Raw genomic sequence first — 72089 nt, forward strand, 5'->3', positions numbered from 1 at the left:
GAAATAAGAAAAAAAGGTAAAATGGTGCAAATGAGGCGAGGGTGGAGGCATCCGTAAGCTGATTGAAATTTGAAACGTTGAATTGAATCGGCAGAAAAGAAAAAGGAAAATAGGAAACGAGATTTCACCCTTTCGGCATGGCTTCGATCTTCCGGCGAGAGGAGATGGAGCCCTAGAAAAGCTCCGATGCAGATAATTTTGAGATTGAAATCTGATGCAGACAAAAATATAGAGAAGCCACCGCCTGCTGTCTCGTGTCGCTCATAGAAAGCGATTGAAACGTGTAGCTGTGGAGGTGAGAAAAGTGAGCGTATTATAGGGCTTTTGCCTTTTGGCGCTTCAAACGCGTTAATACCACGTTTTGTTTGTTTCGGTTTCAATTTTTCCTACCATTTTCGCATTTTTCTTACCTTTAAAAAAATAAATAAATAAACGTATTCATAGGGATTTATTTTTTTAAGTAAAAAAAAAATACAAGGTTATTTGAAATTCATTTTTAAATTCATTTAATTTAAACCTTAAAATGCTAGTAATAAATTATGATAATATTAAGTGTTGCATACATGTGTGTGTATCGAGTTAGGTCGGTGATTTCAGAGTATTATTCTAAATAGGAAAAATGGTCACTCGAACATTAAAAAAAAAAAAGAAAAAAAAAGTGTAATTTGAACTTTAAAAAAGTACAATTAAACACTTGAACTTGTCAAAATGAGTCAAATAAGTCTAATTACTTGCGGTTACCGGTAAAATTATCGACGTTGACCATCATAGACCGTCAATAACCACTGTTCACCACCGTTTAAAAATAAATAAATAAATAAACAAAACAAAAACAAAAAAAAAAACAAACAAAACAAAACCAAAAAAAAAAACAAAAACAAAAAAAAACAAAAAAAAAAAAACAAAAAAAAAAAAAACAAAAAAAAAAAAAAAAAAACAACAACAACAATTTCCAGTGACTTTTCCACCGGAAAAGACTACTGGTCTGGCCGCATTCTCTAATGGAGAAGATGACCGAACTGGTCATATTCTCCATTAGAGAAGGCGACTAGATCTGGTCGCCTTCTCCACCGGAGAAAACAATTGGCATGTTATTTTTTCCGGTTGAGAAGGTCACCTAATTTTTTTATTAAATTTTGATGGTCGCCGAAATTTTTATTCGCCAGGATGTCGTTAGAATTTTAAATAACTGGTTATTCCAGGTGAATAACCAACTACTAGGTTTAGACACACTAAAATAATAAGTGTAAATGTCTAATACTTTAATTGCACTTTTTTAAAGTTTAAGGATTAATTGCACATTCAACTAAAGTTCAATGGTCTCTTTTGATCATTTTTCCAACTAAATATAAAAATTTGAATTTGGAGTGAAACCTCTTAAATGCAATATTTAAAATATTTTTGGGTGATGAAAATATTTGATTAATTATTCATTTAATACATTGATACAGCCACCTAGATATACCATGACCAGTGACTACAAATATTTGAACTAATAACCTAACACACACATGGGCATTATTTGAACAAATAACCAAACATATTCATTTTGATAAATAGGATTTTGAGTTTTTAAGTTATATAATATATTATCCTAAGTAGATGTAAATAGATTATATTGATATTAGTTTATAAGAAATATAGTAGAAAGATGATAGTGGATAAACTAAAAAATAATATGATACTGAATGTAGGTGACTAGGTGTAGTGGTGTATATATAAATAGATAATATAAGTAATGGTGGTGATAGGAAGATATTAGATAAAGACAACGATAGTATATGTGATGGTATGAGTATTGATGGATATATTAGATTTTATCTATGTTTTTATGCACAAGAGGCGTGTCGTGAACTAAAGACAAAGTATGTAGATTAAGGATTAACCTTGGCCAGGTCAACGTGTTAGAAGGTTGGATTGGCTTGACATAAACTCGAAAGATGTACTTGTGAGACTTGGGGTTAACCAAAGGTACCCAAGGAAGTGGTGGTCATGTTGGCTCACGGTCTAGGGGTCGCCAATGACTCAAGTTCCGCTATCAAGGTACTCGACAACATAGGAAGCAGAAGCCGCAAAGCCGAGATCAGCTTCCATGGTTGGCCTTCAAGGTCTACCAACATGTCGGTTGGGTGAAGACTAAGTCTTGCGGAGTGTTCTATTTGTGGAGAAATAGTTAGAGAAGTTAATTTAAATAGTGAAATTCTTGTCTTAGTAAAAGCATATTCTTTGTCTTGTTCTAACATCATTCTTGTATTACACAAACAATTATACAAACATAATTGTCTTTACGCTATTTTGTTATTGTTGATTATTTGGGATTGGTGAATATGGGCCGCATTTTATATATATATATATATATATATATATATATATATATATATATATATATATATATACTAGTTTTTTTACGCGCTTTGCGCGAATGAGATAATGCTCAATATTTATATTTAAATAAGTATTTCAAAGTATATAAATGCATTTAATATTATATAGTAGATGTTCATGCATAGGTAAATAAATGTTAATTTTGTTTATTTAAATCGGTAATTTAAAGTATATAAATGCAAGATAATATATGAGAGATTGATTATAATTGGCACTAAAATAAATGTTTGCAACTTTATAATAACGCTAGTCTAAATACTTAGTTTAAAAGCGATAGTCTAAATAAATACTACTTTTGATTTAAATTTCACTAACTCTTCTTAATTCTCTTTTGGGTATCATTATGATCATTATCTTCATCTTCAGTACATGTCATCTTTTTTTTCTTTTTTTTTTTTTTTGTGGGTAGTGTGTTATGTGCAATTGGGTGGGTTACTGGTAGAGCGGTCAATGCGGGCTTAAAAGAAGAAACGGTCACCGATTGCTACTAAGAACCTAACAGAACTTTTTTTTTCTAAATGCTTTTGGCGGGACGGGCTAAAAAGCCCGCCAAGAATACGGGCCTAGGTAGGGACAGCCCGCCCCGCCCCGCCTTAGGCCCGCGGGCCCCGCCAAAGCCCGCCTAATTTTTTTTTTTTTTTTAATCATGTGTGAAGTGTCCCTAAAATCAAAACTCTAATGTGACTATGTTAATAACTTAATTGCTATCTACTTAAAATACTTATTCATAAGAAAATAACATAAATTTGTTCATCACAACATGACAACAATGACGCCAATAGGGTAAGTATAATTATCGAAAAACCGATAACTGATAACCGAACCGACGGATAATTTCGGTTAACGGTTATAAGGCAAAAAAAAATCAGTTATTCGACTATTCGATTATGAAGGTGTAATAATCGCAGTCCCCGAATAACCGATACTATTATTTATATTATTATATTATACATATTATATATATTAATTAATTAATTAATTTTATATATCTACTCTCTACTATACTAATAAGAGCCCAAGAGAGTTAGGCCTATAATTGGTAGAAAAAATGACGGTCACAGATTTTAATCAAATGAATGGCTCAGATTGATTAAAAGATTGATCAGATTTAAATTTTACACTAAATTTCCTAAAATACCCACACACCGTTACTAATTCCGTTAAAATTTTAAGAATTGTCGTTAGTTCACCGTTAACTTACTCATTGATTTCAATAAAAAATAAAAAAATAAATAAATAAAAAAAAAGGTCTTAGGTTCGAACCTCATCCCAATCAAAGTTGGCATAATTAGTACTCTATTTTACTCTTATTAAATTATATAGATAATAATTTAGTAGCTACAACAAAAAATTATAGATATGCATTTCTTTAATTTAGAATTATGTGTCCACAATGCCTTTATTCAAAAAAACTTATTCATTATCAATAAATTAAATAAGAGAAATAATTTTATTAGTTATATTGTCTTTATTTTTCTTCAATATAAAAATTCTTTATATTCAAATTTATTAATTGATTATATTCGCTACATTGTCCTTACAATGTCTTAATTCAGTAAAAAAAAATTATTAATTATCAATAAATTAATTAAAAGAAATATTTTCATTAGTTAAATTGTCTTTATTTTTCCCAAATGTAAAAATTTTTACATTCAAATTCATCAATTGATTATATTCACTACATTATCTATTATGTTTTTGTGCACTATTTTTCTAATTAAATATCAAGGTTATAATACAAAATAATGCTATATATTTATTTACCAAGTATTTTATTAATACCATGAAAAAATTAAAAAAAAAATATAATTAATAAAGCCAACCATATTAACTACTTTGAGAGATTTTGTGACAAAGAGAGTATTCAAATCACACAACAAATTGAAGTGAGAACTACCTCGCAATGTCCTTGTTTGACAATTCGCAGTTAGCGGATTATACTAGCGGATTTGACCAGCGAATTTATTTAATTATTAACATTGGGTAGAAAAAAATGACCCCCAAATTATTAAATCAAATGAATGGTTCATATTGTTCAGGTTATAATTTTTTTCTTTTAAGATTTTCTAATTTATCCTTAATTATATGATTATCCATTTAACTTTTCTGTTAATTCACCGTTAGTCTAATTCTAATATTAAAGTCTAATATAGAATTATAACTACACCATTAATCTAATTCTAATATTAAAGTATTAATAGAACTTAACCACAAATCCTAATGTCGGAATCTCCTCAAACAATATTAGTATATATTTAATATTTTATGCCCTAATTTTTATGTGTTCTCCCTTATGTCCCGTATTTGGTTTCAAATATACCTATACAATTATTTTATTGACAATTATAATCAATCTTGATTATATTATCTTGCATTTGTAAACTGAGAATTACCTATTTAACCCGCACGGGCTTAGCTCAATGGTTTAGTGGGTAGTATTTGGGAGAAGAGACCAATGTTTGAACCTCGGCGGCGGCAGTGCGAGAATTATGTCCAAAGTGGGCAGATTCCTTGTGCGTATCAGCATTTGGCCCTGTCTACTGAACCATTGAGTCACCGTGATTTACAACTTCCCACAATGCTCTGTCGGGCCGGAGTGTGGGGCGCCCTTGGGGTTGAGGACTCAACCTTTGGGAGAAGAATTACCTATTTAAATACGCAAATTCAACCTTCAATTATCTATGCATGAACAATTTCAATATAATCCTGCCTTAATATACTTTAAAGTACTTATTTAAAAAAAAAAAAAAACATTGGGCATTATCCCAATCGCGCAATGCGCGTAAAAAACTAGTATATATATATATATATATATATATATATATATATATATATATATATATATATATAACTAAAAAAAAAAAAAAAAAAAAAAAAAGCGGGCTGGCGGGCTACCCCGCCCCGCGGGCTTGGCGGGACGGGCAAAAAAGCCCGTTTTTAAAACGGGCTTCAAAAACATAAGCCCACCCACCCTTTTGGCGGGCGGGGCAGGAAAGCCCGGCGGGCTAAGCCCATTTTGACGGCTCTAGTTACTGGTGGTAGCATAGACAATTATTATGTTGTGGAACCGTGTCCACCTGGCAAGAGGGACACGGTTCTATGTTCATAATTACTGAAATATATGTTCATAATTATAAAGTTATATATTCATAATTTTTTAACTTCATATTCATAATTATTCAACTCTGTATTCACAATTACAGAACTTTATGTTCATAATTACTGAATTATATGTTCATAATTATAAAGCTATATATTCATAATTTTTTAACTTCATATTTACAATTATTGAATCTCTATTTTCATAATTATAGAACTATAAGTTCATAATTATGTTCACAACTCTATGTTCATAATTATAAAACTATATGTTCATAATTTTTGAACTATATATTCATAATTATGAACAGTTTTGGAACCGTGTCCACCTTGCAAGGTGAACACGGTTCCACAACATAATTTGCCTAGCATAGAGGGATACATTCATACATCATATCGTGCAATGAGATTATAGTGCAGAAAGCTTTAGATTTGTCTTGCTGTGTATATGACTGTGATCTTAGTTGTACTATAAACTCTTTATCTTACCAGCACCTATTGATATTTGCTAGTAGTAGTTTTTCCCTACATGTTTCATGTGTTGTGAGATATGCATCGTTGGTTATAATGTGAAAGTATTGAACAAAATATTAATATTGATTATATTTGTATAAAATACTTGGTAAATAATTAATATATATAACATATTTTGTATTATAACTTTGATATTTTTTTTTTTTGAAAGTTACTAGCTCTATTACATTGTAGTATCTGTTCATATACTTTCTCAACCTACTGAAACACAAAGAACCAATAACGCCTCCACTGAGGCTTGAACTCATAATCTTCCAATTGGAAGTCCAACCCGGATACCATTAGACCACGTAGTCCTGGTATAACTTTGATATTTAATTACAAGATAATGTAAAAAAAGACAATGGACAATGTAGTGAATATAATGAATTAATAAATTTGAAGGTAATGAATCTTTGAACTGTAGAAAATAAAGATAATATAACTAATGAAATTATATCTCTTTTTAAATTTTTTATAATGAATATTTTTTTTAAATAAAGGCATTATAGACACCTAATTCTAAATTAATTAAATGCATATGTATTATTTTTTGTTGTATCTGCTAATTTATTTAATTTAATAAGAGTAATAAAGTGGTGTACATACATTTCATCAACAATAGTGAAATCATTGATTTTTTTAATTTCTATTCGTTGTTGTGACAAATTGTTTTGAGAGTTTGTTATGACAATTGCTACAATTGCTAATAAATAATTCAAAATATATGGTCACAATAGATATTGTTATAATGATATAGTAAACGTTTAATTAACTTATAAATTTCTTTAGAATTTTTCATGCATTGATAATATTCTGATGTGTAAACTTATTCAATTGGGGTCAATGAGATGTCAACATTGTCAATTCTTTGAAAAATGGTCGTACCGTTTTAGAGTCCAAGGGTAATTGTATTTATGATCAAACAACTTTGTAGTTAGATCGCACAGGTCTGACGATTATGTGAGAACAATTTTGTTTGATAAAAAAAATAGTAGTATAATATTTATAAAGTAATGTACAATTGTACCATTATAAAAATATATACAAAAAATATTAATACTATAATGACCTAAATCATTCCAATAATGCAAAAACATAATTGAAATATTAAGTTTTGTTCTAAATAATCAAAAGAAGATTAATTAAACGAAAAAAAATTTTGACCTAAATTTGTTTTTTTTTTTTTTTTAAATGCAAGAAAATCAAATGACTTTTAAAGTTTCTGATTTATAATCTTTGATGCTCAACTTTGAATGCTATGTATTTAGTCGGGCTTATTATTTGACCAAAGTTTATGTTAAATTTTATATATATATATATATATATATATATATATATATATATATATATATATATATATATATATATATATATATATATATATATAGGGGAGTTCACATGCGGCCGTGTTGTTAGGTGCGGCCGTGCGGCTAACTACAACCCATTAGATTAGATAGATCCAATGAATCATATTGATCAAAAATCTTCTAATATTTTCGCGCACGTTCTCCTACCAAGCGAACTACAAGGGTAAACTCGTCATAGGGCACCAGAATAGGGAAAATCACATTGTTGTGTGTTTTATTTGTGTAATTGGTGCATTATTAGCCTTACTCTGGTGTATTTGTAGATTCCCGTTGGTGCCAAGTTCAGGTGCGGCAGCCCTTTCCCGTGCAGTCAGTGCGGCCGCACCAATAGTTATACAAATATACACCATCCATGTTATGAAAGCCCCACACAGTGTTCAGAAATACACCATTTGGGGTGGAGAGTTATATGATGTATTTTTTGGGGTGTGTTGTGTGTTTTTGTGTATTTGTACATTTCATCGTTGTGCTTTTTCCTAACACTATTGGTGCCTTTTGTTAACATTTTTGGTATATTTTGTCAATTTACCGCTATAAATGGCCACTATAATTACCATAACACCCCCAACTTACCAAAACGCGCTTAAATCTTCAAATCTTCAGTAATTAGCCACTGCCGTGATATTTGTACAACATTTGGAAGATGTTATGTTGCTCTCCGTAATCCATAGGCTACAAACAACCAACAGATACATATGTGTTTGGCGGAAGCGGTAAAGGCTAAGTCTAAGCACTTAGTGAGGGATTGCCGGACGGAGGCTGGTAAAGGCTTAAACGGTCAAGTCCAGCACCCAACGTCTCGAAAATATGTGGCGAACTATAAAGAAATAAAGTTACGCCTTCGCTACAAGTTATAGTTTGTGGCGTAGTGGTAAGCGCTTGATTCTAACAAGTGGTATCAGAGTAAGTCCCAACAATACTAGTTGGTGTTGGGAGGGGGGATCAGCACCTAGTATATATCTACTATACTAATAATAGCCCAAGAGAGTTAGGCCTATAATTGGTAGAAAAAATGGCGGTCACAGATTTTAATCAAATGAATGGCTCAGATTGATTAAAAGATTTATAAGATTTAAATTTTACACTAAAATTTCCTAAAATACCCACACACCATTACTAATTCCGTTAAAATTTTAAGAATTGCCGTTAGTTCACCGTTAACTTACTCATTGATTTCAATAAAAATAAAAAAAAATAAAAAAGTCTTAGGTTCAAACCTCATCCCAATCAAAGTTGGCATAATTAGTACTCTATTTTACTCTTATTAAATTATATAGATAATAATTTAGTAGCTACAACAAAAAATTATAGATATGCATTTCTTTAATTTAGAATTATGTGTCCACAATGCCTTTATTTAAAAAAAATTATTCATTATCAATAAATTAAATAAGAGAAATAATTGTATTAGTTATATTGTCTTTATTTTTCTACAATATAAAAATTCTTTATATTCAAATTTATTAATTGATTATATTCGCTACATTGTCCTTAAATGTCTTAATTCAGTAAAAAAAAAAAAATTATTCATTATCAATAAATTAATTAAGAGAAATATTTTCATTAGTTATATTGTCTTTATTTTTCTCAAATGTAAAAATTTTTACATTCAAATTCATCAATTGATTATATTCACTACATTGTCTATTATCTTTTTTGTGCACTATTTTTCTAATTAAATATCAAAGTTATAATACAAAATAATGCTATATATTTATTTACCAAGTATTTTATTAATACCATGAAAAAATTAAAAAAAATATAATTAATAAAGCCAACCATATTAACTACTTGAGAGATTTTGTGACAAAGATAGTATTCAAATCACACAACAAATTGAAGTGAGAACTACCTTGCAATGTCCTTGTTTGACAATCAGCAGTTAGCGGATTATATTAACGGATTTGACCAACGAATTTATTTAATTATTAACATTGGGTAGAAAAAATGACCGCCAAATTATTAAATCAAATGAATGATTCAAATTGTTCAGGTTTTAATTTTTTTTAAAGCTTTTCTAATTTATCCTTAATTATATGATTATCCATTTAACTTTTCCGTTAAATACCGTTAATTCATCGTTAGTCTAATTCTAATATTAACGTCTAATATAGAATTATAATTATACCATTAATCTAATTCTAATATTAAAGTCTTAATAGAACTTAACCACAAATCCTAATGTCAAAATCATCTCAAATAATATTAGTATATATTTAATATTTTATGCCCTAATTTTTATTTGTTCTCCCTTATGTCCCGTATTTGGTTTCAACCATACCTATACAATTATTTTATTGACAATTATAATCAATCTTGACTATATTATCTTGCATTTGTAAACTTAGAATTACCTATTTAACCCGCACGGGCTTAGCTCAATGGTTTAGTGGGCAGTATTTGGGAGAAGAGACCAAGGTTTGAACCTCGGCGGCGGCAGTGCGGGAATTATGTCCAAAGTGGGCAGCTTCCTTGTTCGCACCGGCATTTGGTCCTGTCTGCTGAACCATTGAGTCACCGTGATTTACAACTTCCCACAATGGTCAGAGTGTGGGGGGCCCTTGGGGTTGGGGACTCAACCTTTGGGAGAAAATTACCTATTTAAATACGCAAATTCACTTTCCACAATGTTCTGTCGGGTCAGAGTGTGGGGGGCCCTTGGGGTTGGGGACTCAACCTTTGGGAGAAAAATTACCTATTTAAATACGCAAATTCAACCTTCAATTATTTATGCATGAACAATTTCAATATAATCTTGCCTTAATATATTTTAAAGTATTTATTTAAAAAAAAAAAACATTGGGCATTATCCCAATCGCGAAATGCGCGTAAAAAAACTAGTATATATATATATATATATATATATATATATATATATATTTATGGTTGTCCTCAATGGCTACCTAGTACAAGGTGAAGCCATCATCATAGGAAACATGCCATCCGCGCCTACAAGGTGGGGCGTTTTCGTCGTACTCAGCACAACAGCTCCATCGCTTTTTCCAATTGTCTCTCCCGGTGTTTGGTCTGTTATCCTTCTCGTTCCATTTGTACACGATTACTCCAGATCGGTCAGTCCATTCCCCATCAATGCCTTGGTGTGGTGGGGCAAATGAAAATAACCCCTTTTCTCCTGCAAGCCGGAGAAACTTGTTAACTTCATGGAGTATCAAAGCTTTCAGCAAAAACAAAAAATTCACTGCAGAACGAACACAAGTTTAATAAATTGAAAAATAAACAAATACGAAATATTGACTTGAATAGATATTTATTCAACTATATTCACAATCGTTCTTGCCAAAACCCATCACCAAAAGGAAGTTTTTTTGTCAATCAAATCAACTTCTACTTAGCAACACCAAATTTCTCAAAATCAATTGTCCAAGCGCCCTCCACACTCCGACTAGATAGAGCGCATTTAGGAGAATGAGTCAAATGCTGCGGGACCTGTCCACCGGACATAATCTCCACATTGTGGCCCGCGGAGGTTCAAACCTTAGTTTCCTTATGGACCTACCCACCGGACATAATCTCCATATTGTGGCCCACCGAGATTCAAATCTTAGTCTCCTTTCTTAAATATTGCCTATTTAGCAGACCTAATCCAATGCTGGTGGGTACAAGGGAACATAATCTCCACATTGTGGCCCGCCGAAATTCAAATCTTAGTCTCCTTTCCTAAATTCTGCCTGTAAAGTTTAAATACAACTTCAAAACAGCAATCGTTATATCCTACACCACGGCGCACATAGCACTGTGCGCCGCGCGCCTCCCAAAACGACGTCGTTTTGGGGTCGTGTTGGGAGGCGCGGTAGGAAGTTGCTGAGATTATATGTATTCGTTCACAACGTTATGTGTATTCGTTCACAACGTTATGTGTATTGGTTCATACAGTTATGTGTATTTTTTATACAATTATGTACATTATTTTTATACAATTATGTACATCCGAATCAGAAAATTTGTGTGTATTATGTTAAGAGTTGATGTGTATTATGTTAAAAGTTTATGTTTATTATGTATTATGTTAAATTATGTGTATTATCTTTTAAAAAGAGTATGTATATTTTGTTATAACATTATGTGTATTCATGTATAACATTATGTGTATTCAAGTATAACATTATGTACATTCTTGAACAGCGGGTTTTTTTTTTAAAGAAAAGCCTACTGCCATTCACTGGGGCGGGAAATTTCAAAAAAAAAAATAATTAAAACGACGTCGTTTTGCATCTGGGCGTATAGTGCAATGTACGCCGTGGTGTAGGATATAAATTGCCTCAAAACAGTGAGGTCTAATAAAATTAATGGGATGAGAGAGTCTCAAACTCTCAACCTCAGGATCACTCTAAGCTATGAGACCTACGCACTAGCCAACTACGCCACCACCCCCCTTTGAGACCTCACTATCTTGAAGCTACCAAAAGGATTACCCACATTAAAGCCATTCCTTATTGCTTTATGCGTAGATTAATATCCTACACCAATTACCTAATGGAGCAATAACTCTTAAAATGAGGATGAAATCTTGAATAGCAGAAAATAAGGATTTCATTAGTCTCAGACAATTGAAGCTGAAATAATGATGCCTCCCATCAACTTCATTTGAAATCAGTAACAAGATTAAGGGAAAACCTAGTTCTAGATTTTGTTTCCAAGCATATACTAACATATAGTTAAGGAGAAACAAATTCATAAAATAGGCAACCAGAGAGTATGAACATTATGAACATTTCCACCACAACAGTATGAACATTCTATCTTCCAATTCCAAAATTATGCATTATCATCACCAAGCAGAATCAAGAACCAAGAAAGCATACCAGTGGTGTGGCCATGGAAAGAGCAAGCAACTGGGGAGTTATTCTTGTCATCAAAAACAGTGTTGCACCTCAAGCATCTCTTCTGGGCATTCCAAATTTGCAATCTTTGAGGCACTCTTTTACTAGTATTGATGTGTGGGGCTAGTCTTCTCATTTCAAGATTATGTGTCTTTCTCAAGAAAATTTGGGGTAGAGTGTAATTCATAGCCATAGCATTCAATCCTCTCAATTCTGATGTTTGAAGGATGCAGAAACTAGCGTTTCTGGTGCGCTTTGGTGCTTGTGGAAGGAAGTATTGAACCCCAAACGATGACGGATTGACGGGTATAGTAAATGTTTTTAATATTTGATAACGAGGCCAAATACTTTGAATAATTGCGGATAGACCTACCAACGTATATTCATTTACTTTTCATTCGCGAGCAAATGTCTAAATTAGAGTATCCCCCTTCACTTTTAGAATAAATGCCAAAGTTCCCTTTATTTTTAGAAATGGCCAAGCATCATGGACTAATAATAATCCTGCTATGAGGTATGTGAGTTAAACAAATTTATTTATATATATTTTTTGCAATTTTCTTTTAAAACCCAATTGGTAATAAGTAGGTGGACATTACCATTTAACTACATCTTTCTAAGGTAAGCCACAGTTTCATGACTCGAATCGAATAGGAACTGAACTCAGCCTATCCGGTCGACACCCAACAATGGTAGCTGCGCTATCTATTTCATATAAAATGGTAGTAGGATGAATGAGATAATAAATATTAGAGTTAATACCATCTAAGGTCTTTCGAGTATATTGGTTTTGCCACGTTTAGTCCTAAGCTTTCAAATTGACCATTTGTAGTCCTTCGACTTTCAAATTTAACTATTCGTGGTCCAAGTTCACCAGTCATTGTCCTTCAAGTTTCGAAATATAACCAGTCGCGGTCCTCTTGAAAGGACCATGGTTGGTTAAAATTTAATAATTGAAGGACCATGAGTGGTTAACTTGGATCATAAATGGTTAAATTTGAAAGTCGAAGGACCACAGATGGTCAATTTGAAAGTTTAAGACTAAACGTGGCAAAACCACTATACTCAGAGGACCTCAGATGGTATTAACTCTAAATATTATCTATGCATACATGTAGCCATCCAAAACATGCAACTCATAAAAAGCACTACAATGGATATTAAAATAACAACTCCAAAAAAAACTAACATAAAAAGAGTACTATCCATTCATTATTATTCATAGTTTTCAGCACAGTACAACACAAGTGCATAACTTAATATCCAATGTTTTTGTCCAAAAAGATGCTCATTCATAGTTTTTATGGTACCCGGGACGGAGCTAGGAATTCTGTTTGGGGGGCGAAATAGGGACGGATTCAGAAATTTTTCCAGTAAAGGTGAGACATTAAAATAAAAGAGTTTAAAAAATAAATAAATAAATTACCTAAGAAATATATGTGTAAATATTATTGGATATGAACAAAAAATAACACATCGAAACTTTATAAAAATATTCATAACAAAATATTCCAGTAAAGACGAAACATTAATAGAGATATTTAAAAAATAAATAAATAAATTACCTAAGAAATATATGTGTAAATATTATTGGATATGAGCGAAAAATAACATATCAAAACTTTATAAAAATATTCATAACAAAATATGAAACATAATTAATTTGATAAAATAACTGTAATAAACTATATTAACAACCATAGGATTCAAACCCCTAACCTTTATTATATATAACCAAACAAATGCTCTACCAACTAATCTAACTCATTCCATATTAACAATCAACAGTTTTTATATACTGGGAATAAGGGTCAAATAGGCCATCGGACTACACACCAAACTGCAATTAGGCCATCCAACTCAAAAAAACAACAATCAGGTCTCTGAATAGCACAAAATCAAGCAATTAACTCTAAAGTGACCTATTCACTAGGTAATTAGATGACATGACAGTTACCAAATTAATTTATATTTTAAAAAATTATTTAAAAAAAAAAAAACAAACCCGGCCACCCTTTTCCCCTCCTCTCCAGCAAGAATATTATTAGAGGCGACAGAATTTTTTACAGTATTCTTAAAGGCCTGCATTTTTCAGTGGTTGTGTGAGTTGAGATTCTAGTCTCCTCCGCCACTTCGCCCGAGCCGGTCACGAGTACGAGGAAAGAGAGGCAGACTAGGGCGAGAATAGGGCCGTAGAGCCCGAGCCAGGATAGGGAGGTGTTGCAGGCGGCCTTGGTGTGGTGAAGCCTTGATTATAGCATATGTATTTGTTGGCGGAAAAGGCGAAAGAAAGGCCTTGAGAAAGCTGGACGCCGCAGACGACGGGGAGGGAGATGAAGTGGTAGAAGAAGGACATGAGGCCGGTAGCGGCGAGGATGAAGAGTGTGGTGGCGATTTAGGCAAGAGTGAGGTGCGGCATTTCGGAGACGGTAACAATGGCGATGGACTTCATGGGCTGGACGGCATGGGGATGTCGAAGATTAGGCCGGTGGCGATGTTGTAGAGGGCGGTGAAGATGAGGGTGGTGCTGACTGCTGAGATCAAGATTGCAGACAAAAGTGGACGCCAACACTATTCAGTCTCTGAGTTTTAAAAGTGTCAATTTAGTACCTTAGTTATGCAATTTTTGTCAATTTTGGTCACTCCGGCCAAATTACCGGCGGAAAATTTTAATTGTTAAAATAATGAGAGTATTTTGATTATTTCACGTCTTTTTTCTTCTTCCCAGACGAGTCCATTCCTTCTTCTCCCGTTTCCGGCGAATGCAATGAACTAGAATGATGGGGAAAGGAGGCTTGATGATATTAAAGATAGGGTTTACAGGGAGAAAGAACGGCGAGAACGGGAGAGAAAGAGATGGACTCACCGGAGAAGAATAAAAGAGGCGTGAAACGCCGAAAGTATCCTCATTATTTTAATTATTAAAATTTTTCGGCGAAATTTGACCGGAGTGATCAAAATTGACAAAAATTGCATAGTTAAGATACTAAATTGACACTTTTAAAAGTCAAGGACTAAAATTAACAAGGCCTCTATATGAGATCTTAATACCAATAGCATGTGTAAAGGTATAGTAGTCAATGTACATTAAGCGTAGTTAGTTTGAACTATAAATTCTTTTTAAATGCTGAATAATATTACTTGAGTTACACTTAGAGATTTGATTCTGTTCTCTGAGATGTTGTGCTGCTGGTTCTGGAGTTGAAAGAATCTGATTATGAGATCTTAATTTCTTTTGAGCATTCCCCTATAATATGTGGCTATGTGCAATATAAACAAAAAACATTATGATACCTGCTGGGCTAGGGGTGGGCACTTCGGTTCGTTTTATCTGAACCGAACTAGTAATAGAAAACCGAATGGTTCGGAATTTTGTAACCCGAAAGGTTTAGTACCGAACCGAACCGAAACCGAACGGTTTGGTAAAAACCGAACTGAACCGAATGCTATATAATTTTTTAATTAATAATAATAATAAATTAATAATAATAATAATAATAATAATAATAATAATAAAGAAATAAATCCAAGTTCCTTGATGCTTGCTCCGCCGTTCAATTCTCATTCTTACTGGTACCGAAACTTAAATTTGTTATTTGATTTCTTTATAGCTTGTTTTCTACATTGCACTTTTGTTGTTTGTCGCAATTGTTCTTTACCTCACAATTATATCTAACTTGAGTTATATTTACAATATTCAGTATTTTCCTTAGTTTCATGTTTTTCTATAAATTTAATGTGCTTTACAGTCATTCTAATTTTGATTTCCAGTGCATTATAATTATTTTCTAGTACTGAAATATATTTCGAGTGCACTAGCAACGACAGATTGTGTCTAAAAATTAACTATACAGTAATTGACACTTGTTCTTTTAATATCAACTATACAGATAGATGATTATTCATCTTATCAATAAAAACATTCCAACTGAATATTTTTATTTGATGTTTCATGTTTGTACTCTTTAAACATTGGATTTGAAGTTTGAACTACGTGATTCATGTTTGTAATGTTTGAACTTTGAACTTTGGATTCTAATTTCTAAGTATGTGATGTTTTGGTAATTAGATTGCTATTAGTATGTGATGTTAGTATTTACTATTTAGTAGTATGTTTAAACTTTGAATTATTATTTTGTTATATGACGTTTATATTTTAGATGTAGATTATGTGAATAGGTATTGTTTAGTAGTATGTTTGAAAAATTATAAAATGTTGAAATTTGATGATTGTAATTCTCGTAAAGTCTTAAATCGAACCGAAGCCCGAACCGAATTAAATCCGAACCGAAACCAAACCGATTGAAACCGAACCGAAGCCGAACCGAACTATAATGTTAAACCGAATGGTTCAACTTTTCTAAAACCGAAAAACCAAAACCAAAACCGAAACTGAAAAAAATCAAACCGAAGACCGAAGTGCCCAGCCCTATGCTGGGCCATGACTTTTAGGAATTTTTATTTTATCATATTACTTACTTTAGATATTAAAAAATTATTACATATTTATTTACAAACTAATAAATAGTTATTTAAAAATTACTAAATAATTTAAATTATTATTCTCAATCTTTGAATTAATTTAAGTAGTTTAATTATTTGGAAGTAAATTGGAAGATTCAGCAAATTACTAAGCTTAATAAATTATTCTATAAATTGTATTTTGCCTTATAAAAAGAGAACCAATTTCAATGAAAGGGAAGCAAAAATTCAATCTCCAAAATGAGTTTGAAAGAGGTTGACTCGTGTATGTTGACTTGGCCTTTACAAGCATAAGTTATGCCAAATTTATAGAGCCACTCGGCTCGGGCTCGGGCTGCTACCATTTGGTCAACTCGGGTTTGGTCGAATCATTGCCCACTCGTACTATTTGGTCAACTCGTGTTCGATCGAATGGCTAACTACTCGCAACACCTCAGGTACCTCGTCTCGTTCTAAGTTTTAATTCATCAGTTTCGAAATTAATTTTGAATTAATTCTAATTTTGAATTATAGAATTAATTCTCAGGTAATGGTCAGCTGTTACAGGGATTACATATTATCAGTTTTAATGTCATTGTTTAATGTTATTAATTTATCTTCCCCTATATAAGTTGTGGTTGAGCAGGTAATTTTTTACAAATAAAAATTTCATATTTTTTCTCTCAAAACCTTGTTCTTCCTTATATATAAGTTGTGGTTGAGTAGGTGATTTTTTATAAGTTATGCCAAAATTATAGAACCACTCGGCTCGGGCTCGGGCTGCTACCATTTGGTCAACTCGGGTTTGGTCGAATCATTGCCCACTCGTACTATTTGGTCAACTCGTGTTCGATCGAATGGCTAACTACTCGCAACACCTCAGGTACCTCGTCACGTTCTGAGTTTTAATTCATCAGTCCCGGAATTAATTTTGAATTAATTCTAATTTTGAATTACAGAATTAATTCTCAGGTAATGGTCAGCTAAGGGTTACATATTATCAATTTTAATGTCATTGCTTAATGTTATTGATTCATTTTCCCCTATATAAGTTGTGGTTGAGCAGGTGATTTTTTACAACCAAAAATCTCACATTTTTTCTCTCAAAACCTTGCTCTTCCTTCTATATAAGTTGTGGTTGAGCAGGTGATTTTTTACAAGCAAAAATCTCACATTTTTTCTCTCAAAACCTTGCTTTTCCTTCTTCTTCAACCTTCTGTGTTCTTCATACGCTCTAGTTCGCCGGGTTCTAAGTTTGATTGCTCAAAACTTAGAATCGCAGTACGTTTTATCTCGGGAAACCTAGGCTGCAACGCTCCTAGGACCTTTGGGAGACAATAAATAAGGTTTTAAGGAGAGAGTGCAACTAGACTAGTACTTACAACCTAGCCAAAAATTCCTTTTCATCCATGTGCTTATATTTCTCAGTTTTTTCCAGAAAATAATAATCCTTTTCGTAGGATTATTATTATATTATTAGTGTATTTCCATCAACAAACATAACATTGGTTCCGTAGACGGCGTGGACATAACTCATTTGGAGTTTGAATCTCTTAGAGAAATAGCGACTAAGCTGAAACACTTAGCCAAAGAGCTACGCAAACATGCCGATGATCTGAAGGACTAGCGTTCCCCGATTCCCCCAAGAAATCAGCAAAAAGATGATGATGCTACTTCACTGGAATCATCCACAATCATTGTTGACCACCCACATGTGGAGATAGCCCCAATACAAGCCACTGTTTCAGTTGATTAGCCTCATGTGGTTTCAACACAAAAGGCTGCTAAAATTGAGATTGTGCCTTTTCCAAAAATTGTCCTATGCGTGTGTGGGTTATTTCACCACTCTCCAACCCATCTCATTTAAGGGTTGTGTCGTATGGTATTGGTTAGTTTTCATCTTTGGCGTCTCCCTCATCATTCAATATTGCTATTCCAACTAATTCCTTCAAAGGATGTCTAAGTTTGGAGTTTTTCTCACCACTGTTCGCTCATCCATTGATCTGTAGTGCCACTAGTGGCTTTTCCATTTGCCCTTCTTTTGGAGAGGCCATTTGATTGTGGGAGGTGCTGGCTACATGCTTGAGGTCCATGAGAGTAGTAATGATATATTCTAGGGCCATGATTTTTAAGAAGTCTTATTATTTTATTATATTACATAGTTTAGATATTAATAAATTGCTAAATAGTTATTTAGAAACTATTAAATAGTTAATTAGAAATTACTAAATAGTTATTTAATTTATTATTCTTATTAGTTTTGGAATTAATTTAGGTAGTTTAATTATTTAGAAGTAAATTGGAAGATTTCAGTATATTATTTAGCTTATTTAACCATTTTATGAGTTGTGTTTTACCCTATAAAAAGGGAATCAATTCCAATTAAAGGGAAGCAGCAATTCAATCCCAAAAAGGATGTGAGGGAGTTTTGGGCCTCAAGCAAACCCATTGTTTTTTTTTCTTTTCCTTTTTCAATTATTATTTTTTGTTTTTTTTTTTTTTCTGATGTTTTCTTGCCCGTGACGGGATAACATAACACATTAAAACCTATGCTAGAAATAGTATTTTTACACTTCTAGCAATACTAGACATTATATAGATATGATCTTTGTGCATTCCGCAATCAAATGCTAATTAATACTGATACAATCATACAATGAGGGAATTGTTGGATTTCAAGATTGCATTGAATCGAAACTTAGGTTCTCTTTAGAAATTTAGAAAACAATTTTTGAGAGTTTTTTTTTTTTTTTTTTTTTTTTCAGATTTTTCTGTGTTGGGATATAATATTCAAAGAAAATAAAGTTAATAAAAAATATTCATTCTGATTAATGGAACAAACGCTTATAAAGCTAGTTTATCTTTTCTCTTGCTCATATCTTTTCAAGTTAGTTTTTTGATTATTATTATCACCATCACCACTCATTATCATCATCATCATCATCATCGTTGTTGTTTTTATATTTATTATTTGATAACAAATAATATATTCATTTTTCGAAAAATGAACCAAACAATTTCTTAATTTTTTGTCATTTTTAACATTCAGCCAAACATTAAAAATTCAATTATTTTTCAGAAAATGAAAATGAGTCCTTTTTTAAAATCATTTTAGGGAGAGACCCTTATTCTCCTACCAATCTACCGTGCATCATTTGATTCATTTCATGACCAGGGGGGAGATTTCTTTTCAATCTATTTCATGTTAAAGTGAAAAGAAAAAAAAAAAAAAAACCCTAATTTGCTAATACATACTTCAAATATCACCAAACATATATACACCTCAGAAACATAAAATGCGAGCTGATCAACCATACTTAATTAGCTTGCAACCCAAATCTTAATAATTTACATCACTTAATTACCTGGAAAACAAACAATCATGTACATCAACATAGTACAGTAAATTATGCTTCTAGTAATCCACACATAAAATGGGAAGAGACACAAAACTTTAACAATGTGAAATTCTCAACATTATGTATACATACATATATGCCCTAATTAATGAGGCCAGGTGAAACAGCTGGAGAAGAAGAAGAGGCCCTGATGCCTTGCTCCACTACGTCTCCGTCTGATAAGGCGAAGTCATCCTCCTCCTCTTCCACCTGATCATGTACATCTAGGAAGCCATGGCCGGCTCCGAACCCCTTAACATGATCCTTGAGGGATCTCTTGTGCTTAAAATCGGAGCCACAGATCGATACAATACCAGATCTTGCCGCAGTTCTTCTCGTGCGTCCGCCAATCGCCCTTCACGGCGAAGGGCTTCCCACATTTCCTGCACATGAACAGCTTGGCCCCATGCTTCCTCTTGTAGTGTGTTTGGAGGGTTCTGAAGTCTTTGAGTGGGCGAGCTCTTGGGTGATCAATGTTGTGCTTGCAGCCTTCTGCACAGCAATAGCATGGCAGCTTTAGCATTGCTGTTGGCTGTGTTCCCCTCAGTGATTCTGGCCCTTTTCTGTATTGTGATCCATGCCCCCACATATGCATCTAATAACACCACACCAACCCAATTTTTAGACCAATTCAACAATATTAAAATAATCAATGTTTGGTTTATGGGTATTTTATACATAATACAGGTAAGATAAACTGCACAGGGAAGACTCTGTGTGACTAACTCGACCAAGAAGCTAGGTATTGACCCAAGTCGAATTTAGGCATGAGAATAATACTTCAATCATTAGGTCATTCCTTCTCAGAGCGGTAATATAGCATTACTGTCATATAGCCAAAAGCCTTGTGGTCAAGCGCCATAACTGTGGCTCTCCAAAGTGGAAGGTCACAGGTTCAGACACCAACAAGGGCATTGACTCTTTGTGCTTCAATAGATTTGAGAAAGTATGTATAAACAAATACTACATTGTAACAGAGTCAATGATACTCAAAAAAAGACATTATTGTCACACCAAAAAAATGAGTAAAGTGAAGGTAGCTGATATGATTACTTACCATTATTAGCTCCCTGATGTGAATGGTGAATTGATATTTAAATTTTAAAAAAAAAAAAAAAGAAAAAAAAAAGAAAAATGAAACAACTAGCCACATAAAAATAGCAATATCAAGGAGTGATAATTATAACTTGTGTGGAAAAATGAAAAATGAAACAACTAACCACATAAAAATAGCAATATCAAGGAGTGATTATAACTTGTGTGGTTTTTGTAGGGGTGATATTGTGATAAGCATTTCCTTATTAGGTATTATCACCTGACTTTTAAAATAATATTTCAATTTTGCCATTTCGAATTCAAAGACTTGATCATATATGCTCATTCTTGGTCTTTTACATCCCCACAATCCTAACCAAATATACAAGTTAACCTCACATTCCTATAATTTCACATTACTTCTCAGTCAGGTATCTTACTTTTTAAGATAAATTTTACATTTCATGAACCGAACATGAATATATATATAATTTACTTATAACATTAAATTATGAATATACTTATTTTAAACTAGTGGTGATGTAGAAACCAATGACATTAATGCATGGCAAAAGACAAAACAGATTAGAAAAAATATAATATAATAGATCAGAGGCTGAACAGCCATGTATGAACAGTAGATTCACAGACATATCTATTGAATGCATGATGTTTTAGTCTGACTCCATTGAAAAATCACCTGTCCGGATTCTCCTGGAACCAGAACTGCACTGGAAATATTGCCAGTCTCACACTGTGAAACTTTATAAATTCACTGATAGTATATATGAGTTGAAAATTTATAAGCAGCCAGGCCAGCACAAACTTCAGAATCATATAAACATAAACTAATTAAAAAAAAAAAAAAAAAAAAAAACTTCTTTGTTAAGATAATCAAAAAGAGCAAAGGAGACCCAAGCTAAGGATAATAACCACAAGGCAAAAAGGAAAGGAAACTATAGGAATAGGAACCTAATGAATGCAAGCTAAGAATGTTTTTTTTTTAAGTGTATTGAAGAAAATGGAGATCAAACTATTTTTTTTTTTTAATTTTACATGTGACTTTTTATTTAAAGTTAATAACCTCTTTTTTTGGGTGTAGCCCAGGGTTTGTGACTAATCTCCTCCCTGAATTGACACATCTATTGGATGGGACAACTGAATTGGAGATTTAAGGTTGCTCCAAAAATCGAATTCTTAACCTTTGATTAAGGATGTATGAATCACTTCCACTCGACCACACTCTCATGTTTAAAGTTAATAACTTCAATTCTTCTCTTATTGGACAAAATCTTTTGATAATTTATCTCCACTTAAATTCAATTAAACCTTTATTTTGACCTAAATAAAATTTCTTTTTCTCGGGTAGATCTAAGTGGATGGGGATGGGAGAGATAGATGTGAATTGAATCTATTACTTAAAAAGAGTATAATTTACAACAAGTTACACCTGAACCAAACACAATTAGGGTTAATGCTTGAAATTTTCAACCAATTGAACCTTAGGCTAGTACTCAGTCTATAGTATATATTATATATATCCTGAGAAAAAGAAAAAATATTAGCAATTGAAATTGTTGGCCTTGTGCCTTTTAGTCTTGCTTTTGATGATGACAAATTAATTAATCTAATCAAGTGTTTTCGTAGTTGCAAGTATTAAATTGAAGAACTCCACTCTCCAAGATCAATAAAATAGCAAGTTTTTAAGACTTTTGCTACAAGAAAATTTATTTCCTGATCTCTATTTCTAAATTCTAGTTCACTTTGTGCTAAAATTAAAATTTTGATAAAAGTTTTTTCAACCCCCTTTTAGACTTTTTAGCTTGCTCGGAACCAACAGAAATTGTTATTTCACCCCTCAAATTGTGAGGAGCTAAAAGAGAATTGAAGCAAATTAAACATGGGGGCTTGGGGCTAAATATATATATACACATATATATACCTGAAGATTGTTGTATCTGTTAAAAGTTTTGAAGCAAAGATGGCAAGAGAACTGAGTTGGGCCAATGAGAATCTGGGAAGGGGTAGGGATCCAATACTGTCCTTTGATTAGTCCACTCATCAATGGCAGCCCTGAAAGAACATCACCACTACTACTTGTACAGTTATCCATTTCTTCATTATCACCCCTAGGGCTGAAGGGCAGCCCTATACGTAGGGCTACCGTCACATTATCAGTCCCCTCATCCTCCCTTACTGTTGCACCGCCGCTACTGCATGCTGGCGATGCCTCTTCTTCCTCCTCTCTTCTCAGGCTTAGGTTGTTGAGGAGAGGGAGCGCCTCCCTTAGCGGCGGCGGTGAATTGGCGGCGGCGGCGGTGGTGGCCGGGAACGAAATAAGAGAAGAAATTGTGGGAAAACTGTGGGTCTGAGGCTCGGAAGGGTAGAATGATTGTGGGAAGGGGATGAAGTTGTAGCGTCCAGTGAAGAAATTGTAATAGGGTTCTGTCATAGTCTGAAACTTTCTTGACTATATGTATCAATTCTTGCTGTATATATATATATATATTCTACATTGAATCAAGATTTTGTTTGAGTTATATATAGTGAGAGAGAGAGAGAGATAGAGAGAGAGAGAGAAGCACATATAATAAGGAGAATGAATTGAATGAATCACATAATGATGGCCTGATGGGAGCTGAGAAAGAAGTGAAGAAAGAAGCAAAAGCTTCTTTTTTTTTTTTTTTTTTTTTTTTTTTTTTTTTTTTTTTTTTTGGTATATAATTTGATCATTAATTTGCTATTGTTATACCATAGACCACCGATATCCATCTTATATTTTACATCGTGGACCCTGATAAAAAAAAAAGTTATATCTTAGTTGTTAATATATTATGTGTTAGATTTTCTGTTGATAAATTATGTGCTTGAAAATAATTTGAAAGCACATAATTTATTAATTACATACACACGTTAACAACATATTGTGTTCTTACCGTTAACATATTATGTGCATTTGTTAATATATCATATGTTTTCAATTTATATATGACATATAGGCCCTGTTTGGTAAACCAGTTATCCTATCAGTCAATTTTAGTTTATTTATCACTATTAGTTGTTTAACTTGGTTAAACAATCAATATAAGTGTTTGATTAATTAGTTTTTTGTAATAATTTATTGCTCCAAAAAGCTAAAATTCAAAAAGCTACTCAAAGTAGCTTTTTCGATCAGTTTTTTTAGAAAATCATTTTGTATGTAATCAGTTAACCGCTAACAACTAATTTACTAAACACTTTTCTACAATCAGCTAATATTATCAACTAGTTAGTCAAACTCACTAACTCAATTAGCTAACAGCCATTTACCAAACACCCTCATAATCTGTTAATTATAGGCACATAATATGTTATACATAATTTAAGTGTCATTTTAGATCAAGATTCACGGTGCAAGGTGAACCCTTGTCCATGGTATAGTTTGGCATTAATTTTAGTATGGGTCAATAGACAAATATATAATAACCAATTATTTTTCTGGCCTTGATTCTCCATCATTCAGTTTTGTTGTGCAACCTAGGATGTTAATAGTAAATTGGGATAATTGAGAGCTATTTCAGTTTTGTTGTGCAACCTAGGATCTTAACAGTAGATTGGGATAATTGAGAGCCACCTAAAAATTATGATCCAAAACAATTTAAAAGTAATTTTTTATAGATTTTTAAAGATTTTTATAAACTTTAAAAATTGAGAGGTACTAAATTCAAATTTTTAGGGAGTCTTTAAAAATTATGCGATATTCAATCAAGATTTTTAAAAAACATTTAAAAATCAGGTGGTATTTGAATAAGACTTGTAAAAAAATTTTAAAAAGTTATGCGATATTCAAAAAGTAATCTAATGAAAAATAATTAGTTAACTTGATGTTTTATTGGTGACTGAAAGTTGATATGATTGATGTTCTATTGATGACTGAATGTTGACAGGTGGTTTAAATTAAACTTAATATAAATGCACCTCCAATAACAACTTTGATTTACGGAAAAATCACAGCAACTGTTATTTCAATGTGTGTTCTAGATAAAGCATGTCTTGTTATGTCAAACCTGTAAAGGACCACAAAGTGGTAATGGATAACTCGTAAAAGGGATTAGTTTTGAATTTGAAACTTTGCGTTTACTAAGCCAATTATTAAGTGACTCGGCTAGGACCCATCTTCAATAAGAACTTGACATGGGGATAGGGTGGTTTATTTATTTATTTAATTTTAACTCTTTTGGGTCTTTCTTTTAAGCATTTAAATGAGAAAAATGTTTAAGTGGCTTGTGGTCCACTGATATTTAATTGCTCTCCTATGTGGTAGGTTTAGGTTTTGAGCCTTAGTGTAGGTGTAGGTTGTATAGGTATCCCCCTTCCTTTGTAATGAGAAAAATGCTATTTTTCTCTCATAAATTTATTTTTATCTCTAATGTTTACTTCCTAATGTGTTAATATGAATTTTCATATTCATAAATATAAAACTGAATTTAAAAAAAAAAAAAAAATCTACCTCATAATCACATATTTGGAAAAAAAAAAAAAAAAAAAAAGCAGTAGAAGAAAACAATCAAGTAATATTACATTTGAAGGTGGATTTGAATTAAGATGTACTCTTTAAAAAGTTACCTTAGAAATGTAGTAATACTCTTTAAACGATTTAGTGCAACACTAGATACGAAAAACATTTAAATTTATATATAATTTATTTATACATGATAATGATGTCTCATTTGATTAATTTGTTATGGAATTTACTAAGACCATCTCCCATGGGTACTGCAAATCGACAAAATAGCAAAAATATGGTAGTGGAACGCCTCCAATCAACACGAAAAAATGTCATTTTTTTTTTGTTGGAGTGAACAGTATTGTGCCAAATATGACGTAGTACGGTTGATCAAACAATAAAAATTGATGATTTTTTTTATTGTTTTGTTCTTATTCTTTTTTATTAATTTCTTTTATATCCTTTTTATTTAAGGTTATATTTACCTATTTTGTTAAATACATAAATATAAATTGTATATTATTAAAAATAAATTATACATTTGAAATATCTCATCAAGACGATTAAAACAAGATTAATATTGAATATAAATTAATTAAAAATTAAACTATATAAAACATAATTTTAACAAAATCAAATTATACTAAATATTATTATTTATATCACAAACTATATTTTATATTAAACTAATTAAATTCAAACTAATAAAATTTTAAATTTTGAGAAACTAAATTATTTTAGAATAGAATAACATTTGGTGTAATGGGTTCAAAATGAATAAAATTTATGGTGTGACATTTATAGGGCGTTTGGTTGAAGGGAATTTAAATTCCCTTCCCACTTAATTCCCACCTAATTCCAATGGCCACAAAATTCTCTTGTTTGGTTGAAAGGAATTGCAATTTTCCCATTTTCATGGAATTAAAATCTCATGTCCCCCCTGGAATTTTAATTCCTGGGATTTTAGGAAGAAAAAAAGATAGTGATAAGTCAAAATTACCCCTTCCGTTTTTAACCTAAAATTAATGGCTAACAACAACAATGGATATTTTTTACTTTATACTACTTATTCCCTTTCAATTCTCATGTATACCCAACATTAGAATTGAAATTCCCAGTAATTCTATTCCTGTAAACCAAACACTGAAATTTAAATTCCACTTTATTCTCAATAATTCATCTCCCATGAAATTGTAATTCTTTTCCCACGTAATTCCCCTCTCCAACCAAACGCTGTGTTAGTGTAAATTTTGGTGTTTTGGGTTGGAGATGCTCTAATAACTTAAAGATAACCAATAAATATCAATAGCAGTGAAATCGTTATTTTGTGATCCAAACGATTTTTGTAATTAAAGGCATTATATTGTGCAGTAATATTTAATAGTAATGTTGGATTTTGATTAATTTGAAGTCACGATAACAAAGTTATATATATATATATATATATATATATATATATATATATATATATATATATATATATATATAGTGAAAGGTTAACGTGCTGTGAATGCTTCCCGTGCGGATGTACGGTGGATTAATGTGCGTGAGATTTGTACTCAATGTGCGTGAGTGTTGTACTTAATGTGCCTGAGATTTGTACTTAATGTGCGTGAATGTGTAAAATGCAGCAGAAAATATTGATGTCAGCTTTTTCCCTATCCCCAGTAGCCATTTGCCCCCTCCCTAATGATGATGATGCGGAGGCGAGCTATGGTGGTTAAAAATTATGGGAATAATACGACAGAAATTCATACTTAGCTGCTGTGCAAATTTTACTGTGCGTGCGTCATTTATATAAACATTCAACTGCACTGAAGGTAGCTGATAATCCAGAATCCATGGCCAAATTGAAGGAAGAAGTAACAAGAAGTTTGGGCATTAATGTGCATGAGTTTCTTTTCTGCTTCCTTCTGAGCTCGTAATTCTGAAATACGCACGCACATTAAGCACAAATCTCACGCACATTAAACACAATACTCAGGCACATTAAGTACAAAACTCAGGCATATTAACATGACGCACATTAAGTACAAATCTCAGGCACATTGAATACAAATCTCACGCCCATTAAGTATAAACCTCACACACATTAATCCACCGCACATCCGCACGGGAAGCAACAAATGCACCTGATCCCTTCCTTATATATATATATATATATATATATATATATATATATATATATATATATATATATATATATATATATATATATATATATATATATATATATATATATATATATATATATATATATATATATATATATATTAATCGTTATGCTGTGCATCCGTATGCACCATGCATGGTGCATACGGATGCCAAAACGACGTCGTTTTATTAAAAAACGCGCGTCTCCCCTTTAAAAAAAATCCAGGTTCAATTCATAGCAACAACATTATATTGTTCATTCATTCTGGAATTTTAGTTCATAGATTATGGAATTATAGTTCATTGATTATGGAATTATAGTTCATCGATTATGGAATTGTAGTTCATCGATTCTGAAATTTTAGTTTATAGATTATGGAATTTTAGTTCATTCATTCTAGAATTTTTAGTTCATAGATTAGATTATGGAATTATAGTTCATCGATTATGGAATTATAGTTCATCGATTATGTAATTTTAGTTCATATGTTGTTGCTGGGAATCGAACCTGATTTTTTTTTTTAAGGGGAGACGCGTGTTTTATTAAAATGACGTCGTTTTTGCATCCGTATGCACCATATGCACATCATAATTTGCCTATATATATTGAATCTGGTGAGGTCACCTCATTTAGGTGAGATTGTGAGATCAGATCCTAACTATTAATATATTAATTCATTGGTTTAGATTTCTTTTGTTTTTTTTTTTCCAATCTGTGTGCCTAGAATTTTAATTAGGGGGTATTTAAGTAATTTAATAAATGTATGCATCTTTGTATTTTTGGTTTAACTGTGATTCTCTCTTATCATTAATACATAGCCTCCATTATTTTTTTCTGACTTGTAATCTTCCCTCACTTCACGCGTACACACTCTCTTGTTGGTTTCTCTATTCAAAATCCTGGAGTGACCATGGATGCTTCTACACTGCGTCAATCCAAACGACTTAAGAAGTCCACGCTGGTGTTCAAGGTATTCTTTAATTTTACTCTGTTTTCTTCCTTAGCCGCCGTTGTTGTTTGTGTTTTTCATTATTTTTTTGGGGGTTATGGGTTGCGGTTGGTTGGTGGGTTTTTAGGCCCCGGTTTGCAACCGTGGGAGGGGGTGAGGTCCGTATGGGTGTTAGTTAGGGTTTAGATAGGGTTGGAGTCGCCGCAGATGGTGAATTTCTGGTTCGTTTTCCCAGTCGATGGGGAGGTCTAGGTTTTTTTTTTTTTTTTTGATTTTTTTTAATTGAGCTTGTGGTTGTTGGTCAGGTGGTGAGTTTTCGGTGCGGGATGGGGGTGTGATGCGTAGGGTTGTTAGTTAGTGTTTAGTTGGGGTTGGTTTCGCTTGGGGAGGGTGTGGTTGGAGGCGGTTGGGTTGTGGGGGATTTGGGTTTTGAGTTACAGTCGACTGGGGGTGAGCGGTCGGCGACGAGTGATAGCGATACACTGGGTTGAGGGAAATGGGTGGGGTGGTGGAATGGAGGATGGACTATGCATGTGCATTTAATGTATAGTCTTTTTTACATAAATATTTATCTTTATTATGAAGGTGTGTAGGTCCTAAATGGTTGTTATAACTTTACTGTATAGTTTGTGTGTTGTGTTAAATTGGTGTTTAAAGGTTGAGTGGTCTGTGCATTTATGTATATGCGTTTGTGTTTTTTCGTGTTATTTAAATTGGTGTTTTTTTGCAGTGAAATCGTTATTTTGTGGTCCATACGATTTTTGTAATTAAAGGCATTATATTGTACAGTAATATTAACCCAATAGGGTAGCTCAAGTGACAAATGAGCTCTTTTTGTGGGGGAGAATTCTAGGATAATCCCGGTTTGATTCCCACAAGTGACGATTCCCTTTGGGCCAGCTCCTGTGCCTCTCGGAGCGAATTAGGTGAACCAGGACTGTTAAACAGACAGAGAAAGAACCGGTGGTTTACACCAAAAAAATTGTACACTAATATTTAATAGTAATTTTAGATTTTGATTAATTTGAAGTCAAGGTAACAAAGTTATATATATATATATATATATATATATATATATATATATATATAGGATAATGGCTCTTTTAAAAAAATTTTATTCAAAATGTGCACTTGAAGGAATAAAAATGTGCATTTGAATGCCTAAATTATGCATTTAAAGGCACATTGTTGTGCACTTGAAGACCGACATTATGCACTAATCCAGAAGTGTGCACTCAAAGGCATAAAAATCTACACATGAAAGCACACAAATGTGTATTTGAAGGCCAAAAATTTGCAATGGAATGCACAAAGTTGTGCAATCGAAATAATTTATGGTACCAAAAAGAAAAGTTATTCAACTTAAATGTTAGTTTATATATTGAAACAATTACTCTTACAAATCGTTTGTAAATTTCATAAATTTAATTAGAAATTTAGTTATACGTTATTGAAAAGAATGCAAAAGATATAATAAACATTGGCCCATAAATGTGCACTCAAAGGCACAAAAATGTGCACTTGAAGACCAAAATTCTACACTTGAAGGCACAAAGATATGCAATTGAAGTAATTTATGGTACCAAAGGAGAAGTTATTCAACTTAAGTGTTATTGAAGCAATTATCCTTACAAATTGTTTTTAAATGTCACAAATTTCATTAAAAATTTAGTTATGCATTATTGAAAATAAAGCAAAAGATATAATAAACATTGATGATTCATAATTGTGCATTTGAAGACACAAAAATGTTCACTTAGACGCATAGAAATGTGCACTTGAAGGCCAAATTTTTACATTCAAAGGGAAAACTATGTACTGAGACAAAACATATAAACTCAAAAAATAAAAAATATGCACTCGAAGAATAGAATATATATATCCAAAGAAGAAAAATGTGCACTCAAAAACAAAAAACATCCGAACTAACTTACATAAATTTATAATAATACCATTGTATTTTTTTAATTACCTTTATTTTTGACCCTTGATCTGCACTGAATCAATAAATGAGATTAAACCATATTTTTCACCTAAGCTAATCTTCTCACTTAATTGTCTTCATTATTGACTCACGATTGTATTAAGTATTAACTCTTGAAAAGTTGAAAACGACAAATGTAAAAACAGAAGAAATTTACTGCCTTTGGGATTTAAAGCTGCAAATGAATATGCAAAAGCAAGTAAAAGCCGAAAGACAAGGCCAGAGACGACTGCACATAGCAGGTTGTCTCCACTACAGTGAGAATTTCAAAATATTATATTATTGAATTCACAACCTTTGGGATTATGATTCTGACATTCCTAATTTATAAGTAATTTAACATTAAAAATTTAAAAATTATAACTATTAACTTATTCTGAAATGTTATTTAACTAATTATTTTAAACTTTTTTAAAATAAATTATTATTTTAAACTCTTTATATTTTACCAAAAAGAGCTTATAATCTATTTGTAAATTAAAATAAATTATAAAGTCTAAATTAAGCCTATCAAATATATGAAATGAAATTAGGATGGTCGTTTTTGTCAAAATTAATTTTAAACCAATAAGTATTATATTGTAATATTTTGTACATAAATCATTTAATTTTTTTTTTTTTTTTGAAAGCTACTGGTTCTATTACATTGTAGTATCTGTTCATATACTTTCTCAACCTACTGAAACACAAAGAACCAATAACGCCTCCACTGAGGCTCGAACTCATAATCTTCCAAATGGAAGTCCAACCCGGATACCATTTAATTAATTGAAAGGAAATTTGTAATTTTAGGTTATAAGTTATTTTATTTAGTCATTTTAGTCTATAATAATTGTTAAAAGCAAAATCAATTATCAATGTAGCCAAATATGGTGGGTGACGACAAAAGTTAAAGTTAGATTATACTATTTGCACTTCCGAAATACTCTTTCATTTTAAAAACTAAATCATATTGAAATATCATTATATTTGCAATTTATAACTATTTTCCTTTCATCCTTATAATTTCAACTCACTCTCAAAATATAATATAATAAAAATCACTTTATTAAAAAAAAAAAAAATTTCACCCCACATGATTGACGATGTTAGATTTGCAAGAATTACAAATGTTGTCATCCTTATAATACACTTAAGATTTAAAATAAAAAATAATATGAAAATAAACATGTCATTTTACGATTCACATCGATTTATACTAGCGCAAGATAACTTACATAAACCAAAGTTCTATATATTTGATTACATTGAAGACTAATTTTGTAAGTATGCATTAAAATTGTATCTTTTTCCCTCAATTATAATACATTATATACCAATATGGAACGAAATATTTGTTCTTCTATATGGTACAGAGTTTGTACACCGGAATACGTACAAATTTGGATTTATTTATTTCATGCAAAAGTCCAAGTCTATAAAGCAACAAGATTTCACTATAATCCCAGCATTGGCTTTGAAGAATGTGTGTAATTTACTGTACCTTTCTTCCGGGGCGGAGGTACGTGGGTCGATAGGGGCCTTGGCCTCATCCCTACCCTACCCCACCCTTACCCCATCCTAAAAATTTTAATAAATATTTATGTATATATTACTATTATATTAAGAATATTTTTTTTTGACCCTGCTCAATTTTTATTTTAAAATTATATTATGTATATATTAAATAGACAAAAAGTTGTGTGAGATTGTCTAATGGATCTTTGTTTCGAAGACGGGTTGGGTTGTAGATAACTAGATGATGAATTGCTCAATGAAGGTACATTTTTGTAAGTATTAGAATTTCAGTTATGAGTATTACAATATTTATCATTACTAACAATCAATTTTACCTTAAATAATATCACAATTTCAAATATAAGAATTACATTAAGGTACAGATAGACCGTTGAACTATTTGGGAATAGCAATTAGTCGGAAGGCATTATCAAAATTTTTTATTTTCCTGTATTTATATTCTTTCTCATCTCTTTTCAAACTAGTTTCCAAATTATTATTACCACCACTACCATCAAATCACCACAACAACCAGAACCACCACCACCACTTCTATTATTATTATTATTATTATTATTATTATTATTATTATTATTATTATTATTATTATTATTATTATTATTATTATTATTATTATTATTATTGTTATTGTTATTGTTATTGTTATTGTTATTATTATTGTTATTGTTACTGTTACTGTTACTGTTACTGTTACTGTTATTGTTACTATTGTTATTGTTATTATTGTTACCCGTGCAATGCACGGAATAGAATTGTTGTAATATATTAAGAATATTTAAATCGATATATAATTATTTAATAGTTAATTTTACCGGAGCTCGCTTATCTTTCCTGACAATTCCAAATTTAATCATAGACTATAGTTATTAATTATTACGATTTATTCTATGTTATAATTCTTACGTTAATATTCTTACTATTATTATTAACACTTAATTACTTTTAGATATTATTTTTACCACTTATATTATTATTATTATTATTATTATTATTATTATTATTATTATTATTATTATTATTATTATTATATTATTATTATTATTATTATTATTATTATTATTATTATTATTATTATTATTATTAGTTTCTTTTCAAGTTTTGTTAGTATATAATGGCCGTGAGGCACACAATAATAATATAATCATAATTAAATATTCTTGTATTGTATTCCATGAGTCACAATAATAATATAACAATAATTAAATATTCTTCAATTCTATATTCTTCTAGGATTTTAATTACCATCATTAATTATTCTCTAATTTATCATAATTGAATAATTTGACCAATTATAAAGAGAGATTATTAAATAATGCACGTGAAAATTTTTTAATTAAAAATTTTAAAAATTTATTAATAAAACATAAGGTTCTCATAGTTTTTCCGTAGAAACTATTTAATAAAGCATTTTTTTTAGAAATTGGTGGGCCAAACCGCCTACGGCTGTTTGTGGTGGATAGATCTCGAAAAAATACGCAATTTCAAAAAAATATTTGTCCAAAACAGACAACCGAGTCAAAAGTTATGTCTTGCCGAACTTTTGACACTTCACAACTTTAACCCAGAATTATTGTACGAATGGGAAAGTAGAAATCAATATATTTTATTGGGAAGAGAGATTTTTTATGAATTGGGCGGGAAGTTAAAATTTCAGGATTTTATTTTTATATATAGTATAGATGTGCAAAGGTAATTGTATTACACTATTTTATAATTTTAGAATAGAATTTTTACCCAGAATTATTGTAAGAATGAGAAAGTAGAAATCAATATATTTTATTGGGAAGAGAGGTTTTTTAAGAATTGGGCGGAAAGTTAAAATTTCAGGATTTTGTTTTTATATAAAGTATAGATTATTATTATTATTATTATTATTATTATTATTATTATTATTATTATTATTATTATTATTATTATTATTATTATTATTATTATTATTATTATTATTATTATTATTATTATTATCATCATCATTATTATTATCATCATTATCATCATTATCATTATCATTATCATTATCATTATCATTATTATTATCATTATTATTATTATTATTATTACTATTACTACTACTACTACTACTATTATTATTATTCTTCCAAAAAGCTGAACCCCAACCCTAAGGACCCCCCACACCCCGACCCGACAGAGCATTTGTACTATTATTATTATTACTACTATTACTATTCTTACTATTATTACTATTACTGTTATTACTATTACTGTTGTTGTTGTTGTTGTTGTTATTATTATTATTACTAGTATTTGCGCCCGTGCGTTGCACGGAATGAATTTGTTATAAAATTTTAAAAATATTTATATCGATATACAATTGTATAAATTATAAAATCGAATATTATATAATATAATTAAAGAATTGAGTTGCACCGATTATGTTTTCTGATGTTATCAATGCTTAAATTCGAATAAATAATTGTCCAATTAATAGCTAACGTGTAGATATACGCATTCGGTGTTGCAACTTTAGAGATTTTATATATCAGTGTTTATAATTTGTATTAATTGGGCTAATTAGCTCGTTGTCTAGCAACTCAGTTATATAAATTATTTATATTGAAGATATATTTTCTATGTAGATCAGCTATATAGCAATTTTGTCATTTTTGTATATAAAAAAACATAATATCAATGGCTTAAATTATACATTATTGAAAGTCTCTTTATAGCTAGACGACATTGGTAGTAGTAACGGAATTTTAGCCATCATCGTCTAAAGTTAAAACTATCAGACTATCAGAATGGGAAAGTAGAAATCAGTATATTTTATAAAGAAGAGAGATTTTTTAGGAATTGGACGGGAAGTTAAAATTTTAGGATTTTGTTATTATATATAGTATAGATTAGAATAAAAGATCTCTCTTCCTAATAAAATATATTGATTTTTACTTTCCCATTCGTACAATAATTCTTCGTTAAAATTCTATTCTAATATTATAAAATAGTGTAATACAATCTATTTTATATATAATTCTATTCTTACTATTATTACTATTACTGTTATTACTATTACTGTTGTTGTTGTTGTTGTTGTTGTTGTTGTTGTTGTTGTTGTTGTTGTTGTTGTTGTTGTTGTTGTTGTTGTTGTTGTTGTTGTTGTTGTTGTTGTTGTTATTATTATTATTATTATTATTATTATTATTATTATTATTATTATTCAAAAAAATGAAGTAAACAGAAAAAATATAATTTCTTAACTTTCAGTCCAACAAAAAAAATATAGTTTTCTGACCTTCAACCAAATATTAGAAAATTAAATTATTTTATAAAAATGAGTTATTTTTTGAAAATCATTTTCTGAAAAATATGTTCTAGGTTTTCAAACGGTTCCTTAAATCAAAATGTAAAAGTATCACGGAGTACTCTTTTTTTTTTTTCTAAGTATTACACTTTCCCTTATAATTAACAAACACTATATTGCTTATTAGTATTACATTTCTAGTATAAGTATTACATTTTTCAGTATAATAAGTATTATATTATAATCTTGACCCAACCAGTCTCGCGGACAAATATCCGTGAGACGATCTCACACAAGTTTTTATATAAGTTAATTAGTAAAATGAATATCAGTTAATTATGTAAAAAAAAAAAAAGAAATCGTTGCTAACAAAATAATTGACAACTTTTATATGATAAAAGAGTGACGAGCAAGATTATTATTGTATATATTTTGTGTTATGTTAAAAATTATAAAGTATCGATTCAATCGATCTCAATCATTACATAAAGTGTCATTAAAAATTATTATCAATAATACATTATATAATTATGTATAGTATATATAATGATATCATGTATAATCAATACTGATATTAATTGACATTGTAAATTTTTATTATAATTATAACCCTCTGAATATAAATTTTATGGCTCGTCCCTAGTTTCTTCTTTCTATCCACTCGTTCCATTTTTTTTTTATTATGTATAACTGCACGTTATGTTTAACCTACCAACTGTTCATTCATCCACTTGAATTGGATTGACAGAAGTTGCAATTCACTATGCAAAATTAACTCTCAAAAGTCAAAATACTAAAATATATACGAATGCATGCATGTAATAACTCCAAAAACGTATTTGAGTGGCTGAAGTATAATTATCATGCCTAAACGTTATAAGTTTGATTATTTTCAAATTAGGGTTTATTTAGTGCGTACTCTCAAGATAATGACAAGCTTGACAACAAGTGTTTCTAATCACGGAAAAATAAAATGCATGTAATAGGCTAAACTACTAACAATCGTAGATTTGTAGTGTCAGCATAGTTAGAAAAATACGGTTTTATAAACTACTATACACAGAATTGTTCTTGATAAAGCTTGAACAATTTGTATCCCAAACAAAGCCATGCATAGTCTATTGATATTCATGTAAAACCATGGCTTATATTAAAAATTTTAAAATTTATTTTTGGGTCATGTAATTAACAAAAATTAAGCTTGACCACATGAAAGCCATAAAAGGAGGAAAAGGACAAATAAATAAAGGTGGTGTACGACACTATGTGATCTTATTAGGTCAAAATCTGTCAAGTTCAATAGTTAATGAGAAGATATTGATAGTTAGATTTGACATATTTAAGTAACTTTATTAGAGATAGATTTTAAAGAGTTTTTATCATATTTACACAAGATGAGAGAAAATAAAAGAAAAAAAAAATTATTAAAAGAAATATTGTTTTTAAAAAAAGCTTTTAAGTGTCCAAGGGTATGTGCTCAGGGCGCGCATTTTCACTGAATGCGTCAACATGAGAGTGCCTAATTACTCCTCCTATAAGAACCTTTTATTTTCTTTTTTTCACATCACATTTGGCCCCACAAAAAAAATCCTAAAATCTATAAGAGCATCCCCAATAGAATGTTTTTAATGATTTTTAGAACAATAAAAAACTAAAAGTTTGATTTTTAACAAATGTGGTGAGTGCTTTTCTATTGATTTTTTCTCCTGCTATTTATGATTTTTTTTTGGGACTCGCCATGTGAGAGAGAAGGAAAAACAATAGTTGGAATCTGTGCATGGAGCGCAACTGTTTCTGTTTTTTTTTTTTAGTCTGGATTCTTTTTCCCTCCATCTTTTCTCTTCTATTTGGCACCTCAAAAAAAAAAAAAAAAAAAAAAAAAAAAACTAATTGGGATGCTCCTAGGTTAGAATACTATAGATTATTGCATCCAAAAGATATTTTAATACAATCATGTGCATTACAAATGTTAGAAATAAATCATATAATAGATTTTGATTATGTATGTAAAATATATATATATTTTTTAAATAGAATGGTGAATTGGTGATCATGAAAAAAAGATGTATATCACGGGAAGATGAAAGAACAACCTCAATAGTGAGGTTTTAGGTTGATTTTTATCATAATCACGTAGGAGAGAGAGTAAAGGGAAGAGAAAAAAGCAATAAAAAAAAAGCCTGACATGAAAAGAAAAATTTTAAAAATCACCCTTTCACGCACCTAGTTGGCGCGTGACTGCACGAGCCAGTTGGGCACAGTAGGTGCACCTGACGTGCACCTACGACTGTATTTTTTTTTTTTTTTTAATCTTTGCTGGTGGGTCTTAATAAAAAACCACTAAAATATCAATCTCCACATGTGTTAAAAATCAATCTTTTATTTTTTTTTTACTATTCCAAAATCTATGAAAAAAGAGTAGTTCTACTCCCAATTCATACTCTCATTTTGTACTCTCTATAATTTGGCATGCTTTGATTACTCAATTTTATAAGGAGCGATGATGTTTATCCATTTCTTTGTTTCATCCTCCAATCAAATTTAGACATAAATAAGAGTAAAAGTTGAGAGGACATCAAGCATTTTTCATAAAAAAAACCCTATTTGAGAAAAGTTCTACTACATGTACTCTCAAATCTTACTCCATTAATTTTACTCATTCATGTGGGGACTCTAATAAGCTGCTTTTTTTTTATGTGATTTTAATACAAGTGTCTACATTAAGATTTTGTGTATAATATAAAAATAAAAGTAGAAAGTATAAAATGAAAGTACGCATGGTATTTTTCATTCCGGGATGCCCTTAAAAAAAGCTGAGACAAACAAAAGGATGAAATGTTAAAAGCAGAAAGATGACTAGCAAAAAGTTCAAGGGCCAGAAATGTGACTTGACAGGAAGTTGGCCTCGACAGAAAGTCAGAAAGATTAATTTAGAAGCGATGATTTTTTTGTTTTTTTTTTTGGGAGTCTATTGTTTATAAAATACTACGTAACAGAAATCATTGAAAAGTATGTCAACAAAATGTTCCAAACGTACATTTTCCTGTTATATGTGTTACTGTGTTAGGAGTAATATTTAATAAATTTTGATAATCTTAATTAAATTGTATAAGTAATTTCGAATTGCCAAATTAAGATGTAATTTTCTATTTTAAAATAATTTTGTAAAGACCAAAAATAGGACTTAAGGAATTTAATCAAGACATAAGTCAACTAGCAGAGCGGTCAAATAGTAAAAGTGTCAAGAGTAGAATTAATTTTAAAAATGATCACTTAACTATTAATATTTATCAATTTTTATCATCGACTTTCTATTGGACTATAAATGATTTCTTGACTGTTGATATTTATCAATTTTCGTCATTGACTTTCAATTTGAATATAAATTGTCTTTTGAATATTCATTTTATTTCAAATTTGGTTCCTTAAATAAAATCAATTCTAAAGAGACCATTTATGGTTAAATTATAAATTAATAAAAAACTGATAAAAATAAATAATTAAAGAATCATTTTATGGTCCAACTGAAAATTAATGATAAAATTAATAAGTATAAATAATCAATAAATTATTCTGGAAAATACTCGTCAAGCACTCAAGCTACTACACCAATAATAGACCAAGGCCAGTAAAGTTCACAATCGATAAACTCGAAGTCAACGACAGACACTAGTTTACAGAAGACTTGGAATAATAAAAGATTTAAAAAGAAATCAGTAGGGAAAAGCTAATCAGTTCAAGTTTCAAAATCGATTGACGAAAAAATTGAATCTCCAATTTTTAAGAATCCTCACATCTCGACCTAACAAAACATCTAAAAAGATATAAATTATGATAATTCAACTGATAACTTATACTTAGAAGAGATATTCGACACACATGATAACTGATATTTAATCAATACTATATTAATGTTACTAAAAATATTTTATTTTTTTCATTGTTCCCAAATTGTTGAATCCCAGACCCCAAGGGCCCCACGCCTTGACCCGACAGGAGCATCTGAGAGGATATAAATCATAGTAACTTAGCTGAATCCGTATAGAGGCTAGATCTTTGCTTACTACGCATAAGGAGTCCCCTCACTTTGAGAGATTGCTCCCACAGTGTCGCTGGTGAGACTCGATCCCAGGTCATATATTTACAGGTGGCAGTTTACTTTAGTCATATTTTCAGAACACACCATTTGGTCCTAGTATTATTGTGACAGGATATTTTTGGTCCTCCATAAAAATAATTTAAATATTGTTAAATGCAAGAGCATTTCGGCCTTCCGTTATGGATCTTTTCAAACAAAAATAAAAATAGCGGGCTAACCCCGGCCCCCTGTATTTAAAAAAAAAAAATCGAAGTACCATTGTATTTAACGATATTTTATTGACGGAAGACAAAAAAAAAAAAAAATCATGCCACAGTAATACTAAGATCAAGGAGGATGTGCCACCACAGAGAAAAAAATTATTATTATTATTATCATTATTATTATTTTAAAAAAAATCAATCTTGACCGCAAGCTTTTTAATTTTTTTTAAAATATTTAATTTCCAATAAATAATTATTATCAATAATAATAAAATTTAAAGCTTGCCCACAAGCTTTTTAAAAAAAAAATCTAATATTCAATAAATTATTATTATTATTATTATTATTATTATTATTATTATTATTATTATTATTATTATTATTATTATTATTATTATTATTATTGTGGGATTTGAGTATCCAAGTTATCAAAACATATTCTAATCACTCTTAACTTAGGATGTTACCAATAATAACATGTTAAATGGAATTAGTTATATATATTTTTTTAAATTTCAAGTGTCTAATTAGAGCTTTTTTTTTTTTTTTTTTTTTTTTTTTTTTTTTTTTTTTTTTTAGTTTGACTGCTTAATTGCACTTTCATAAATATTTATATATTTTTTTTTCTTTTTTCTTAAAAAATTCTAACATTTCGAGATGACAGATGAGGTCTTGAATATATATAATAGAATTAGTTGTAGAAACTTATGGATGGTGGCGACCCAAAGGCCATTTTCAATAAGTCAATAAAAAATAAGTCTTAAAATTTTCTAAATGGCATTACAATCTTTTCCAAATCAATAAATAATACCAATACTATTATAAATACTAGTAATTCACCCGCGCGATGCACGAAAAAAAATTATGCTATTATAAATATAAATAAAAAATAAAAAAACTAAAATATTTTAAATTATTTAATATAATAATATTTTTGAGCTTCCATTGGTCAAGTATTTATTATTTTTATAGAATACAAAATTAAAATTAAAATTAAAATTAAAATTTTGTATGGTTAATATAATCTCTAATTATGTGCATATTCAAATAAACTTATAGAGATAATTTACGTAATTACATTGATTTATTCTTAATTGTATTTCATCTATATTATAATTTTCACAATACAAATAATAACTAAGATAATTACATTTTGAAAGCAAATTTCAAATTTTGTATGTGTAAATTTAAACTCTAATTGAACACATTTTTTATATGATTATATAATATATAGCTATTTTATTTTTCAAAAGTATATTTTTTATATGATTATATAATATATAGCTATTTTATTTTTTAAATGTTGTGCATTTTTTTTATATATATAATAAAGGATGTTGTGGCATTAATTATAACATTAATTATTTCCCAAACCATATAGCTTTATTATATAAAGGATTTTATGCATGAATATCAACGAACTACCATTACTAACATGTCATCTCTTTTAAATTAATGAGACATGAATTCAATGCTCTATACTTTTGTGAGTTCTGATTTCACGAGTTTAATAGTATTCTAAATATTAGTACATGGTTATGAAAATTGTCAATATAGATTTTTTTTCTTTTTTTGAGTTAATTCCATTGGATTTTGCCCTTTTTGTGTCTTCAATTTTTTTTTTTTTAGGTAAGGGCATTTTGCCATTTTTGTTTCTTCAATTTTTTTTTTTAATTTCGGTTTTATGCGCTATTTTTTTATTCTTCCGATATTTGCATCTTTAGTAGTGGATTGCACCATCTCCTTCACCCAGCTCTTTTCATCTCCTTTAATTCGGTCCCAAATCGTCCATCATCGATAGTGATACCGAGTACGTGAGGACCTCTGGGTGAGGGGAAATCATTTTGCAACGCAATTGGAATGTTTAGGATGTCATCACCCGGTTGGCTTGAGTTCGAGTGCTATTTTTTTAGTCCATGATTCTGTGAATCATCTACTATAGTTGTAGAGCAAAAAAAAAAAAAAAAAAGGAAAAAAAAGGAGAGAAAGAAGTCTATTCTTCGTCATCGGAAAATACCATTTACTAAAATAGGGTTTCACCGAAAAAGGTCATCAAAATGATTAAAAGTGTCCAAAATATGATAGTGTGATATGTTAAATGGCAAAAACGATTGTTTGGGATTAAATTTGAAAATGTCACCAAAGACAAACGACCTCCACTGGAATTAACTCACTGCAAAAATAATAAAAAAACTTTGAAGATACGAAAATAATCTTACCTAAAATAGAGTTTCACCAAAAAAGTCATCGAAAGGACCAAAAGTGTCCAAAATATGATAGTCTAAGATGTTAAATGACAAAAATGATAGTCAGAGAAGACTAAATTTGAAATTGTCACCAAAGACAAGAGACCTCCGTTGGAATTAATTTTTTTTTTTTTAAACTTAGGGGATATTAGCATTGTCGGACTAATCCTAAGCCCACAGGACCTTGCTCCTAGAGCCACTGTAAATGTAAAATGCGAGTCGCACAATCAGTTCATCGGTCATTTTGGGCCTTTTTTCATTCATGTTTCTAGTGAGATTCAAATCATGCATTCATGTTTTTAGTGAGACGAACCCACACTGCAAACTTCAATCGTGACATTAAGTCAAACGACGAACCACTGCGCTAAGTCTCGGGCGCTATTTAAGACTTTTTCTTTTTACACATTTAGTTCTTCCATTGAGAAATCCAATGAAATCTCACTAGATTTTTGTTATAAGACCAAAGTTTATAGGTAAGAATTACATATTCTATAAGTGCATGTTATAGGAATTAACACTTTTGTCCATAAACTTTAGTCACTTGCAAATCATGTAATAAAATCTGATCTACTAGAATTTCACTGATCAAATTTCTCGTTAGGAAGACCGTACCAAAAGTAAGAAATTAAAATAAAAGTTATGAACTTGTAATAGCAATTTTCATGATTGTGCATTAATAATGAAATGACATCAAACTTGTGGAATTAAAAGTTATAATAACTCTAAACGCCCTCAATGTACCTAAAATAATTACACTTGAAAAAACATCTTTAAAACATTCCAACTCAAGATGAACTTCCTTTAGGGGTCATGTCTAGAAGTTATTATTTTATTTCTTTTTTTTTTTTTATTCTTTATAGTTTCTACTTCAAAAATTTCGAGGGATATCACGAGTTTGAAATGTGGAAATCAAACAACTCTCAAAATTATTAGAAGCAACAAAGTTAGTTAAACTTTTTCATCATCTAAATGTGTGTTTGAAAATCAAGAAAATGACTTCTGAAAAATGTTTTAAATCTTTTTTTTTTTTTTTTAAATAGAAACTTCAATTTTTGTGTGCATGTATACCACCATATATTATATTGTTACTTTTTCTATGGCAGGGTAAGAATATAGCACTGCACCAATTAAGTTCACACGTTGAGCCCAAAGGGAAACATGAAAATGAAAGCCAAAGCTTGAAGCTACCCACTGGATGGTGTAAAGAAATGCCGGCCATGAAGGCAGCAAGGATAGCGATAGGCGATAGCCAAGCGATCTGGCGACATATTATCTCATCTCTTTATAGTTGCGTTAATTATTTGCAGTGTAAGCGAATGGGTGTACTTCACTAATATTCAAAGCATAATATATTGCACACTTTTTGGCAGTTCTATTGGGTATTGGAATCGAAGATGCTAGAGTTTAGCACTATTTTATTCTTGCTCAAAATGATAAAATTTTTATTATTTAAATAAAGTTGCATCATACAATTAATATCACAAGATAATATAATAAAACACAAACTCTAAACAAAATATAAATCAAATTCAATAACCCAATACTATAATCATAATAATCAATTAAGCCCAAAACAAATACAAACTATTTCATGTTGGAATTGTTAGGACTTATATGATGGTGTTCTAATAGGACTCTAGTTTGTGCTTTCTATATTATTTCTGTAATAAACTTTGTTAATGTTAAGCTTAGATATTTTAGTCTCATCTGGTATCAGTTGTATCTAGGATTCTCTCTAATGACAGTCAACGATAACAGTTCTGTTAATGACTCTTCCGAGCAGATTGTTTCCGTGGTGGCTGCCGCCACTCCTCCTCCCACCACCAGTCTGTCTTCCGCGCATCACTTTGTCACCATCAAGTTAACCACCCGTAATTACTTGTTTTGGAGGACTCAGTTGATTCCCTTCCTGGACGGACATGATTTGTTGGGCTATGTTGATGGAACTTTTCAGTGTCCGGTGGATCCTTTGTCGGCGGCGTCGACAGATGCGGGTGATGCTTCTGGTTCGTCTTCGGCTTTGACGCAGCGTCAGTGGTGTTGGCAGGACCGGGCTATTCTGTCGCTATTGATCTCTTCCTTGTCGGAGGAGACCCTGCATCTCGCGGTTGGCCTGACTACTTCCCGGCAACTCTAGACGGCGATTGAGCAGTCGTTGGGCTCGTCTACTCGGGCTCGTACGCTGCGGCTGCTTGGCGAGTTGCAGAACTTGCGGCAAGGTGGGGCTTCCATCTCCGATTACCTTGCTCGCGCTTAGATGTTGGTTGAAGACTTGGCGCTTGCTGGCCGGCCGGTCATGTTGGATGATCAGAACCTCTACGTGTTTCGTGGCCTGCGTCCGGAGTTTCGTCCCTTCGTCGCTTCTCTCACGCGTGGCGCTCCGGTTACTCTATCAGAATTATCTGCTTTTTTGGTTGCGCAGGAATTTATTGCCGATGATGGTGTTGATCACGGTGGACTGGCGGCGATGGCTACCCATCGCGGTGGCCGTAATGGACGAAGCGGTAGTGGGCAGTCTCGGGGCAGTGGCAGCAGCGACCCTGGTGGTGGTCGCGGTTGCGGGAATCAGGGGCGTGGCCGTGGGTGGTTGCGTTCTGGTGTTCGTTGTCAGATATGCAATAATCACAGTCACTCAGCCTTGACGTGTTATCGTCGTTATTTTGACACGCTCGGGCCTAAGGCGAATGTTGCGTATCCGGCCGAGGATTCTAGTACGGTTGATCCTCATCAATGGTTCCTCGATACAGGTGCCGCGAACCATGCAACCCTCGATGCCTTGGTGATGTCATCCGCTGCCAGTTATGATGGTCCAGACACTCTTCGGGTCGGCAATGGTACAAGTTTGCCAATAGTTAGTGTCGGTTCTGCTTCGGTGGTCTCTTCCTCTAGGTCATTTAAGTTTTCTAATGTCTTATATGTTCCTGGGCTTTCTACTTCGTTGTTATCTGTACAAAAATTTGCAGGTGAAGGATCGTTTGACCAAGGAAATTCTTTTTTAAAGGTCGTGCGTTGGGGGGTCTCTATAGCTGGCCTGTTCCGCGTCATGCTCTGGTTGCGTTTGTTTCTGCCCGTGCGTCTTCTTTGGTATGGCACATGCGGCTCGGGCATCCTCACTCTCGTGTCATGCGTCAGATTTTGCAGTCGTCCTCTATTAGTTCGTTTAATTCTAGTGATTTGTCTAGTGTCTGTTCTGCATGTCAGTTGGGAAAGTCTTCCCATTTTTCGTTACCTCGTGTTGCTTAGTCGAGCTCTCTTGTCTTGGAGCTTATTTATACTGATATTTGGGGCCCTGGGCCATTAATTTCTACGAATGGATATTGATATTTTGTCTTATTTGTAGATGATTATACGTGTTATGTTTGGTTTTATCCTATGCGTGCAAAATCTGATCTCTATTCCATATTTGATCGTTTTCGTTTAATGGTTGAATGTTTGTTTTCCAATAAAATTGTCTCTCTTCAATCTGATTTAAGGGGATAATATAAAAAGTTGCACAATACGTTGTCTTCTCTTGGGATTAGGCATAGGTGGTCTTGTGCTTATACCCATTAGCAAAATGGTCGGGTAGAACGTAGACATCGTCATATTGTCGAAACGGGTCTTGCTTTAATGGCTTAGGCGTTTGTTCCTTCTCATTTTTGGGACTATGCGTTTGAGGCGGCGGTTTACCTTATTAATAAAATGCCCACTCGTGTATTAATGACGAGTATCTTCATTTTCGGTTACACCGTTCTCCGCCTTCTTATTCGTTTCTTTGGGTGTTTGGGTGTATTTGTTTTCCGTTGTTGCGTCCCAAATAAGTTACAGTTTCCTTCTGCACCCTGTGTTTTCTTAGGTTACCCAGATTCATTTCGAGGCTATTGTTGTTTAGATACCCTCACTAACAAGGGTTTTATCTGTCGCCATGTGCGGTTCGATGAGACCGTTTTTCCTTTTGCTGTTTCTTCTACGCAGGTTGATGTGCCAATTGTTGCTTCGCCGTGGTGAACTGCTACTGTTCCAGTTATGTAGCGTTCTCCTCCTAGTGTGCGTCGGCCGTCTCTTGCCCAGTGTGACGTTCCCGTCACTGCTGCCCCCTCAGCATCCAGTGAGCGTACGGTGACAGAGGATGCGGAGTCGCGGCTTGTTCGAGGACGACGGGCTGCCAAGCCTGTTTAGCAGCGATCTCGGCCGATTGTCACGCGCAGCATGGGCTCAACCGAGCATGTTGCGTTAGCCGCTACCACGAGTGCCACCGAGCCCACATGTTATACTCAGGCTGCTCGGTTTTCTGAATGGCGTGAGGCCATGGATTTGGAGTTCAATGCGTTGCTGCAAAATAACACTTGGCGGTTGGTTCCTTATACTCTAGGTATGAATGTTGTGGGGTGTAAGTGGGTGTTCCGGGTTAAACGGAACGCTGATGGTTCGGTTGAGCGTTGTAAGGCTCGTCTTGTGGCCAAATGTTTTAATCAGGTTGCGGGTGAAGATTTTTTCGAGACCTTTAGTCCATTGGCCAAGCCTACGACCGTTTGGCTTCTTTTGTCCTTGGTTGTGTCGCGGGGTTGGACGATTCGGCAGTTGGATATTCACAACGCCTTCTTGAATGTTGCTCTGGCTGAGACTGTGTATATGCGCTAGCCGCGTGGCTATGAGGACAAGGCGTTGCCTGATCATGTGTGTTTGCTTCAACGATCGCTGTATGGCCTTAAGCAAGCCCCTCGTGCCTGGTTCACTCGGTTGCATGGTTTCTTTGGTTAAGGTTGGCTTTACTCCCTCTAAAATCGATGTCTCTCTTTTTGTTTATAATCACAGTGGTGTTCAGCTTTATTTCTTGGTGTATGTGGATGACATTTTGGTCATGGGTTGTGATTCGGCTCGTGTGGCCGATCTTGTGGCTAAATGGCGTTGGAGTTCAAAGTTCGGAATATGGGTGTCCCGTCCTTTTTCCTTAGCATTGAGACTATTCCGTTGTCTACTGGGATGCTCCTTTCACAGCAGCGATACATGACTGATATTCTTAAGCGAGTTGGTATGGTGGACTGCAAGCCGATTTCAACTCTGGTTTCCTTGGTCAGATCTGATGATGCTCCTCCAGGCCTGATGCTGATCCCACTCAATATCGCAGTCTAGTTGGGGCTCTGCAATATATTACGGTAACTCGTCTTGATCTCTTGTTTGATGTTACTAAATTGTGTCAGTATATGCATGCACCCACTACGGCTGACTGGAGTATGTTAAAGCGTGTGTTGCGCTATGTGAAAGGAACTCTGGGTTTCGGTCTGCGTATTCAGAAGTCTGCGTTTGTGGATATTTATGCCTTCTCTGATTCAGATTGGGTTGGCGATCCGGTTGATCGCAAGTGGTTTTGTGGTTTATTTGGGCAGTGACTTGGTTTCGTGGACGTGTCGGAAGCTGCGTACGGATGCTCGGTCTTCTACTAAAGCTGAGTACAAGGCCTTAGCGGATGTTTCTACGAAGGTCACTTGGCTGGTCTCGCTACTTCGAGAGATTGGTTTGCCACCCACTTCTCCGCCTAAGCTTTGGTGCGATAATTTGAGACCTACTTATTTGTGTGCTAATCTCGTGTTTCATATCAGGACCAAGCATGTGGAGATCAACTATCACTTTGTTCGGGACAAGGTCTCCAAGAAGGAGCTGTTGGTTCATTTTATTCCTAACAAGGATCAGTTAGCTGACATTTTTACTAAGGCTTTGCCTTCTGTGCGTTTTTGTTTTTTGAGAGGCAAGCTCAATGTTGCTAGCAACCCTTTGCTTGTGGGGGAGTGCTAGGACTTGTTTGTTGTTGTTCTACTAGGACTCTAGTTTGTGCTTTCTATATTATTCCTGTAACAGACTTTGTTAATGTTAAGCTTAGATATTCTAATCTCATCGGAATTAACCTTGGCCCAAGATTATAGATCTAAATTCTTAGACTCAAACTTCATTAAATTTTAACTGTTATCTTTATCGGTCCCACTTCTTCCACTATTCCACCACACTGCTGATCCCACCATGCAACCGTCGTTGCATCTTCCACAACACACCGCCCCCCATCTCAATCTTCACTTCTATAAATCTTTGTTGAAACCTCTAGAACAACTACACCATTGCCTCAACCACCACACTCCACCCTCTAACTCAACATCAACTCCCTACCATGCACTCTAAGACCTCCAATTCTATCTCCATCCTTTCTCTATAGCCTAGCAAGAACATCACCCCAAGGTCACCATCACCTTTTAAGACAAAACTTCAAAGAGACAAAAACCTCCCCTCTAAAAGGAGACAGAAACATGTGCCTTGATAGAGTAATGTTGGTTCCATGCAAGTAAAATTTTAGAGGTTAGGGAGGCGAGGGGGAGGGGGTGATGAATAGACGTTTAAACTTTTTTACTTAATGAAAATGATTAAAGTGTTTGCAATAGAAGACTTGAACTTGCCAAGTTTGTTTATAGCTTAGTTTTGTTTAGTTAAGGAATTTTTAAACAAATGTGCGTATGTGATTTGGATTAATTTGCAATCAAAATAAATGAGAGTTGGGAAGAGAGAATGAGAGATCGATCAGAGATATATTTATAGTGGTTTGAGAAAATCTCTACTTCTCTCTTTTCTTAACTCCTAAGGAAGATTTCACTAGTATGATATGAATGCAAGTGAAATGTAAAACCCTTTACACGTACAACTGCAAACCAAGCCAAATATGCTACTTGTTATGCCTATGACAATATAATCCTTCGAATTGGCTTTCACAACCAAGCTCACTGTTCTTCATTGCCTTATTTCGTCACTCCAAGGGTCTCTCACGAAGTCGCATTGAATAATAGATCTCTAACCATTGAATTAGAAAGAATAAGTTTGTGTCTTGTTAAAAGATGATTGGGCATAATCGAGATGATTCTTTTAAGCCTATAATGCTTGAAAGAAAACTTAATTAGGTTGTAGAGAGTTTGATCAACTTGTTCATTCACTTGTTAACCACTTCTAAGCTTCAAGAGTGCTCAATTTATAGGCGATAGAGCATGGCGAGTGGGATTCAAATAAATTTTAAAGTATCTATTAGTACTCTCTAATATGGTATGTCTCCAAAAGCTAAGGGGTTGTTTACTAAAATGGAAAATTGGAGGATTTTCCAAAAAAATAGAGAATTAGAGAAGTGGAAGAATGGAAAATGGAAAACTTGTTTACTAAATTTACTCCTCCAAATTCATATTCTATTTCCATTCTCCAAATTCCTTAAGGAATTTGGAGAATTTGGAGAGACCCAAAACAAGCATCTCCAAATGGAGGAATGGAAATAGCGGGTGAACAATGTTCTTTTGCCTTGAGGTCTCGATTTCGAATCTTGTTGGAGTGTGTTTTCCTTTATTTGCAAGCGCCTGAGGTCTGAGGCCCTTCTTCTTTAATTTATTACTCCGTATTATACTTGTCACTTCTTTTCTTTCTCTTCTTCTTTAATTTCTTTGATTTTTTTTGGGTATTATTATTATTATTATTATTATTATTATTATTATTATTATTATTACCGTTTTTTCCTTTAATTACTATTGTTACTTATTATTATTATTATTATTATTATTATTATTATTATTATTATTATTATATTAATATTAATTTTTATTATTATGCACTCAAACTATGTACTAAAATTATTGAAATAGTTACAGACCTTAAAAAAAATTGAAATAGTTGTAATTTATTTAGTAATTTGTTTTTATTGACTTTTGTTACATTTTGTACATTTAGTATTAGTGTATTGAATTGTTTAGTTAAAAATTAAATTTGTAAAATTAAATTATTATTATTATTATTATTATTATTATTATTATTATTATTATTATTATTATTATTATTACTTGTGCTCGGTATTATGAAATTTGTAAATGAAATCAGAAAATTGGAGAAATGGAAAACTGGAGAAATGGAGATGGAAAATGGAAAAATGGAAAAACGGAAAACTGGAAAAGGAAAAACGGAGAAATGAAGTAAACGACCCCTAACATTTCCTCATTTTCTACTTCATTTATCTGTTAAGTAAAAACCATTTCCAATTTGGTATAAGACCCTACTTTATCCTTAAAGTCCTTTTGTAACTTTTTAGAACTTGTCTTTTTATCGAGAGCCTCTGAAATGTTTTGAAGAGTGTGCCCAAGTCTATAATTTCTTCTTTTGAATTTCCACATTAAATTGTGTATCATCTTGCTTTTCACATTTCCATTTACATTTAGAACTTAACACATGAGAATTAAGTTTATCCCATATGTTCGATTTCCAATTAATCTTGACTCGAATAATATTAGAAAAGACAAAAGATTGTACTTTCGAACTCCATGCACCTTTCATTGTCAAAAAAAAAAAAAAAAAAATTCACTTGATATGTATTAACAACAAAAGCTGTTGACACCCTTTCCGTATATGAAATCCAATATTTTGTGATTCATTCTTCGTAGGGGTGACCACGGTTCCGGTTCAGAATCGACGATTCTAACCGGAATTATTAAAAAAAAATTTAAAATAACACTATAATATTTAATTTTTTTCGGTTTGGAACCAGAACCGTCGGTTCCGGTTCCAAGATTTTACAAACCTTGACCGGAACCTTATAGGTTCCGGTTAAGAATCGGAATCGAAACCGTACGGACGGTTCCGATTCGGTTCCGGTTTACACAGTCAACGATTCGAACCGGAACCATGGTCATCTCTAATTCTTCGGAGCATTATGAGTGGGTGAGCATATATGTGACAGAGGAATGGGGAATCAGTATCATAATTTGGGTGGTTCCTGAGGTGCCACGAAATTGTTGTGCATGGGCAATATGGGAAAGGACAATTTGTATCCTTTCCTAGAGCTAGGAGCTAGGAAAGTCACATCAGAAACGCATTATGGCGCAACAGCTTAATTTGATTTTGGAAAATAATTAGTAATCTCAATTTTTACTCTTACACTGAAATCTTGATATATACATTTGCATTGGGACTCACATAAAAAATTGACTTATTAATACCTGCCACATCAGGAAAAAAAATTTAGCGAGTAAGATTTGAGAATATACATGTAATGGAACTCTTTGATTTTGGAGTCTATCGTTACAAAAGGAAAAAAATACATGGACTTTCAGCTCACTCCTTATTCTCTCTCACAAATTCTCGATGTAGACACTTTTTTCTGGGACTCATGATAAAAATATCATATCCTTAGTTGTCACATCATGGAGTAAAAATGAGTGGGTATAATTTTAGAATGTATGTATTAAAACTCGTTACAAAATTGACTGATAAGTAGTTATGGGCCCCTTTTGATCATTTTTTGTTAGTTTCCTCAAGTAAGATACATTAAGACCCCACACACTGGGACTAATTATGTTCGTAACGAATTCAACCTCAAAGAGTATTTACAGTTTTAGAGCTCAAATCTGAGGTCTATGATTAAACTAGAAGAGCCACATGACATCTCATCTACACTCCATGATTCCCTTTTGATCATATTAAAGCAAGATATGCTCGCTATTCACTACAAGAAAAACGTACAAAGACAATGGTTTTTAACCGTTGTCGTAGGGGTAAAATTTCTGTTGTTGAAGCCAGTGTTATTATAAGTCCCAAGCATAGACAACGGATTTAACCTTTGTCTTTTCTAGGAAAGACAACGGTTAAAAACCGTTGTTTATTCAGTGTTGTTGAAGCCGGTGTTGTTAAAAGTCAAGCACATAGACAATGGTTTTTAAGAAAAGACAACGGTTAAAAACCGTTGTCTATTATATTGAGTCTTGTTGAAGCCGGTGTTGTTAAAAGTCACGCACATAGACAACGATTTTTAGGATTATAAGTGTTAGGACTTCGATTTATATATCTAACATAATTTGTCACCTAGCTAGGACCAATTAGAATGGTCCTTCGAGTTTGAATGGATGAGAATTTGATTCTCAAAGAGTGAAAGTCCATGGAATTGGAAAAATAGATTTGCAAGTCCAACATTAGAAAAATTGTGGGTGTAAATTTGTATAAAATTAATTCTCAAAACGATCAATATCCTTCAACTATTGTTTTATCTCAAGTTTGCTTGTTATTCAACTTTTAACTGGCCTAAATCAATTCTATGACTATTAAATTTTCATACAATTTAGTCCATCATTAAGGTGCGCACTAGTAGAGAATGAACAAAAAAAATGCAACAATACATTTCTTTAATTACAACTAAAGAGTCTAAAGTAAAAATAAATACGGTGATATTTTTGTAATATTTAAACAATTTTACGCGTTCTTACCACTACAAGAAAAATGCACATAGACAACGGTTAATAACCGTTGTCGTAGGGGTATAATTTCTGTTGTTGAAGCCGGTGTTGTTGTAAGTCCCGCGCATAGACAACGGTTTTTTAACTGTTGTCTTTTCTAGAAACAACAACGGTTTTTTAACTGTTGTCTATTAAGTGTTGTTGAAGCCGGTGTTGTTGTAAGTCACGCACATAGACAACGGTTAATAACCGTTGTCTTTTCTAGAAACGACAACGGTTTTTTAACCGTTGTCTATTAAGTGTTGTTGAAGCTGGTGTTGTTGTAAGTCACGCACATAGACAACGGTTAATAACCGTTGTCTTTTCTAGAAACGACAACGGTTTTTTAACCGTTGTCTATTAAGTGTTGTTGAAACCGGTGTTGTTAAAAGTCACGCACATAGACAACGGTTAATAACCGTTGTCTTTTCTAGAAACGACAACGGTTTTTTAACCGTTGTCTATTAAGTGTTGTTGAAACCGGTGTTGTTAAAAGTCACGCACATAGACAACGGTTTTTAACCGTTGTCTTTTCTATAAACGACAACGGTGTTTTAACCGTTGTCTATTAAGTGTTGTTGAAATCGGTGTTGTTAAAAGTCACGAACATAGACAACGGTTTTTAACCGTTGTCTTTTCTAGAAAAGACAACAGTTTTTGACCCGTTGTCTATTCAATGTTGTTGAAACCGGTGTTGTTAAAAGTGATGCACATAGACAACGATTTTTAACTGTTGTCTTTTCTTTAAAAGACAACAGTTATAAACTGTTGTCTATTGTGTGTTGTTGAAATCGCTGTTGTTAAAAATCACGCTCATAAACTGTTGTCTTTTGTAGAAAAGACAACAGTTTCAAACTGTTGTCTATTGTAAAATAGACAACGGTTTTTAACCGTTGTCTCAACCCATTTTTAACCTGCTTAAATTTTAATCATATAAAAAAATCAATTTATCCATTCACCATGGCCAAGTATAGTTACATAATTTTGAAGAAGCTAAGCAAGGTTCAAAATAACAAGTCAAAATACTTTCATTACCAATTCTAATCGAATCATCATCCAAGTCATAATACTACAAAAAACAATTCTACGAACAAAGTCTAAATGATTACAACGTCAAATCATACCTACTCTATATAACTTGATAGAATATCGGCTCATTCTGAACGCACCAGATCAATAACCGCTTTATCATAATCAACTTGTTGGAACTACATGTAAAAAGTGAGTAAATAAATTAGTATAGATATAATAAATTTGCAATGAAATGCGAAATAAGTTAGGAGTAATTCAGAAAGCATAAAAGTAGAGTTATAGTTGGGTATCATATAAAACAATATAAAAACAATCCAGTGATCCAACTTATAGTTTTCAAGGAGAAACTCTACCTATTTGCTGCACTCAAAAGAAGCTAATAGAATAAATAGTTTTAAGTTAATGCATAAGCCTTCTACTGCCATTATAGGATTAACTTATCATTGTACCAAATACTCATTAAGACAAAGCAACTGGTAAACTAAATTTACAAATTAAGATACTTATGAGTTGAGACAAAATTTAACCACTGTATAGAGCTGTAATATGTGTCCATATGAAACTGTTCTAAACTAAATTAAAGAAATAATTATTGTCGGGTGGTCGCGATGCCAATATATTTATATTCACATATATTATCATAACTTTCAAAATAATGATTATGCAACAAAAAAAGCAACAAAGAAGCATTCAAATATTGACTACATTCTGTCCAAAATCCCTTAACTCGCATATAATAACACCTCACACTTCCACCTAAATTCATTTTTACTCTTTATACTCTTATTAAGTCAGTCCATCATCCAATTAAATTACAAAGTTAATTAATTTAAACCCAAATTTGTCAAATAAAAAATCTGTAGCTTTGGATTTTTGGGTGTATAATACTGGACTTTTTTTTTTTTATTCCAAATGCCACTCATACCAACTTATAATTTTTCTTACATTTTTGAATTCTATATTTAACCAAAAGGGTTGTGAGGTTTCCCTCATATCCAAAAAAAAAAAAGAATATTCTGATGAAAATTTGCATTTAATTAACTGGTTTGATGTTCCTTTATGTACCTAAGGAATTAAAAATCAATCCACCCATCACCACATAAAACTAACAACAATAAAACCAACAACAAGAAAGTATGATAGTACCAAGAATACAAGAATCTAAAAAGCTATCTGCAGAACATTATCACCCAACTTGCAGCTTTTCTATATCCAGATAACTCTCATTTGCAAGCTAATGATGAAGAGCCCACAAATAAAATCAGTACAGCCTTATGAAAATGACTTGGTATTCATGATCGAGATTTAGAACTGAAGATTTTTCACATACCCATAAATCCCATGGGAGGGGGAAGAGGAAAGAGGAGAAAATTACCTGTTTGAGCTTTAACTAGGTATCAGTACAGTCTTTTTTCCCCTTCCTTTTTGGTGAGCTTTTAAAAGTTGTGGCTATGAAGAAGAAGAAGAGTAGTTAGAACTGAAGACAAGGACAGTGGTATTAGAGATAAGATAATGCCACCTAATTAAATAATTAATCCACAGATAATTCATCCTAATTATGATTACTATACAAACTTAAGAACAAGGAAGATGAAGAGAAACAAGACAGAAGATTCCATCCAGAATATGACAAAATTGAAATGGGAATCTGGTAAGGTGTGCTCAAAATTGAAAAGATTTCAACCACCGATAATTCTCTCAATTTCAAAGACATGTTTCTAAAATGCGCAAGTTGAATGGTTAAATGTCCATATGAAGGGAAAATTAAAGAGGGAGAGGCGGAAAATTAAATAGGGAAAATCAGTACAACCTTATGAAAACTGCAGAACATTATCACCCAAATATTCTTTTTTTGCTCTAGTGGCACAATATATCAAACAGTTTATATACATGAAAATAAAGCAAAGATAGAAATGCGGTACCTTTTCAGCTTCCAACCCAGAGTGACCAGATTGATTATCCAGCGGCCAGCAGTTGTAAACTGAAGAAGTGTGACAAGAACTAAAAAAGATGAGATTGAAATAAGCTATGGAAGTACCAGTCACAAATTGAAAAGAAAATATGAACACAGAGAGGCCAAAATCAGTTGCCTTCAAGGCAGCATTTTCAGCTTTATTAGACAGCAAGAAATTCTCTGGCCTTATTCTTCACGTCAGCATCTCTATGGCTCTGCAATTCACCTGTCAATGTTATGTGCTTCATATGGAGTTCATTTAGAGTGTGCCTCAGGTTTTTAACTTCCATCTTCAATTCATGGGATGACTCTGCAGGGATCAATCCTGATAGAAAATCAGAAATTAGATAAAGGAGACGGGGAAAGAATGTGATTCAGCAGACAGAACTTTCCGCATTTCATGAATCAAGTAATCTAAAAGTACTGCCTCCTCTGTCCCAACAAACTTTAATCAGCAAGAAAATACATCAGAAATCTTATCAAAACTTGAGATAGATTAAGTGCCATCTAGCAAGATGATATCAAACTGCATCCCCAAAACTACAAGTGCCCAAAAGTGTAGTGAGGATATTAATAAAACATTCAGAGCACAAATAATGAGCATTTTCCACAATAAACACATATAGCTAAATAATTACATCCAAGCACAGAACAGATACCATGTTATATTAATAGTGCAGAAAACAATGACATTTTACTAGATCCATAAAATAAATAATAATATAATCAAAACATATGAATTTTGTTTACAAGGAGGTAAACTATCCTAGGTTCTGTAAAGCAAATATCCAATTAAAGCCATTACTGAACAAAGTAACAAGGCACTCTCAGAGATGAACATCAACTCTCATAAAAAAGGAAATCAAAATATTTCTCTAGTTAACCTGCCTGCTGCAAGTTAGACAAATGCTTCAATATTTCTATCCTTTCATGGTGAAGATGCTTGAAACATCTTTCTCTGCTTTCAGAATTGTCACTCTACCAAATCTGCAATTGTTTTCTATAAATCCCCTAAACAAAAGTTACCAAAAGTAAACACAACGTACAAAGTACTTTTCCATGACAAATTAGGTGACCCTCACTTTAATAAAGACTGCAGCATAAATACTAAATGGAAGCATTTCAGAGATAATGCCAAAAAAAAAAAAAAAAAAAAACAAGAAAAAGAAGAAAAAAGTGACAGAAAGGAGCCACTGATAATTGAACAATTTGAAATCCATTCCTTCCAATAATTTTAACAAGCAGAAAAAGGATGATTAGCCAAATAATAAATGCTTTGACATGAATGATGAATCTTTTAACTCATTATTCTCCATAGATCCTAACTTGGGGGAACATTTTTTCTGCTTTTCTAGAAGTAAAACAATCTGCCAAAAGCTTAAGGAGTTCCAAATGTTCAAAATTGTTCTTATAGCTGTTGGTGGAGAGAAAATGGAGCACTCATGAGAAATACCAAGTGACCGATACATTATAGAAGCATATATTTTGATTTGCATAAATGAATACCAATGTATTTCTTATCAGCCTTTTAATCCCAGAAAACATCAATTCAAGGGCATGGATATAAGAGTCATGACACAGAAGCAAACATAATATTTAATAACCCCAGTAATGTCACCAAAAAGGCCATTCCAGCTCATCCTAATATGGAATTCACCTTTACTTGGAAAAAATTTCGAGTCCAAGAAAATCAATAGCTTTCAAAGAGCTGAGTGACTCCAAGTCTCAAACCTTAACCTTTGTCTTCTTCTAATCCAAAAATTGTACTACTGATGGAAGCAAATTTACAGTTCAAAGCTCTCGTTATCTTAATGATCTCAACAACACAAGAAAAGTAGTGAAAATATAGAGAATTTAAATCCAGATGCATAGAAACATAAATATGGTTTTTGTGTTTTTTTTACCTGAGTAGCTTTATAGGCTAGCATAGTGTCCTCGACAGCCTCTTTGCGCTCATTGCCAATCTTAAACTCAGCCAAATAGCGATGGTAATCGCCCTTCATCTTCAAGTAGAGCGACGGCGGCAGAGGAGGGAGGCGGCGATGGCGGCAGAGGATGGAGGCGGCGACGGCGTCGGAGGTTGGAGGCGGCGAGAGCACGGTCGGCGGAGAGCACTTGGCGGCGAACAATGTCTGAGGAGATGGCGGTGTTTAGAGGCGAGCAATGTATGTGGAGATGGCGGTGTTTAGAGGGCAAATTTGCAAAGAAGACCTAAGTGTTCTGACGGGAAACTTTAGCAAAGAGGGAAATTTCGCGCCTAAAAATTTGCAAAGGAAAATAATATAATTGAAGGAATTATTTTGATTTTGCAAAGAGGGAAATAACATATTATATACTATGTATTAATATAATTAGAAAAATAACGAAATTTTATTTTAATTTATAATAAGCTTTCATTTTTTTCAAATTAAATAAGTATATTATATATATTCAATGATTTTATAGGGATCAGGTCCACCATAAACCGAGTATATAGGTATAGAACGGGGTAAGAATATATTAACGTTATTATCAGGGACGCTAGACCCAAAATAGTACCGGGTATATAGGTACAGAACGCGAGGTAAAAAAAATAGTAGTTTTATTGCTCGGGATGTACCGCGTATATAGGTACAGAACGGGAAGTAAGAAAATAGTAGCTTTATTACCTGGGGTGCTAGGTCCAAAATAGTTCATAATTTATATACTACAAACTCTGAATTTATATAGGCATAGATTCATAATTTCTATACTGTAGATTCATAAAATTTTTACTGTAGATTCATAATTTCTAAACTGTAGATTCATAATTTAAATACATTAAATTCATAGTGTCTATACAGTAGATTCATAATTTCTACACGTATGCAGATTCATAATATATGAACTGTAGATTCATAATTTCTGTATTGTTGATTCATCATTTCTAAATTGTATAGTTATCAAATTATGAACATATAGTTCTGTGATGTGTGAATACATAGGAATCGAACCACTAGACTAGGGTGCCTGTAGAGACTAGAGACCACTAGACTAGTGTGCCTGTAGGCCGGGTATATTCATGGTTTTATAGGGACCGGGTCCACCATAAACCGGGCGATATAGATATAGAACATGGTAAGAAAATATTAGCTTTATTACCCGGGTCACTAGACCCAAAATAGTACTGGGTATATAGGTACAAAACGCGAGATTCATAGATTTTTATACTGTAGATTCATAAATTCCATACTATAGATTTATAAAATCTTTGGTGAATAATTTTATATTTAAATATGAACGAAAATAGAACTATTAAATTAACTTTTGAATTGTATTATTTCTTTGTTAAAATTTTATGCACTATATTTGGACAAAAAAAATTATTTACATTTTATTTTTTGTTCTAGATCTTCTAAACATCTATTTTCATCTCGTAACAAAAACAATGAAGGTCCAAATTATAGATAAAAGATAAGGTGTAACACTTTAGTAAACAAGAGTTGGTGTGGCTTGGTGGGTTTAGCTTTATTTGTTATGTTATAGGTCATGGGTTCTATCCTTAACTTATATTTTATACAATCATTGTCTTGGTTCTCACAGACAACACAGAACCAAACTCGTTATATCTTAGATGTTGCGCTTAAGTATATAAGTGTTGGTGTGGCTTGGTGGGTTTATCTTAGTTTGTGATGTTAGATTATGTTAGAAATCTTAAGTTCTATTCTTCTTACAGGCATTTTTAACCTATTTTATAAAATCGTTGTTTTGGTTTTCACAGACAACACAAAAACAACCCAGTTATATACAAGATGTTGCACTTTGATACATAAAAGTTTGTGTTGCTAAGTTGGTTAAACCTTAATTGCTATATTTGAGGTCAGAGGTTCAATTCTTGTTGTTAAAATCTTTGTTTATATTTTATACAACTGTTGTCTTTTATAGAATAATGATGATGCGCAAAGACAACGGTTGTTAAAAAAACGTTGTCTTTGTAGTGTTGTGTATTCAAATACGCTTAAAGACAACATACCAAAGACAACGGTTAAATAAAACCGTTGTCTTAAACAAATAAAGAACGCGCAATGACAACGGTTATATAAAACCGTTGTCGTTGTAGTGTTGTGTATTCAAGTGCTATTAAAGACAACACATAAATGACAACGGTTAAATAAAACCGTTGTCTTTTATAAAATAATAATGCACAAAGACAACGGTTTTAAAAAACCGTTGTCTTTGTAGTGTTGTGTATTCTAGTGCGCTTAAAGACAACACATCAACGACAACGGTTAAATAAAACCGTTGTCTTTTTATAAAAAAGAGCGCACAAAGACAACGGTTTTAAACAACCGTTGTCTTTCTAGTGTTGTGTATTCTAGTGCGCTTAAAGACAACACACCAACGACAACGGTTAAAAAAACCGTTGTCTTTTAAAAAAAAAAACGCACATAGACAACGGTTTTAAAAAACCGTTGTCGTTGTGGTGTTGTCTTATCACAAAATGCACAAAGACAACACACTTATAACAACGGTTAAGTAAAAACTGTTGTCTTTGACAAAAGTGTTGCATAAAAGACAACGGTTTTGGACCAAACTGTTGTCTTTGATACAAAAGACAACACTTTTCTTAAAAACTGTTGTCTTTCTAGTGTTGTCTATGTGCATTTTTCTTGTAGTGTACTAATATAGTAAATACACGTATTGTTACATGTGTTTTTATTTATACGTAATATTTTTTAAAAAAATAAAATTTTATATTTTAACATGGCTATACACTTCTTGACTTTCTAGTAAAGACTTATATAGCCTATGTATAAATACGATCCGTTAGTGAAAAAACCGTAGTTTCGAACACAACCCTAGTTTCTGTCCTCTTTCTCTCTCGCCGCCTCTCTTCTCTCAAAATAGCAGGGCCTGCCCGTCCTCCACTAAATCCATCGTGCATAGCAACGCACTCCGTAGCTCATTGTCATATATATATATATATATATATATATATATATATATATATATATATATATATATATATATAGAGGTTTAGGTTCAGGTGCATTTAAGTGTTTTCCGTGCCGTTGTGCGGGTGATTAATGTGCGCGAGTTTTGTACTTAATGTGTGTGAGTCTTGTGCTTAATGTGCGTGAGATTTGTGCTTAATGTGCGTGAGTGTGTAATGTTTAATGTACGTGAGTTTTGTACTTAATGTGCGTGAGTCTTGTGCGTAATGTGCATGAGTTTTGTGCTTAATGTGCGTGAGTGTGTACTTAATGTGAATTGTTGTGTGAGTTGTTGTTGAAAATTTAAAGTGCATGAGTTTTATGCTTAATGTGCGTGAGTTTTGTGCTTAATATGCGTGAGTCTAGTGTTTAAGGTGCGTGAGTTTTGTACTTAATGTGCGTGAGTGTGTACTTAATGTGAGTTCTTTTTAAAACTTAAGGTGCGTGTGTTTTTGTGCTTAACATGCGTGGGGCTTGTGCTTAACATGTGTGAGGTTGTGTTCTGAAGGTGTTTTGTTTGTGTACTTAATGTGCATGTGTTGTATATTTTAAGTGCGTCAGATTAATGCTTAATGTGCGTCCACCGGCACAACCGCACGGTAAGCCTCAAATGCACATGATCCCTTCCCTATATATGTATATATATATATATATATATATATATATATATATATATATATATATATATATATATATATATATATATATATATATATATATATAAAAGGAAGGGTTCAGGTGCGGGTATAGCTTTCCGTGTGGTTGTGCGGTTAGATCTGAGCCGTTGATCAAAGACTCAAATCAGTGAAAAAAAAAACGCGTGTCTGGAAGTAAAAAGCATAAGCTAAAAATGGCGCACCTTAAGTGTTAGATCTTATGCACAAACTCACGCACATTAAGTACAAAACTCACGCACATTAAGCACAACATCACGTACATTAAGCACAAAACCCACACGCTTTAAGTATTAACTCACAGACCTTAAGTTTCAACAACAACTGAAATTAAGCACAAACTCACGCACATTAAGTACAAAAACCACGCACATTAAGTATTAACTCACAGACCTTAAGTTTTAACAACTCCTGACATTAATCACTAACCTCACACACATTAAGCACAAACCCTACGCACATTAAGCACAAACTCCACTCACATTAAGAACAAATCTCACGCACCTTAAGCACAAAAGCCCACACTTTAAGTTTTAACAACTACTCACATTAAGCACAACCCCACGCACATTAAGCACAAAACTCACGCACCTTACGCACAAGACTCACGCATCTTATATACAAAACTCACGCACATTAATCACAGAACCGCTCACCTTAATTTTGACCTGGATGCAAAAATTACAAAATTGTCACCGCATTTTTTTTTTTAAATTTTGATAATCCTAGTCATTGATTTAAGCGAGATGAATGACCCAGATTAAACCGCACAACCGCACCAGAACCTAATTATATATATATAATAAGTTTTGCTTTATTTTTTTTCTTTTTATTTTTTCTCTCCCCTCCTCTATTCTCTTTTCTAATCACACTTACAAAAAAACTCATCAAAAACTACAAAATATCTCTACTATTTTGGATACTCTTAACAAATTAATGTTCACCAATTAAATTTCAGTCTCTTCAATGCACAGCATCCATATATGTTCTTAATTGCAACTTCGACTCGAAATCCAAAGAGTGTGCAAGTATTAAGTGAATTAGTCTGATCTTCCGCATATGTATGGCATTAAAGCCAAAAGTTTCTCGGAGAAGTCATCATTTTGACCAGATTTTCAATTGATTATATTGAAGCTCTTCCTTTTCCATGTATTCTATCAAGAAGCCACGCACGGGTGAGTCCTTGGAAAATTTCAATATTTGGATGATCTCCAAGTCGCCACGTCAAACAAACGTACACTTTTTAAGCTAAAAGGGTGATTTTCGAAACACATGCATGAATATATCTTGGACAGCTTACAATATAATATTTAATTGTGGCTGCCTCCTATTTGGAAATCCCAGAATCACCAAATCAATCCTGTGTTCACAAATTCATGTTACATTCATTCTCCCTAGTAATCAGTTATTGAATTGAAGGAGTATTATTGTTTTCTTCCCAAAAGTTGAATTCTCAATCCTAAAGGCCCCCACACTCCGGTCCCACAGAACATCTGGGAATTGCAAATGATTGGTTAAGTTAATACCGAGAAATAAGTTATGACCTTAAATTTTATTAAAATAATTTAGGTGAAGATGCGGATATTGGGCAACAACTTGGAAAGCAATTAAGTCCAACATTCTACTATTGAAACATGGTGTTGACTACTAGTATAAGAAAATAAAAGTACGCGCTCGCTATTAGGTAAGATTTTGGCATAGTGGTGAGTGTTTGATCTTAAGAATTGATATGCGAGCATATCATAAGTTTCTTTTGTGTGATTGTAGAGAATTCTTTTAGATAGGATTGATACGAGAGTTCTCTTATGCCCATATTACGTGAAAAGGATAAACATGTTGATCATGTTAACAATTTGGCATAAAGGGGTGGTTGGCATAACATAGTTTATGACTGGTTTGTGTAACTTGTTAGCTTAGATCTGGATATGGCAGGAACAAAATCTTGTAACATTTGTTGAGCATATATATATATATATATATATATATATATATATATATATATATATATATATATATATAGGGTTGCACTCCTATGCAAACAGGTGCCCAGGAGAGAAATGCAAACCAATCAGCGCGCATCATGTGTCAGCATTCATTGATCGGGTGCATTTACTTTCACTTACAAGTGAACCTACTTTCGCTTGGCAAGTGCATGTAGTTTTTGCCTCTACTTTCACTTTCAAGTGCAGCTACTTTCACCTACAAGTGCATGTAATTTTGCCCTGTTATCATTCATTGATCAGGTGCACCTACTTTCACCTAGGTGCACCTAGTTATAACTATATGTGCACCTACATCTGGACACGTGGTGCGCGCTATTGGTTCGCATTTTACTCTTGGACGCAGCATTCGCACCTGAGTGCAACTCTCTCTCTCTTAGGGATGGCAACGGGGCGGGGCGGGGGCGGGGAGTATACTCCCCATCCCCGTCCCCGCTACCCCGACCCCGTCCCCGTCCCCGCGGGGAATTTGGCGGGGACGGGGAATCTCCATCCCCGATCAACCTATAGTCAAAGTCTCAAATTAATACAATTTTTAAAAATACAAAAGAAAAAAAAAATGAAATCCAAAGTCCTAGTAGAGTTATTTTTAAAACTATAATTCTTGAACAATTAACATTCAACTATTTTTAATACCATACAAACTAACGAAGTTCAAATTTCAATCCGAAATATCAAATGCAAACTAAAAATAATACAATAGCAATACTATAAAAGCCTTCAATTATTCATTTTTCATCCTTCACAATCTTCTTCTTCAATCTGAAAGAAAACAAAATAAGTTACTTAATTGTTCAAACATTTCCCGCAATACATGAATAGTTATAAAGTTTAATATATATACCTCCATGTCTTCAAGTTCTTCATGACTAATCCCACAATCATCATAAATAGTACCATATGCATCTTTCCAAGTGGGCACTACAATAAACAATACATATGTAATATACAATAATATCATAAAACAATATATAAATGTCATTTAATAAAATTTGATTACCTTGGCCTTTGGCATCTTTCAACAACCAACTTTGAGAACACATCAATCCCTCCAATGTGTTCGGGTGGAGCCTACTTCGATGAGGAGTCACAATCCTACCACCAGTGCTAAAAACTGATTCTGAAGCCACAGTAGAAATGGGTACAGCTAAGATATCCCTTGCAATCATTCGCAATGTTGGGTAACGAAGTCCAACACCTTGCCACCAAACTAAAACATTAAACGTAGGATCATTTCTTGGCATATTTTCTTCTTCAAAATATTTGTCCAACTCTGATTTCAATCCCCTTGCAGAATTACCTCTACCCTTATATGCATCAAATCCAGAATTAAAAAAAACTCCATCTTCAGAATCACCCCCTATCGAGATTTCAGAATCAGATTGAACATTATTGGTAGGTTGAGGAGCCTTTTGATACTCTTGCACCAAATCCTTACAATATTTCATAACTCTATCCATTTCTTGTTGAGCACCGTCTTCATAGAATTTAGGAAAAAAAAACTCCATCACATCTAACTTATATCTCGGGTCAAGAATGTTAGCCACAGCCATAAGTCCATGAACTACCTCCCAATATTTATCAAATTTCAACAACATACTTTTAGCCATATTTGCAATAATCTCATTAGGACATGCAATCCAACTACGCAAAGCAAACTTGATTTCACACATCAATGGAAAGAAAATATTAGACGTTGGATACTTTGTCCCTGAAAATTTATTGGACGCATTGTAAAACAACTTCAACCTTTCACAAATTTCCTTAGCAAACTTCCAATCATCATCAACAGGTGCACAAGTAAAGAGAACATCTCGTTCATTCAAACGCATAAAAACATCCTTGTATTCTAAAGCAACACTAAGCATCAAATATGTGGAATTCCATCGAGTTTTACAATCAAGCACCAATTGTTTAGTACTATCTATGCCCAAGTGGCTCACATTTTCTCTAAAAGTTTCATTCCTTTTTGGTGTGGCCAACCAATAAGCAACACTATCTCTCACCCTTTCTATTCCGTCACCCATAACTTTTAATCCATCTTGAACAATTATATTCAAAATATGAGCACAACAACGCATGTGAAATAAACTCCCACGTAACAAGAGATGAGAAGACCCTAGCTTAGTTACAAGGATGTTAACAAGTGCATCATTTGTAGAACAATTATCAACCGTCAATGTAGACAATTTCCTTTCAATATTCCAATCATAAACAGATTTCAACAATTCCTTAGAAAGAGCTACAGCTGTGTGTGGACAAGGCACATAAATAAACCTAAAAATGCAAACGAAATAAAAGATTACACAACTAATAATATAACAAATAAAATATCCTAATAAAGAAATGAAAATAACTATAAGACTGAAACATACCTCATAAGCATACTTTGTAGTTTCCAATCATTATCAATGAAATGTGATGTGATTGCCATGTAGCCTTTCTTTTGATTTGAAGATGTCCACATATCTGTAGTTAAGGCAATCCTACTTGTATTTGTGTTGAACAGTGTCATAATTTTAAACTTTTCCATCGCATAAATCTTCAAAATGTCGGCCTTAACTGTATTTCGAGAAGGAATGTCGAATAGTGGTTGAAGGCTAGCTGTATACCTCCTAAAACCTTCATGATCAACAATTGCAAGAGGATATTCATGCATAATGATCATGCAAGCAAGTTCCCTCCTTGTAACCTCAGGATTAAACTTGAAAGTAGATAAACCCATTTTTCCATCCGCCTTCCACTGTTGTTGTAACAATGTTTGTTGTTTCAAGTTTTGGATGGGTTTCATCTTACAAGATCTGTGATGATCATGCAGATGCTTTGTTCCATTCTTACTTTGCCCCCCAAGTAATTTTTTGCAATAATTGCACTCTGCTTTATCCACTCCGTTAACTACCTTTTTGGTAAAATGCTCCCATACCACAGATTTTAATCGTTTTGAATCACTCGGACCATTCGGTGCTCCCTCAATCTCATTGTTGTTAGTAGTTAAATCAATGAGAGGGTCCACAGCTATCTCATCCGGCATTGACGAATCATTAGGTAGTTCTGCTTGAGTTGCACTCGGTGCATCTCCCCCTCCCATCTCAACAAATACATCACACCCCTTTAAACAATTACAATACAAATATTTTACTATATTAGATTATTAGTGTTGTGAATTATATGATTAAATTTAAGTAATACAAATAAACATGCAAAATTTCAAATTGCACAGTGAACACACATTCACTTTATGAGTTTTGATTAACTTTTAGAGGTACATGGCTGTAATAACTAATCAACATTCAATATTTTCTAATAATATAATTTATTCATAGATTATAATATATTCACAGTGCATACAACGTTAAAACTTAAAACTTGAATATGGTTGCATGCAAAATAATCAACAATCAACATTGAATATATACTCTTCATTCTTCAACGATAAAAGTTAAAACTTACCGGTGGCTGTGAAGGTGGTGGCTGTGAAGGATGTGGTTGTGAAGGCAGTGGCTGTGATGGTGGTGGCTGTGAAGGCTGTGATGGACGAAGATTACTACCATTGGAACGCTTCATCGGATTTAGACCGGCGACGGAGTACGGACGATGAGTTGCTACCGCTTGCCTGCGAGTCTATGACCAACTATACTCAGTGAACGACGAAGACTGCTGCCTACTCACCTGCTGTGCGTCTGTGACCGACGAAAGATGGGACTGCCAAACTGCCGAGGTCTGATCGAGAGAGTAGCGACACAGCCAGTCTTCCTTCTTCACATGGAAATAATATAATTTCTCCCTAATAGAGAATTAATGATACAGACGTAGCTGAGATTCACATGGAAATAATATATTTATTTTGGTCCCTTCCTTAGTTTCTTACTGCCTTAACTATAAATATGTTAAGTAATCAAAAGTATAAAATTAAATAACTAATTTCCTAATTTCTAATATATATAATATCTTTTTTATTTTTTTATTTCATTTTCGGGGACGGGGCGGGGCGGGGAGGGGTATCCCCGTCCCCGTCCCCGTCCCCGGCGGGGATTTTAAAAACGTCCCCGTCCCCGTCCCCGATCCCCGGAATTTTTCCCCGTCCCCGTCCCCGTCCCCTACGGGGACGGGGCACATTGCCATCCCTACTCTCTCTCTCTCTCTCTCTCTCTCTCTCTCTCTCTCTCTCTCTCTCTCTCTCTCTCTCTCTCTCTCTCTCTCTCTCTCTCTCTCTCTCTATATATATATATATATATATATATATATATATATATATATAATCGCACTCAGGTGCGAATGCTTCGCCCTGGAGCGAAATAGGAATGTATTCTGTCTGTCCACGTGTCCAGATCTAATAGATGAGAAACACTGATTTTTTTAAAAAAATTTTGGTGGCATTTTTGTAAATAATTGAACATCGAAGTGCAAGTAAAATGTATTACAAGTGCATGTAAAATGTATTATAGGTGCAAGCAAAATTTACACTGAGCATCAATACTAAGTGTACCTATAGTTATAAGTAGTTGCACCTATAGTTCTAAGTAGTTGCACACATAGTTATAAGTAGTTGCACCTAGGTGCATGAATGTTTGCGGGCGGTTTTCAGGGGTATTACTACCCGCTGAACTCAGATCAATAAATGTTAACAAGGCAAAATTACATGCACTTATAGGTCAAAGTAGGTGCACCTATAGTTATAAGTAGTTGCACCTATAGTTATAAGCACACCCAGGTGCATGAATGTTTGCGGGAAGTGAATGCTAACAAGGAAAAATTACATGCACTTATAGGTGAAAGTATGTACACTTGTAAGTGATTTTACTTGCACTTCGATGTTCAATTATTTACGAAAATGCCACCGCATTTTTTTTAGCTATTAGATCTGGACACGTGTCGCGCGCTAATTCGTTCACATATTCCTTGCTGGGCACTTATTCGCACCTGAGTGCATCCTTTTATATATATATATATATATATATATATATATATATATATATATATATATATATATATATATATATATATATATATATATATATATATATATATATATATATATATATATATACACACACACACACCTTAAGGTACGTAGTTTTATACCTTAAAGTGCGTAGTTTTATATCTTAAGGAACATCATTTTGAGACAGTTAATCATTTGCATGCATGCTGACAAAAAGCGTATTTTTAATATTTTTCTTGATTTGAGCCATCTAAATTAGATCAACGACTCAGATCTCACCACATCTTTTACCAGAGTACCGTCTTCACATGAGAATTGATCCTTATAAAAAACAAAATGCGGTCGCATTATGATAATTTAATGAAAGTTCAGTTTTTTTTTTTCTTTCTTTGGGTGCATTGTTTTCCTTGTTTGTGTGCATATTGTTCCTCCTCAAATGCATGGTTTATCTTCTAGTGAATATTTACTTTTTTGGGTGCATTAATTTCCTTCTTTGGGTGCATATTGTTCTCTCTTCGAGTTCATTATTCCAAAGGCTGAACCCCAACCCTAAGGGCCCCCCACACCCCGGCCCGACAGAGCATTTGGGAGGATGTAAATCATGGTGACTCAACTGAACATGAACCATAGAGGCTAGACCGGTGCTCACTGCGCACAAGAAGCCCCCCTCACTTTGAGAGGTTGCTCCCACACTGCCGCTGGTGAGACTCGATCCCTCTCTTCGAGTTCATGGTTTATCTTCTAGTGAATATTTACAATTTTCTTTGGGTGCATTATTTTTTTCTTTAGTTGCATATAGTTTCTTTTTTGGGTGCATATTATTTTTTCTTTGAGTGCATGATTTATCATGTAGTGAATATTTACTTTTTTCTTTGAGTACATTATTTTTTTTCGCTGGATACATAAGTTTAAATTGTTGGGTTCATAACTTTAAAATATTATCTTTGCACTGTAAGACACATAACTTTAATTTGCACTCTAAGGTGCATATAGTTTACCTTACGAATGCATACATTTTAATTATTTAGTTCATAATTTTGCTGCATTAAGTGTATACCTTTAGAATTACAAGTGCATTACGATGGAAAATAAATATGGTAGGGGATGGAAACCAGTGGGTTGTAGCAAAATTATATTGTGCACTGCGGTGTATAATTGGTTATGCACCAAACTTCAAAATGGCGTCGTTTTGTTTAATAAAAAGAAACAGCACCCGTTTCGCGTCATTCCACAAAAAGTACGTAACTCTGTTATTCAGTTTCATTTAGTATACACTACAGTTTTAGTTCAACAAATCTACAGTTTCATTTCGATATAACTACAGTTTCATTCGATATTTATACACTCAAATATGTGAAAATGTTATTTAATTTTATTTTATATACACTATAGTTTCATTAAAACACAACTACATGATCATTTCGATATAACTACAGCTTTATTGCACAATATACACTCAAATATGTGAAATGTTATTCAGTTTCATTTTATATACACTGAAGTTTAATTTCACCACAACTACAATATCATTTTGATATAACTTCAGTTTCATTTGATAATATATAAAATAATACGTGAGGCAGTGTCGATTTAGATACACTGTAGTTTCAGTTTAGATACACTGTAATTTCTGTTGATAATTAACACACCAAAATATGCACGTTCGATTAACAACAATAGTCTCGTTTTGACCGCGGTACACATGTACCGTGATCCACGATTTAACGACTGATCGCTTTTGTGGCCAGAGGAAGATATCCAAAAAAAAAAAAAAAAAAAAAAAAAAAAAAAAAAAAAAAAAGATGACATCAGTATTGTGTGTGAACAGTGACTTCCAATCATTGTTACTTCCTCGTTTTGTATTATATAACTAAATACGGAGTATAAATTATTCATTCTACGGAATACGGATTAACTTTTTATTTTCTTTACCCTTCGGATTTAACATCATTATAATTTCCAATGATAAGTCCCTTTCATCCTACTACTTACTGACTTACTGCCGCTATCCCAACCAATAGTACATCATCAGCTTCATCTGTTCAACCTCATTTTTTTAAGTTTGAGTAATGCTAGAATATTACAATAAATTCGAAAAAAATATGGGATTTTTGGTCAATTTCAAAAAGCTCATTTAAGTGTCCAAGTGCTCTAAGGGCATCCTCAATAGTTGGAGATTTTATCCCAGATTTTTGTGGACCCCAACATCCATTATCTCACTCAATCACAAAATCTATTATAAAGGCTGAACCCCAACCCGACCAACATCCACTATCTCACTCAACCACAAAATCTATTATAAAGGCTGAACCCCAACCCGACAGAGCATTTGAGAGGATCTAATCATGATAACTCAACTGAACATGAACCATAGAGGCTAGACATGTGCTCACTGCACACAAGGAACCCCCCTCACTTTAATAGGTAACTGAACATGAACCACAGAGGCTAGACGGTTCCCTCACTTTAATAGGTAACTGAACATGAACCACAGAGGCTAGACCTGTGCTCACTGCGCACAAGGAACCCCTCTCATTTTGAGAGGTTGCTCCCATACTGGGGCTGGTCATTCTTCCAAAGTTTTACCTCTGTGACCAGTTGAGTTGCCTATGCGAGTGGACCCATCATTTTATCTACTACTATATTTTAATTATTATTTTTTATTTATTATCATTTTAAAAATTATTATTACAATTATTATTTTTATTATATTTAAATTATACATATTAAAATTAAAATAAATTAGATATTATAAGTGTTTACAATTTTTTTAAATTACAATTTTATCACATAGAAATTTTATAATAAAATCTAATCATTTATTTATGAAATAAGGTTCAAATTGGTCACTGAACGTAACCTGAAAATGCAATTAGGCCATTGAATGAAAAAACAAAGTGCAATTAGGCCACTGAACACTCCAAAAATGTGCAATTTCACCTGATAGCAGGTTACTCTCAATTTTAGTAGGTTATCTGCTTACGTGGCAGCTGAGTTGGCATTTTTAATAAATTTTAATTAATTTTTAATAAATTTTAATAATAACTTTTTATTAAAAAAAATTTAAAAATAAAAACGACTTTATTTTATTTTTTATTTAATTTTTTCCAATTTTTTATAAAATTTATTATTAAAATTAATTATTAAAAATTATTTAAAAATTATTAAAAATGCCAACTAAGCTGCCACGTAAGCAGGTAACCTGCTAAAATTGATGGTAACCTGCTATCCGGTAAAATTGCATACGTTTGGAGAGTTCAGTGGCCTAATTGCACATTTTTTGAGTGTTCAATGGCCTAATTGTACTTTTTTTTCGTTCAGTGGCCTAATTGCATTTTCAGGTTACGTTCAGTGGCCAATTTGAATCTTATTCCTTTATTTATTATCATTTTAAATTAAATTAAAAAGCTTTCAAAAAAAATTAAACATAAGAACTGGCCGTTTTCAATGAACTGAAAAACTGAAACAAATAAAAACTTCATTTCATTTCAAAGTGGCCGCCAGTGGAATGAACGGTTGGCAGTGAGACGCGTTGCGTCTCACTGCGTTTTTTTTTTTTTTTTTTTTTTTTTCTAAAGTGACAAATTTTTTTTGTTTGCTGGCGTAAAATGCAGTCAAATATTTGCCTTCCCATTAGTTAAAAAGCAAAGCATGTGAATTTTACTGTTCTAAAATTGTGGAATGAACCCCCTAATGGGGATGCCCTAAGTAACAAAAGCTGACCAGTGAAGAAATACAAAGCGAAAAAAATTACATCAAGAATTTTAAATTAGAGACTTTTTGTTCAATTGTTAAGTTCAAGATTCATCAAAGCCAAGTTTTCTAGTTGGAGAAAGAAGAAACTCATTTCTTCAACCCTTGTAATCTCTACTCGGTGAAGTAGAACGAGGAGGGGTAAACTCGTGTTGAGTTGAAAAGCCTAGACGCTCAAAGCCAGCTTTGTGTTCAAGACTTGAATGGTCTTCCTTGTACTTGTGGATAGTGCAAACCTCCCCGTGTTTGTGGAGAAGAGTGGAGTGGCTAGGCTAATTATAGCCAAACCACTATAAAACTCTCTGTCTCTCTATCTTATTCACCGCTTATCATTTGCATACTGCTCACGCTTAAACTAAAACTTTATCAATCAAGTCAAAAACGTGAAAATAAAGTTAAAATAGAGTTTATATTTCTGTTGTGCATAACTCTCGAGAAGTAGAAAATATATTATATTCAAATAATAAATAATTTTTTAAAAAATACAAAAACCAACCTAAGTCCATAGCTAAAAAAAGAAATGTAGAA

General features: G+C 32.7%; 2 protein-coding genes, 1 long non-coding RNA gene and 1 pseudogene across 4 annotated transcripts in view; 1 reads left to right on the forward strand and 3 right to left on the reverse strand.

Annotated features, from left to right (window-relative positions):
• LOC109147651 (E3 ubiquitin-protein ligase makorin-like) overlaps window positions 1-295 on the reverse strand; it is a 3111-nt gene extending 2816 nt beyond the window's left edge. The window contains exon 1 of one of the 2 annotated variants that reach the window (XM_019295272.1): window positions 129-295. In XM_019295272.1, coding sequence (XP_019150817.1) covers window positions 129-139 — 11 coding nt within the window. In that variant the 5' untranslated portion in view covers window positions 140-295. Of the gene's footprint in view, window positions 56-128 lie in introns of those variants that run through there. The other variant, XM_019295263.1, reaches the window with a different exon arrangement.
• Window positions 296-10242: 9947 nt separating this feature from the next.
• On the reverse strand, window positions 10243-12536 carry LOC109153640. Its single transcript, XM_019301502.1, has 2 exons — window positions 12191-12536; window positions 10243-10500 (listed from the first exon to the last, which is right to left on the reverse strand). Exons 1-2 carry the CDS (start codon window positions 12399-12401, stop codon window positions 10271-10273), a joined length of 441 nt encoding a protein of 146 aa, XP_019157047.1. The 5' UTR covers window positions 12402-12536; the 3' UTR covers window positions 10243-10270.
• A 7396-nt stretch (window positions 12537-19932) lies between these two features.
• On the reverse strand, window positions 19933-23734 carry LOC109151912 (annotated as a pseudogene).
• A 4807-nt stretch (window positions 23735-28541) lies between these two features.
• Window positions 28542-47090, forward strand: LOC109153684. The gene is made up of 3 exons (XR_002049560.1): window positions 28542-28713; window positions 39601-39606; window positions 47079-47090. It is a non-coding gene; the product is annotated as an uncharacterized LOC109153684 (long non-coding RNA).
• Window positions 47091-72089: the final 24999 nt, after the last annotated feature.

Source organism: Ipomoea nil, unplaced genomic scaffold, assembly GCF_001879475.1.
Source record: "Ipomoea nil cultivar Tokyo-kokei standard unplaced genomic scaffold, Asagao_1.1 scaffold0268, whole genome shotgun sequence".
NCBI classification, from domain to species: Eukaryota; Viridiplantae; Streptophyta; class Magnoliopsida; order Solanales; family Convolvulaceae; genus Ipomoea; species Ipomoea nil.

What these genes read in the sequence shown, in the direction of transcription:
- LOC109153640 (XM_019301502.1), bottom strand. Translation starts at nt 12,401, where the DNA reads ATGGCTATGAATTACACTCTACCCCAAATTTTCTTGAGAAAGACACAT. An exon ending in TTTCCATGGCCACACCACTG is followed by an intron (nt 10,501 to 12,190) that starts GTATGCTTTCTT and finishes TCCGGCTTGCAG; the next exon opens with GAGAAAAGGGGTTATTTTCA.